The sequence below is a fragment of the Electrophorus electricus genome, chromosome 8 (genome assembly GCF_013358815.1).
Source record: "Electrophorus electricus isolate fEleEle1 chromosome 8, fEleEle1.pri, whole genome shotgun sequence".
Taxonomy (NCBI): Eukaryota; Metazoa; Chordata; class Actinopteri; order Gymnotiformes; family Gymnotidae; genus Electrophorus; species Electrophorus electricus.
Window position 1 is genome coordinate 26107517 of NC_049542.1, and position 71424 is coordinate 26178940.

The window sequence follows — 71424 nt, forward strand, 5'->3', positions numbered from 1 at the left end:
GGATAGTGAACAGTGGAAAAGTAGCCAAGGATGAAGTTTATAAGAATGGATTTAAACTGAGATAATTACCCAGAGGAAAGACCCACGAGATAAGCTAATTAGTGATGTTTATTGCCTGGTAGACTGATAATCGGGACTAGGGATTTTGTGGAGTAAGATGTTGGAGATCAAGAGAATTCACAGTGGGGGACTCAGGTGTGTTCTCGACAGGCAGGGGAGCCCTGATCGCATGCCAAATAGCAGCTGAAAAGGCTACTGCAGTATAGAACAACATAAAACCCAGAGGAGTTATTGGGGAAATTATCCAACAGGAATAAAAAAGTTACATGAAGAACAGGAAAACTCTATGAGACCCTCCAGCCCCCTGTCATTCCTACATGCCCTTTAACGTGTCACATACTTGCCAGGTATGCAGCTGAATACCAGAAAACCAAATCAGATTGTGAGGATGAGGATGAGGAAGATCTTGGTAAGGGTACCGTGCCGCTACAGGCTATTCGAATGAGAAGAAAGCTACAGGCAGACTTATTACACCGTGGCCATGGTATCGGTCTCCCTAGAGCCTGAAAGCATGAGTGTTAGTGTCAGTTATTCAGGGATGAACGCAAAACCTACATAAAGACCCACCATCAACTGGAATTACAATGCTCAGTACTGTCTGACTCTTAAATCAGTTACTTTTATGTATGGAAATGTTTTTTTTATCTGATTATCTGAATATTTTATTACCTTATTAGTTTAAATTGTTGTTTTTTCATCTAAATACTGTCATCTGGTGTGAAGTGAATAATCTTGTGATTATTCCATATCTGTATTTAATGATTCCTTCAAATCACAGTTTGCCTATTTTAATTATTTTCTCACCCACTATCTCCCATTTCCTGTTTCAGTCTTATATGGGAACACTGGCCTCATGCTGACTTCCTGTTCAGGCAGTGGTTGCTGTTCTTTTGTGTTGATCTATGACACCGGTCCCTCGTCCAGCTTTAAGCCTGAGTCATTACAGGAGAAATCTTAAAGCCGCTCGCCGCTAAAGCTGCTAACGCAGCTCTAGATAAGGCTCTCAGGCAGGGTTCGGTCTTCAGTGCCAAGTCAGGGCTCTGGGCCGACGCTGAGCTCAGGGGTCCTGGGCTAGCACTACAGCGCACTTCCTTTATTTGTTCTTCTTGCAGTTGCCACATCCTCAACCTCCACGCTTGTCATATGGGTGCAGTTCTTAAGCACAGTGCATGTGCTGTTTGTGTAATCAGCACTCTTCATGCTGCTACTGACACTACATGAACTAACACACAGTCTGCTTATAGTGGTTAAGGGCATAGATGACAGGTGCCATGATAACACAAAGGCATTATTACAGGAGCCCAGACTCTACATTCATAGCATTTTAAAGGTGTTTTATTGATGTCAGTCAATGATAGAAAAGAGTCCTCTACGATTTCAGCTAACTTATTTCAGCCAGACTTATTCTTTATAAAGGTCCTTTGTCCTTTTGTTTAATGTATTTTTACAATTAAAGACCCAGTGTCAAGTGAACGCTCCCTGTCTCCGTCCATCTTACCTTCCTGATCTGATCACCCCTTCCCTTCATTCCCTGCACCTGTTCTTTTGGACTGAGTAGCTCTGTAGATTTTATTCCATGTGCTCTGTCTTCCAGTTGCCTTGTTTGCAGTTGTTTATGTTGTTGTAGTGGTGTGTGGTGACTTTGCCTTTTGCTGTGTTGTGATCACATGTCTACTGTTGAATATTTTAAAGCTGTTTTGTTTGTCTTATTGAAAAAAATTTTAAATTAAAAAAAAAAACAACACACACACACACAAAACAAAACAAAAAAACCACCTCTGATTTGCAGAGGCCTCTCTGTGTATGTCACATACCAGCCGGAGGATTTAAACTAATATAGTATTCACTCTGTGTACTGAGGGGTTTCTGTGAATTAATTGGTATATGTCTTTAAAGGAAAACCAGACTGTGAGTTCCTGTCCATTTTAGCCAACAGCTCCCCCATCTATATCTTCTAGTCTGATTTCTTTAAATACTTCAAGTTGTAATGAACAGTACTAATTTGTGAGTATAGTGGAACCATTAATTAGTGTAGTGCTACTCTGTGACAGTGGTAACACCCCTATACGGTACTGACTTTATTCTGACTCGTAGTGATTATTCTACCTTGCTACAGAGAGGTGCTTTGGGTGCTATAATGCATAATATTTGGGCCTTACATAGTCAGGGTTAATGAAGCTGCTTGGTGATCAGGAGATGTCAAATCCTGGTGTTGTAGTACTTCTGTAGTGTTTTCTGTGTTGTAATAGATACACAGAGACACAAACACAGTTACAGGGGTCTACATTCCTACTGCACTTTTAACTCTCACTAAACACAGTCATTTCTGTTTGGGTTGTACCGCCTGGACTTGTCACAAGTGCCGCTGAGAGCACAACAAAAAACAGAACTAGAGCAAATCACATTCAGCCCTGAAATTTTCACACAGCCAGCATGGGTTATCTGTGCTAGTGGTATCAGAAAAGGCAAGAGAAAATCAGTTTAAACAAGCAACCAAGCTCAGTCAAAACACGGAGTCAAGGACTGCTAGGCCGAGCTTCTGTCTTTCCCGTTTGTTTGCTTTACTAAGTGTTCATCTTGCCTGCCTGTTTACGTGTGTCTGCTCTGCAAGTTCATGGGAATGGCAAAAGTAATTTGACTGTGAAATAAGCCAGACAGACACTACAATAGCATATTAACACAATTACTGCAAAAAATAAAAAATAAATAAAAACACCCCCACACACAAAAAGATACCTCTGGAAGCAAAAGGCACAGCAGTGTCTTTACATGTCTATAATTCTCTCTCTCTTTCTCTGTTTCTAACCCTCCCTCACTCCATTTTCATCTCTCTCTGCCTCTCATTCTCACTCCCCCCCCCCCCCCCCCCCCCCCCGCCTCTTCTCTCCCATCCTTAGCTGACGACTCTCAGGTACATCCACTCCATGGAGCCAGATATGGGCCTGTTGACAGCTCATTAGAACCTCCTGGTTTGTCACCTCCATCTGGCCTTGACTGAGTGATGGCACTGACCTTTCACATGCATCCAAATTCCTGTCCTGAGGAAGGGCCAGGGCAGTGGAAACCACCAGAGATGCACAACTGCTCGCACTGGGACATATTCGACAGAGGTGACTAATATAGCCTGTTCGTTATCAAGATTTAGTAGCTAAAATCTAAAGGACTAGGCTTGTTTGTAGCCCTGTACATTTTCTTGCTGGAAGAGACATTTAGCCATTTTCAAACAGAATATTTGAATTTATTCTGCACTTTCATAGGAAGAAGAACATGCACTTACATAATTTCAAGAAACCCTGGACAAACATATGGTCAATAAGACAATACTAGAGATTTGGATAAACCCTTGCCATGACAACCATTAATTCGTTTGTCTAACTGTGAAGCAAGGTGGCTTAGCACTGCCAGCAGAATCCATTCAGCTCCATGTCTCTCTTTTTATATATAGGAACTTTATGAAACACATTTATTTTCAGAACCTTATTTGCATGTTTTGCTAATTTTTTTATAGTAGTTTACAACTACTATATATATATATATAGTAGGCGTTATATAGTAGGAGTTGTATAAACACCCCCCCCCACACACACACATATATATATATATATATATATATATATGTGTGTGTGTGTGTGTGTGTGTGTGTGTGTGTGTGTGTGTGTGAATGTAGTTTGTGTGTGTATGTATATGTGTGTGTGTGTGTATGTGTGTGTGTGTGTGTACGCATGTGTGTGTGTATTACTGTGTGTATGTGTGTAACTCTTACTATATATATGTGCGCGTGTGTGTGTGTGTGTGTGTGTGGCAGGCTGCTGAACATGGTGGCAGAGGGACATGTGTATGTGTGTGTAACTCCTACTATATATATATATATATGTGTGTGTATGTGTGTGTAACTCCTACTATATATATATATATGTGTGTGTATGTGTGTGTAACTCCTACTATATATATATATATGTGTGTGTATGTGTGTGTAACTCCTACTATATATATATAAAGCCTGCGTGGGGGCTTTTTTTCTTCCTCTTCCTCTTTCTTTCTACGTGTTGCAGAATCTCAGAAAGAACAGTACATTCCGATCCCAGCCTAAGTGTGTGTGTGGGACGAGTGTGTGTATGTAACGTATGACACACCCTTGCAAGCACACCAGGGATTGCAGGACCCAGTCCATGAACACCCTCACGTCTTATACGCCGTGCAGGTCCTTGAGATGTTGTAAACAAATCTGAAACATGACACCTGTTTTGGTTTTTTGGGGGGTCATAGAACACTCAGGACAGAGTTTTGAATCACAACAGAATTTACTTTCTACTTTTTTTCTGATTCATGAAAAATAATTTTATGTTGCTTTTACAGGTATCAGAACATAAAGAGCTTTGTGCACTGGGAAACTCATCTCATGCATGTATACGCATTGTTCAGTTTGCTTGTAATATGACAAATCAGCACGGCCATGTGTTTTTGACTATGGGCTGCAACACCAAAGCAAGCAGGCAGAACTGGAAACCGGCAGCACACAGCAGACTTTTACCGAGTGTGCAGGACATATTTGTTTGCTTGTAGGTATGCTGAGCAAAGAGAATTCTGTTCCTCTCTTTCTCTCAATTTAGCTTCTGTAGCTTCCCAGTTCCTTTTCTCGATAAAATTAATTTTTTCAAGCTGTTTCATTCAAAATAAATACAGCTAAGCTTTCCACAACAGACAACAGGATGACAGTGTGTAACTTGTCAATTATATATCAAAACAATGACCAACAATGACTGTGACATTCACCTGGAAGTCCATCAAGTGCTTCACAAGCTGCTTATAAAATTGGCATGAAATAACTATTCAGTTGTTTAAGCAATGATAGAAATATATATCAAATTAAAAATAAATAAATGTTTATACAATTCTGGACAATATATATGAGTCATGTATTATGGAATTGATAAGACACTGGATTTTCAAGCCATTCCTGTTTTGCATTTGCTGTTTCAGCTTTCACATTCAGTTCATGTGAGAGGTGGAGTCTGTGGGTTTACTGTTTTAATATGAATTTAGAAGCGCAGAAGAGAGAAGGCCCACACACCGAAGCAATATTGCCCACTCGTAACCAAGCAGGGTTTACTCAAAAAAAAAAAAAAAACCTTGTTAGAACAACCTGTGCTTTGAGTAGGAAAGTTTCCTCTGGTCTAAGGTCTCAGTAGCAAAGAACAAAAAAACCCTCTCTGAAACCACTCCCATGACTAGTCAGATCACACTAGATGCTACCATTTGTTCGAAGCATGAACACAGCATGGACAAAGCCCCAAGCCAATAAAGGCATGTGTGATCATGCAGAAGCCCCAATCAGAGCTCTTCTAAGGGTTCTCTACAGTTACTGAGCAGGAGGAATGATGTTTCATGTCTACACAAGACAATCAGTCATAAATAATCAGTCATAAAGTCTTCAGGGTGAAATTAAGATAATCTAGGTGAAAGTTTAAGGCTCATATATTTGGATAGGAAAAGCTGCTGTTTTTGTCTTGTCGCTTGAAACTTGAAAAGAGCACATCTTGTCTTTATATTACTCACAGTTTATCTGTGTAAATCAGATTACTTTATCCTTTACTGTTTGTATAATATCCAGCTGCCAAACCAAGCCTTTTTTTTTTCATTTAGTCCCTTTCAAAACCTCTTCATGACCCTCAGAGACCAGAACGCTCCAGATAAAAGTGTCTGAGTGATATTTCGAAGGGCTGCCTGTCTTATTAAGGACTGTCTTTTATCCTGTGCCACACAGACACATAATACAGTACAGGATGCCCTCATTTGTCCTGACATCAGATTTAAAGCTGATAGCAAGCTGATACGCCACTTGTAATACACTACGAACTAACAAAGCTGAATGTTATTCTAACAGCTAAAGAGCTGACAGCAGCTAACACGCCACATGCAAGTGGAAGTCCTCGTGAACAGTAGGCTCAGCCAGTTAAATTTTGCGTGATCATGTATTCTGACCAATCAGAGAAAGGCACTCATAGGCCGGGCAGAGGTCCAACATAGCTAGACGCCGCCTGAGTGGTTTGTTACTCATGTGTTAAAAAAGAAATAAGGGAAATTCTGCATGACCTACAGACCTACAGCAAAAATGAAAATGAAACCTTACTTAGAGAATACTCTTCTTAGAGAATATTTCCCAAAATGTCCTGTTATTCACTGAGGAGCAGTGATCCAGTGATCAGTCGCTGGAGACCACTTTAATGTCTGTGTGTGTGTGTGTGTGTGTGTGTGTGTGTGTGTGTGTGTGTGTTAGACGGGGAAGGAGGAAGGGAGTGTGAGAGACTGGTAGAGATATAAACACAGAGGCTATTCCAGAGCCATGCCAAGGTTCAGTGAATGAAGGGACTAATCAGAGAGCCTAGTTTGGTCTCACTGAACTGCAAGAACTGTCCACCCCCTTGGCCTGGATTTCCCGGAGGATGGACAGGCTTGTGAACTCTTTCCTATGGAGGGTCTTCTGCTGAATATCACAGTGATCACTTCACCAGTGAGGTGAAGGTATGATGTTAGCTGAGTGCAGAAACGGCACTAATAAGCAAGCATAATTAAGCACATTCACCAATAGAATGAGATAAACAGAGACATCAGGACCAATCATTAAACGTACAGCATTGTGGAAATTCTCCACAATTGTTGGGACAAATAGGACCAACGGGTCACTTCGGCAGTTGTAGGAGTAGAATATCATGGTCCCTAAAAAGGTTTTTACACATACCTACAACTCAGAGCTGCAGTAATCAGCGAAATGCCTCTAAAGATAAGACAAGGTAAGATAATGCTTTACTGATCCCAAAGGAAATTGCAGAAAGCCAGAAACACTACCAGTTCCTCTTTATTTGCTGCTGCTGCAGACTAATTCCACCCGTGATCGTGTGGAAAGAATAGTCATCTGCCAGGCCATTTCTTGGCGCCTGCCATGTCCCTGTCTCTGCCCTGGGCTGTACTGTACTGAATGTTATTAAAGAATCCAAAGAGGATTTGCTTCAGGTAGGAGTCTTATTTCAGGTGTATTCCTGTACAACAGCAGATCAACAGGAAATGCAGGATACCACTAAAACCAAGAAATTACAGTATGGAAACTAAAAACAACAATAACAATTAAGATGACCTCTTAAGTGATTTGTCAGTATCTTACTCTTTTATGGGTGAAGGTGCTTGCCCATCTAAAAGTGCATCAAAAGTGTATGTTGTGAATCACATATGTTAATGATGTGAGAGCTATATTTAATTAATTCCAATAAAGACAGTAAAACCCCACATTTTTCCAAAGGAGGGAGTTAAGTACACTATAAGGTTTTTAAGGTATCCTGACCCACATGTACTGTGCCAGCAGCATAGCAGTATGTGTTGATGTGTATATCAGTACCAGGGTCCTAAACCTGGACTGCACCAGTTTAAATGCAGCATAATTATGCACGAAGGTAGGCATGGCAACGGTGCGAGGCGCAAGGTCCTTGCAAGTGCTTGCAGCAGGAGTGAGACAGGCAGGTGTGCTTTAGGAGTGAGACAGGTAGGTGTTCTTTAGAAGTGAGACAGGCCAGCGTGCTTTAGAAGTGAGAGAAAGCCCAGGTCAACTACAAAAATGGCACGAGCAGGATGAATGAGCTAGATGTGTCAGCAAATAGGAGCACGCAGGCAGACATGGCATCAGCCAATCAGGAATGAGATGTGGGACATGTAAAGTGGAGCTGGAGCAGGCTCTGAAGGCTCGCCTTACTACCGCACACCAGTTTGATTGTGATTGAGGCAGCGTTTTGTTTCGTGTTTGCATTTGCAGGTGGCTTGGTGTAGCTACACGTCAAACTCTACCCACTGAGGAGCGTCTAGGCGGGGCCAGTTAATGGAAGCCACATCACTGGAAAGTGTCAAAGAAAATTAGACCCTTGTAACAGTAATGAATACAGTGACCTTCCAGACCGCAGGCCTCGGTGTCTTGCTGTAGTCTCTTCATTCAATAAAGACTCAGAAGACAAAAAAAGAGCTGTGTCATCAATACTTTACAACAGTTACATAGGGTCTGGAAAGGCATAGCTGCCTGATCTGACTCAAGGTCTGTGTCTGAAGGGCACCTCACAACATTTATAAGCTGAGCTGTCTGCAGTCACACATCCTACAAGTCCCAGAACAGTGCTCAGAAGAACTGTCCTCCAGAGGTGCCCTTTGCATGCACGTGCAGGCACTGACCTAGTCTACAGTCAAGTGTATGCACTCGGAGCTGTGTGTGTAAAGTGGATGAAAATGGAAAACACTGAGTATTGTTGGCCATGGTTCATATTCCTCCTTGGCCGCAGTGTGGGAGAGATCACGTCAATTGCTGAAAGGGTTACATCATCTCCGTCCATTACATTGTGACCGTGACCTCAGCTACTGGGTTGCGGATTTGACATGGCTAACATTTTATTCCATATGCCTGTTCTGTACAGCAGAACATATTTTAATCCTTTATGCTCTCTAGGTAACATGATACTGATTTAACCCTGGTCCACATGTTCCAAAACAAAACACCCAAGCATGTGCAGAGGGGTCACTGTTGTCAACAAGCGGACCGAATAAGCGTATGTGACTGCACGTAGCTAGAATCTGAAATGAGTCTGAGATCCAAAATTGTGGAGCATACAGTCCACCATCCTCCTTTCTACATGGACCACTGTGTTTGTAGCAGCCCAGGGCAACAGTGTGAAACTGGCACATGTTGTATGCCAGTCCTAAACTGCACTGCACTCACCCTCTGTCTTGATGGACACTTTGCCCTAAACTGGGGCTAAATGTTTCAGAGTTAGCGCAGTTCACACATATCTGGTGTAGTGTGTTGAGGAGGTGTGTGGTGGTTAGGACTTTCAAACCCTTCAGAAAAGCAGCCAAAAGATTTTTGACATTAAAAATAATATAAACATTTTTCATAAGTAAATAAACAAATAAGCCAAGGCTATTTTCATATTGTTGTTTAATAAAGGGGACATTTCTATCTATGAGGGGTGAGATGAATCAAAACTGCTCATTAGAATGACTACAGGAATTCACTGCTGTGTATGTGCCTACATGCTCCTCCTGCTGATATAATGTCAGTCTGTTAGCAAAATGAAAGGAAATCTGACCAATTAAATGTATAATTTTCAATACAGGCGTGGGCCTAGAGCAGCCTGGCCCTTCTTAGTGTTCAAAAGAAGGGGCTACAGCATTATTAGTAAAACATCACTGACTGTGTACATGCTACCTTAGCCAACTAACTCTGAATGTTGACTACAAGTGAGACAGACATTGGGCCATACCTCACTGTACCGTACCTCACTGGGCTATACCTCACTGGGCTGTATCTCACTGGGCTCTACCTCACTGGGCCGTACCTCACTGGGCCATACCTCACTGGGCCGTACCTCACTGGGCCAAACCTCACTGGGCTGCACCTCACTGGACCATACCTGACTGGGCGTTACCTCACTGGGCCGTACCTCACTGGAGCATACCTTACCAGGCCATGCCTCACTGGGCTGTGCATCACTGGGCTGTACTTCACTGGGCCATACCTCACTGGGCTGTACATCACTGGGCAATACCTCACTGGGCCGCACCTCACTGGGCCATACCTCACTGAGGCATACCTCACTGGGCTGTATGTCACTGTACTTGTACTGTGTTTTGAAGTCAGCTAAGCTGTATTGCTGATCTATATTCAGAATTAACTGACCTACAAGCAAAATGTGCTGATCTTTATTCAGAATGAGTTGATCTATTTTCAGAATGACCTGATCTATATTCAGAATGAGCTGATCTATATTCAGAATGTGCTGATCTATATTCAGAATGAGCTGATCTATATTTAGAATGTGCTGATCTATATTCAGAATGAGCTGATCTATATTCAGAATGAGCTGCTCTATATTCAGAATGTGCTGATCTATATTCAGAATGTGCTGATCTATATTTAATGTAGAATTTTAGATGCCAGTGTCTTTGACTTGTGACTTATTCTTGTCCATTACTGCCAGATATTTATGTTGGTTCATTAGCAGTGACCTAAAGATTACCTCTGGGATTTGCTTCCTAGAAAGAGAGTTCCAGATATGGCTCTCTGTGTGTGTGTGTGTGTGTGTGTGTGTGTGTGTGTGTGTGTGTGTGTGTGTGTGTGTGTGTGTGTGTGTGTGTGTGTGTGTGTGTGTGTGTGTGGCAGACTGCTGAACATGGTGGCAGAGGGACAAAAACAGAAGAAAAACATCATCTGAGTTTCCATCCTTTGATGGGTTTAGTTGTACTAAGAATAGAAAAACAGGGACAATATGAGGTCAGGAGCCAGTGGAGGAAGAAGGAATGCGAGAGAGAGAGGGGAGGAGAGAGGGAGAGAGAAGAAAAGAGAGAGGGGAGGAGAGAGGGAGGGAGGGAGAGTGGCTCTAAAACACTTTTTAATTCCTGGAAAAAAAAACATAAGGATGCAATAACTACTCTGCCAGTCTCAGGAGTCTCATGATTGATAGATTTTAGAGATGGTTCGGGACATTAAAGCATGGCTGGAGAAGCCACTCCCACTGTCTCCTCCTAACACCGCCCACAAATGTTTTTCTCACGTAGTCAACAACCGGTGTCTATGATGCGGCATGCTACCGAGTCACATGACCTGCATACTGCAGACTACAGTACTTCTAAGAACTGTCCCATTAACAACAGGACATGTCTGCCTGTTTGTGTGCTTGCTTGGGGATAGTGTATCCGAAACACACAAGGTGCCCTCAGAGTTAACAGAGCGGTGGACAGATGTAATGCTAGGGCCAGCCATCGAGACAACATGTCGCTGCAAAGCTTCAGAAAAGGCAGCCAGTAAAAGGATTTCTGCCTTGAGTCATATGACACAAGAGTCAAGTGTGGACTGTCATAACCTCTACCAGAATTCCTTTGTGTTTCATAATAAATAAACCTAATTTTCTCTCTCTCTCTCTCTCTCTCTCTCTCTCTCTCTCTCTCTCTCTCTCTCTCTCTCTCTCTCTCTCTCACACACACACACACACACACACACACACACACACACACACACACTCTAAATAAAGATTAATATTAGTGCCGTTTTATTAGATATTATTTCGGGATCTAATGGACACACAGAATTGACAATGAACAATGACAATGACAATTGACTGGATGAAGACCACCATGAACACCACCCGAGTTCCTCCACACCAAACTCATCAAACCTTGACTTTATGGACTTTGCTTTGTGCACAGGGACATGGTCATGCCGGAACAGGACAGAGACTTGTATTGTATTGTTGTATTGATCTTAGGACTGGCACTATGTATAGTGATCTTAGGACTGGCACTGTGTATAGTGATCTTAGGACTGGCACTGTGTATAGTGATCTTAGGACTGGCACTGTGTATAGTGATCTTAGGACTGGCACTGTGTATAGTGATCTTAGGCTTAAAAGCTGCTGCTTGCCCATTGAAACCCATTTCCTGAAGCTTTCGACCCTGTAGTGAGTGATACAGCAGAATACATGTGCTTATTATGCCCATCCTTTTCTTTAACACCAGATCCAACTAATCAGAAATTGATCAGGACTGTCCTGAGCTGGTCTGGGTGTGGCAGGAAAGCGCTCATTCAGGGTGGGGTTGTCTCTGGGACTGGGTTAGTGAACTGTGATGTAATAACAGCCCCTGGCTTCAGCTGGTTATCTGAGAGCAATCTGACACTGGAAAAATCTGTGACAGAAATTTTGCAACACCAAGCCCTCTGCTGGAATTAAAGCTTTGCAGATTTCAATTAAGAGGTATTCAATTTGTCCTGTGTCGGGATTTTTGCCAATTGTCCCTTAGGCAAACCCAGGAAGGAAGGGTAGGAGATGCACACACACACACACACACACACACACGCACACAAAAGCATGCACGCACATTCTCTTCGTGTTCTCTGTTCTGGACATTTCAGTGTTTTTTACGGGGACACTTACCATGTTCACTAATGTGCTTTGACCAGTTAAAGGAATGATTTAGGGAATAATCAAATTCGCTTCTCTTCTTAAATGTAATTGATTACTCAAGACATATTTACTGCACAACCTTTTCTTTAGTTTCCAGCAGTTGACATAAACAGTTGATCCAAAGCTTTCATTACCTTGTACCCCTTGTGCAAAACTAAAGACCCAAAATTTAAACAGAAACATGTCTTCAATTGCATCTGATGTGAACAGGAAATTTGTGTCAATTAGATTTTTTCCTGAATCACATCCTTAAGAATGAATATAATGTAAGTGTAAATATTAGCAATGGTTTAAGTAAGCAAACACAACTCCCTAACCTCACAGGCTGGAGCTTGCCCCTGGGGTCTTTTTTAAGGTATGGACAAAGGTCAGCGATTTGACATGCCTGTGTTTAAGTTTACAGACTCCAAGCTTTTGTTTTATAAGTACGTCCAAAGACCACAGCCACTGTCTGGAGGAAGTAGGATACGATCATAGAATCTGGTGTGAAATTCTTCCAATGTACCTCAGACAAATTCTGTCCAAAACAACAGGTGCCATCACCACTGTTTCAGTGTCCATACAGTGTGCAGTGGCAGTAATAACCCATAACCATGATGATCGATGGTTGTTTTTGTAAGGGTACATTACATACACAAGTGCTCAGTGCTGCTCTGGCCAGAAATATAATGCAAAGCACTTAGCATATACATTTTTTAGGATGTCATGTTAACAAGCTAAGTGAAGCTGTCAGAGTGGTTTGTGGAATTGAACTATTTATGCCAAGAGCTGAGATCCATGACAAGGGAACAGAGAGAATGTACAAGGTTTACATGAATGAAGACCTAAACTGCCTTGAAAAATATTACAATTAAACAAAAGAAAGTTAACTAGTCACTTCGTAAATAAGACCTAAGGAAAAGTTCTACACATTACATTTATACTGAACAATGCATTGGGAAGATGGTGACTTATACTGCAAAGATTTGCAGTCTTTAATTATGTCCTGCCACATTAGCCATAGTAAACAAACAAATTACAAAAAACAAACAAACAAACACAAAAAAACCCACCCAATACTCCAAAAATCTTAAGTATTTGGCCTGAACCTAATAGTTTCCAAATCACATTATAATAGCACCAATCTCATCCTCGCTCTCTCTCTCTCCCTCTTTAATTTGTCAGTCACAGAAAAGAGCACAAGTCAGAATAAGCCATAAATATTTGGTGAAAATTCTCAAAATTTGTCAAAATTCAACTGGCATCCTTGTGTCAGAATGAATTAAAAAAATGTAGACTTCTCTTGGGCTCTGTTTGCTCAAGTTTCCTGTTGGTTGAGGTATCACTCCCAGAATCAGCTGACAGCGGAGTCAGTTTAGACCTCTCAGACACATTCCAATACTTGTCTAGACATAACCCAATGGCACCAATCCAAGTCACCCAGTGATTTCCATGGCTGTTTCTCCTTGACATGATGGCGAATACAGTATAATTTCAAAGCGTAAGAAATGTAAAAATAAAAATTTAAAAATAAAACATTGATTTTAGATAACAATATAAGAACAATTTGATTCCACTGTTTAGAAACAACACAGCAGGCAAAAGCAAAATGCCTTCATAGCCTTCTCTTAGTTGCAGGCAGAAGTGTGAGGGTCACAGCTTATATCTTTTCAGATCAGTCAAGCTGTAAAGAGCCATGCATACAGAAGCATGTCACTGAGCTCCCACGAAGACGCTTCCGTGTGCCAGTTTGGTGGAGTTTGTCATTAAATGTTAATCTTGGATAGATTTCAATGCCTTGTGACATTTCTGGTTAATAATTCAGACCTGGATGTTCCACTCTATTAAGGACCGTTCAGTATTAGATTTATTGTCCCCATATCAGTGCATTATTGTGATGTCAAACTTTACCTCCTTGTACACAGTCTCATAATTCTGATAGATTATTGGTGAATATATGATCATTTTATAATGGATTCAATATTAGATATGTGTCAGAGCACTATTTATAAGTGTGATGACCAATAAAACACAGTAGTCTACAGATAATGAATAATTTCTTCCAGCAGCTCAGGGGCTTGCTTAACTGTTACATATCCCTGTGGGCATCATACCCTGGCCAGTATCCAGCCAGCATTAACATAACACACATGCCATTCATAGCACTCATCCACTTCCCTGGACCCAGTGATCTTCTTACTGAATTATCACACACACCCGTTCTTTGTTGTTTTCCGTGCCTGTTTAAACCTCAGAGGTGCTGTCGTCAGGATTGTACACTGAGTGCCTTAGTGTGACGGTCAGGATTGTACACTGAGTGCCTTAGTGTGACTTCTGTTTAAGTGAAGCCTGTTTTGTAATTTGCATTCTGCTAATGAACATTTTGTGATTGGCATGTGTATTTTGCTCATGCTTCCAAAAATGCCACTTTGGTCAGTTTGGAGAATGGACTTGCAAGCATGTGCTCTAGTCACAGCCATGAATCCCATTCTGGCCTGGAATCAGGGAAACTGATAAACTGTGGGGACCACCACCACCATTTAACATAACTGTGAATATGTTCAATTATCACCATGTAACATAAAACTGTGAATATGTTCAATTATCACCATGTAACATAAAACTGTGAATATGTTCAATTACCACCATGTAACATAAAACTGTGAATATGTTCAATTACCACCATGTAACATAACTGTAAATATGTTCAATTATCACCATGTAACATAAAACTGTGAATATGTTCAATTATCACCATGTAACATAAAACTGTGAATATGTTCAATTACCACCATGTAACATAACTGTAAATATGTTCAATTACCTCCATGTAACATATAACTGTGAATATGTTCAATTACCTCCATGTAACATATAACTGTGAATATGTTCAATTACTACCATGTAACATATAACTGTAAATATGTTCAATTACCACTATGTAACATAAAACTGTAAATATGTTCAATTACAAAATGGATCTGTACATTCTGTACATTGTGTACATATATATACACACAACCATATACATTGTACATTGTGTATATAAACATAATATACATATATTGTACATACATTGTTAATATATTTTTGTACATATATAGAATATATATTTCTCTATGCACCCGTTTTCTTTTTCCTCAGTTTGGACTGAGCACTCTCAACCATTTCACTGCGAGTTATACTGTGTATGACTATGTATGTGACAAATAAACCAAACTTGAACTTCAAGAAACTGAAAAAGAAAAACAAATAAGCTTAGTGATAAGAACCATAAGAATCAGACAAACCCCCCCACACACATACACTCCCCTCCAAGGTCACTCTGGAAGGCTGAACCAGTTCCAGTGTTTAAGAAAGTCAAGTGTAAAATCCACATTCAAACACGAGGCCCAGTTTGCTGTGAAACCCCAGGAACGTAATATGGATAGGACACGGCTAGGGGAGTGAGCCTCTAGCAGAGCATCTGTCTGTAGGGTTAGAAGAGCTCTTTAATGGCCTGTTTTAAGTCCAGCTATGGCTTTATTGCTGTTTATCACTGTTGTACTGCTCTCGGCAGCCTGGGTCTAGTTGGCAGTGCTCACGAAGGCGCTCCTTCCCTGTCTTATGGAGACGGGTATACAGAGTGCAGCATCAGACACGCTGTAGTTTAGAGCAGAGTCAGGACCACAGTACAGCAAAGTATGGTGTTTTATGCCCTACCACTCCTAGTAAACCTGGTAAATTAGATATGTTTTTGAACAGGAAAATTGCCAAACCACGCTGGATTCCAGCTCTCTGGGATGTTCCTGCTCTAGAGAGATGAAAAACTAGGCTTTTGGAGAAGTATTTTCCATGTTTACCCACCCATAGAGATAGCTTAAAAGTAACAAACAAATTACCAAGTTTTTGCTTTTTTTAACTGTTGCCATGGTAACTGGGGGTGGAGCACGTTAAAGCTGATGGTCCATACCAGATAAACAGTGCTATCAGTGGGAACATTACTGCTGGGAGGCACTTACACAACTAAACAAACCTGCTACTGACTGCGCACGATATCTCTGAGAGAAACACATCAGGACACTGTTCGCACATCAAGTCCTATCTGAAGCACACGATTGTTCCAGTGTAGTACGGTGAACATCCCTGCACATGCACACAAGAAACCCGTGTGTAAACCACAGAAACAGTGTGAGGATATGAATAACTCACCAGAGAAAACCAGTTGTCTTGATCCTTAGCAATAAAAAGTAAGGTTTCATCATGTGCCTCAGAACTGAATGTGAAAACATCTAATTTTGTTGCATGAGCACAATTCACAATTACAGTAAACTGCAGTGAACAAGCAAAATACATGCAATATTACACTAATAAAACATTTTTAAAACTGCTCAGATTTGACTGAGTCCTGCTAAATAGGGTAAATAAGCTAAATAGAGTTACATGTTATCATTTAGCTGGTGCTTTTATCCAAAGCAACTTACAATTACGAATGGGTACAACTTGAGTAATTGAGGGTTAAGGGTCTTGCTCAGGGGGCCAACAGTGGTAACTTGGCAGTGGTGGGACTTGAATCAGCAACCTTTCAAATACAAGTCAAGTACCTTAACCACTGAGCTACCATTTACAATGTTATCAGATTTCATTTGAGACTATATAAAGTCTAACAAAAATTGAGCTTGAGGGTTCAGTAAAAAGTGAACATGTTCTCATCTGTATAGTAGCTTAGTTCAAACCTCATTCCTGTGCATGACCAAACTGGCAATAAAATGTTGTCTTCATATTTCTGGTGCTTAAAATCTATTCATTAATCAAAACAAAAGGGATCACAGAAATTAAATTTTAAAACTTTTATTGAAAAATAACCCACAGGGTTGCTGATAAAGATTTTTTTTTTTGTATACAATTCATCTGTTTAAAAGAACAGATCAGTCTTGCATTAAAATGAAAAAAAAACAGAAGGCACCATAACTATTGGTGAAGAAACAAACTTATGGGTGTGACGCAGCAATATTTAATCGACACAGTGCAATTCAGATTTTGTAGAAACAAGGCCAGGGTCTTTGTACTCATACCAAAATTTGGCACTTTTGCAGACCCTTCAGCTAGCCTGCTAATTAAGGCCACATTCAAAAGAAACATCAGGTCCATTGGTAGAGCCCTTGACAAATTTGAGGTTTAAAAAGTCAATACAATGGAAGGGTTTGATCTTTGCCATACCAGCCACAAAGCAAAGCATTACACTGCATAAATCACAGAAGACAACACACAAAATTAAAAACAAAAAAACAAAAAACAAAACCCAGACATGAATAAAGAAAAATAAACTTAATATTTGAAACTCAACTTAGAACAGTAGTCTGTGTAAGCAGTTACAGAGCAAATTGCATCCTCAAGAAAGTGCATTGTGGAAGTTAACAGCTTTGAAATAAACACTGACCAACAAGGATAAATGAACACAGCATAACTGCCCCATCACAGGGTGCAAAGGGGGGGAAAAATTTAAAATTAACAATGCCTTCTCATACTGACCTTCATTTACACATCTACCACTAAACTACCCCCAACTGGCTTCAGATTCGTGATCAGAAAAATAACAATGCTTACTCAAACTCCCCTCCATCACAGGAGTTTAGGATGGAATGATTGGTAATGACTGAACATCAAATCAATCAAAAAGGCTAAAAGATGAATCACTGAGGAGCCAGGAACGTTTAGGACGCGCTTGGTCCCCTTTGGGCCAAGTGCTGGAGTGACTTAAAGCAACGACACCACATGTGTATATAGTCATGTCTCAGCAGGGCTCACAAAGAAAAGCAGCTTGTACACAATAATAAAATAAAGACTGCCACACTTTTTGTGCTTATTCAGGCCCTGAAACAATTGGCCCAACCGTGCACTCAAGACGGCTTTCTCAAGCAATGCAAGATAACTGCAGTCTGCACGGGCATGGAAGACTCTATACTACGGACTTATTTCTTCAAACCTAGGCCTCTCTGCCATCTCTGGCCAGGAATGCCGGTCCCAAGGAGGGCTCGACACAGCTCCCGTGTCCCTTTTCCTGAATGGTGAATATTTGAGAGGCTGGAGTGATGACTGGCTCTTTGATGCAGAGCATCAGATGTGGGGGGGGGGGGGTCACTGCACTGTTCAGTACACGGGCAGCATTTGAGTGTTGCCGTTGTACTCCTCCTCCACCTGCAAACAGAGACAGGGGGTCTCAAGTTAGGTCTCTGCGCCGAACCTTGAGAAAAAAATGCATCTGCTTATTCAGTCAGCGCAGAACTCCGGCAGAAGCGCGCATTTCCAACTCACCTCTGAGTAGGCAGGCAGTGGTGGGAACGGGAAGGAGTTCATGAAGATAGGGCTGTCTCCACCATCATAGTCATTCAGGAGGGGTGTGAGTGGCTGGTCGAAGGAGAAGTCACGGGTCACATTGCAGTAGCTGGGCGGCGCTGAGGACGGCATGCTCATGGACAGCCAGCTGGCCGAGGACATGCTGGCCGTGCCCTCTTGGCTACTCATACTGTTGGTGCGGCTGGAGAAGCCATTGTAGGGCACGGTGCCAATGACCAGGGGTAGCTCCAGGACCAGCTTCTCGCTACCTGGGATGTGGACATAGATCTGACGGAAAGAGCAGAAACTGGTTACATGAAGACACAGAGCAAACATGCAAAAATAGTACATGTGGACCAGCGCGAGTCTCCGGCACTCACCATGAGGGCATATTCCACACGGATGATGTTGCAACCCAGGATGGAGGGCTTGATCTTGGGTACGCGAATGGTCTTGCCCTGCCAGGCGTCACACATGCCAGAGATGATGTGGTTTCCCCGGACAGAGGAGAGCTTCTGCCTGAAGAGCTTGGTGCGCCCGTTGGCCTGGTAGGTGTGCTTGGCCACAATGGCAGCCTTGGGTACCACGATGCGAGAGCAGGTGTTCTCAAACTTGGCATCAATGGAAATCTCCTCGCCTTCGCAAAAGCCCCGCCGGTCGATCTTGGCGTTTAGAGACACCTGGCCGTCTGGGATAAACATGCATGTCACCTTCTTCTCTTTCATACCGCCAGTCGGAGACTGAAGATGGACAGAAATGCAGAAAGAAGAAAAAAACAAAAACAAAACATGAAGAGGATGAGTGAAGCCAACAATAATTTAAACTAAAACCGATATATTAATAAGCAGTAACCAAAAGCTTTTAGTCCATTGTAAAAGGATGGGCTTTTACTGAGCTACTTGCATTTCATTATTAACCTCATCAGTCTGCCTAATGTATGCAGCATGTAGTGAACAAGAAAAAGCAAAAACATAATATTCATTGTTCTGGCCACCATAAAGAGACACTTTTTAAAAGTCCGTTTCTCACCAGAAGGTCTGGGGTGTTCACGTCAAGAGGCTCTTCCACGTCAAAGTGTTTTTTGCACTCGAGGGCAGCCTGAGCGGGCCTTTCCATAATAGCCGTCACGAAGTACTGCACGCAGCCGAACTTGCCCTTGTATGAGGACACCAGCTGCCTGTAGAGGGTGCAGGACAGAAGGGGTCTCCCCATTACTACATGTTTTTCACCATATCTGTAGAATAGCTGCAACAGCTGCACTGAACTACAACGGGAGAAAGTAAATCTTACCCGTGTTGTGGAAGTTCAAAGCCAAAAGTATATTCGTATTTGTTCCCAGGGCGGAGGACCACTGAACCATCGGTGTCTGAAAGAAAATGCATACACGTCATGGGTTGGCACACTTTAGTTATCTAGCCTAAGTAACCACATCCAAGCAGCATGCAGTTTGATGATATGCCGAAAAAACGGATAGTGTGAGAGCAACCCTGTCCCATATCAAACCCACTAACTCCACTGTACAATAACTGCGTCGGCATTTAAGATTGCAGGTACAGGAATTAAGTAAACGCTTGCATATACCACCCATGACCTAGCAAATACGAGCAGTCACTTTGGTTAAAAAAAATGGGGGAAAAACCCCCAACTGATTCTAGTCACTGTCGGTCAACTCAAGACGCACAAATGCAGTGAACTGGGCATTAGCTACGAGACGTGGTTTTACCTGCAGGGTGATCGTCCAGATGGACGACGTCATCGTATTTCAGATAGTCGATTTCTTCGCGACATTTCTGTTTTCCCTTCGCGTACTCCACCTTGGCGCATCCGACCCCCTGCACTTTCATCGCCAGCACTCTGGTCGTCTCGCACACTTCCACCAACACCTTCCCGGCCACTTTGTCTCCGCTGCTGTAAAACGTCTTTGACGGATCATTGAACACGATCTCAAAGACCTTTACACTCTTGGACATCGCTACCATGACTGACGTTTTTCTATTTCTTGGCTAACAACGCTCAATGATCTGTCTCATTTGCCTGAATCCAGCGATTCCTAACAATTGCAGCTAATGCAAATGACAAAGAAAGCTAATTTTTGCAAACACTCACACATACCCAGCTCTCAAGGAAGTTTTGCGAGGTTTGGGTAGATGACGCTAGGCTACGCTTTTATACCGCCAGTGATTCCCCAGCTTGTTTGTTGCTTCAGCTGTGCATGCGGACATGGAATGCCCGGCGTGGCTCAGCGCATGAACATCCCTCCAATTGGATGAAATTCGTTGTTTTCGTCGCCGTCCACCAATCAGCGATCAGAAGCGACGCGTGGACACCTCGTGCAAGGTTGCGTCGAGCGAGTGCGCAGCGGCTGGGCCTGTTGTAGGAGGGGCAGCAGAAAGCTTTGGGGAAACCTGTGAACAAAGGCGCATGGCATGCGAAGGATTTGTCGGTTTGTACACAGTGTCCTCTACAGAAGGCTTATGTACAGTTGAGATGGTGAACTGGGGCTACTCCTTCACGCTCAGTAAAGTTTAGTGGTTCTGCCTTATTGTAAACATCCTCTGTCCGATGTTCCCTGTCAGTCTGTTTCTTTTTATATTTTTTGTTTAATCATTTTTATTTGGGGAGGCTACTTTTCAGGATCTCAAATTATTAATAAAATGGAAAGGGTTTTAGGACGAGAGGGTCTGTGGGTGGCTGGCTGGCCCTCATGTTTAGCAGCTGGTTGATACTAGCACTGTAATTGTGAAGTTTTGCATTTGTCTCATTTATTGCGGTTAGCCAGGTCTTGACATGCAGCGGGTGTATATGTACTTATATTTTGACTACACAAGAAAATGTATGAGTGTGTGTTTAAATACATAGCAACCACCTTATAAATACCTCACTTGGACATACATTCAATGTCCAACTTATTAGGTACGCCAATCTTATAGGTGTGCTTTTATAATTGTACAGTTCCAGACTGTTTTCATACAAAATTCAGTCACTCTTAATGTAGTTCATCAATATGTATTTTCTGAGCACTGACTACTGGGTTGAGAATAACCTGGCCAAAACCTGGTTTTAGTTTCTTTTCTTTTTCCTTCAGCTCCCTGTCCTCTGGACAGGCACCCATTTGGACGGGCACCCATCAGCGTTCTGGGGTGAACTGATAGTTGCTTTTAATTTTTCAATATATTAGTGTGTCACTGGGCTATATGCGTATCAAAGGAAATACCTTGTATTTCATTGATTTAACATCACCTGGCATCTCACATTTTTAAAGTGGACAGCAGTCCTGTTGTCAGAAACTGATGAAGACGTGACTGCTAACATAAATTGGTGTTTGTAGTATAATGTAATCTTAAATCATTCCACATTTACCCTACACTTGACTCAATGTGTTACCGATCTTGCATCAGTTTTCACCTTTATAAATGCTGAAATTAAGGTTATTTCCCCATGGAAGCGCAGGACACAGATGGTTTCTGAATCTGATGGACCTCAGCCCCCCTTTGGTCATTCTTTAATGGTCACGTGTAAAGTCAGCAACACGAAGCGACCATTTAATTATTACATAAATAATGATAATAAGAATGATTTAGTGTGTCAGTTGATGACCCCAGCTGATGATATTTTTCTGTACAGCAGATCAAATCAGATCAGACGCGCTTGGTGGAAAACTTATTTTCTCCGCGGGTTTAAACCGCTCACCCCGCTATATTTATGAAGACAGTGCCCTCTAGTGAGTGTATAGGTCACATATCACCGAAAGCGCAGTGAAAGGTTAGAGGACTTTGGTTTGCTTCTGCGTGAAGACACTGGAATATAGGAAGGGCACGCAAGGCATGCACCAAATGCATAAATATATATATCTAAAATATATAAAGAGGGGATCAGACCCCCTAATAAAAATAGAAAATCGCTGGAGTGCTCTACGCTGCGTCTAGTGGCGGGGGGCCCAGAATTGTGCGCTATACCGCTGTGTGAAGCCCATAAAAGCAGTTAATACTACGCTTACTTTATTTTCCTAACATTTTAGGTTGCTAAAGATTTTTTTATTTAATTTTTAAACATGAAAGCTTAGCACTCACTTATTCGCAGACCGGGCAAAGCTTCCTGCGCAGGTACAAGTGACGCTACTGGGCGGTCACACGTGCTTGTTCACGCGGTGTCGAGGGCTTCCGGGAAAAGAATGGCTGCTCCCATGCAGTTGTACTGTTGGAAAGGCGATTATGGATTACCGTCGGTTGATATCGACTGTTTAACTGTGCTGGTGAGAGTCATCGCTGCATATTAAAAACGAACTATCACCTCGATTTTGTGTCTGTGCTTCATTAAGAAGCTGTTTGACTCGTGTTGCTAGAGATGACCTGCTCATGCTGTCTACCATGCTGGAGAGTAAAGCAGACACCCCTTATATAGTAACGGTACATTCATACGATGCTTTATGTTACATGGAGCAAAGAAACTATAGCTGTATCCGTGGTTGTGGTTGTGTGTGGTTGTGTGTGGTTGTGTGTGTGTGTGTGTGTGTGTGTGTGTGTGTGTGTGTGTGTGTGTGTGTGTGTGTGTGTGTTCGTTCGTTCGTTCGTTCGTTCGTTCAACAGCTACCTAGATTAGCTAGGTTAACACTAGCCATTGTGCATGTGTTGATTTGGGGTGAAGTGTTGATCCACTCCAAGACCCTCACCTTGCTAACTTGAGAATAAGTTACTGTATTTGGATGTGAACTTCCTAAAATGCATTGCTGTTTGTGTGGTGGCAGTGGTTTTGCTCGGTGTGGCTCTGTGTGTTGTGCCAAATGTATTAATTTATTTAATGTTATTATTAATATTATTATGTTTGCACATTTTTTTTTGGATGTGGATTTTAACATAAACAATGTTGTTGCGATCTGTCTATCTGTAGGTCTTTTGTAGTGGAAGGTCTTGTTCCAGCCTAGTTAAGACAGTCACTTATTATTTACTCTAGAACTGAGCCAGACGAGAAGAGAGGATTGTCTGTGTCCAGCACTGCTGTCCAAAGTGTCCTGTTATTGACTAGTGTACATAGGGAAGCGAGAGAAGGCACCCCAAAGGGCTCTTCATATACAAAACTAAACAGTCCTGGTGGCTTCTGTGTCCTTCAGGGCTTCTGTTTTCCTCTGCCCCCTTGTGCAGCCTTCTGATCTGCTCTCACTAGTTCACCGAGCTCCTGACCCAAGTCAACACGCAGTCTAAAAGCAGAAGAATGTGATCTTAAAGGGAAGTTTGGTTGTGAAAAAAAATAGCCTGTGGTCTGAAGAATTTGGCATTTTGTGATGTTTGTGCTGTCGTTACTCCAGCGTCTCCACTGTCTTGTTTACCAAACCCTCAGGTTGTACAAGAAAGCAAGCAAGGTTTGGCTCCTGTGGACAGTAAAGAAATGTCTTGTTTGTTGACGCTTGTGTAGTTTTAAAAGATTTCAGACCAACGGAGCTATTTCCAGGTCTTTTTTTAAGGGCTTGTTGGAATAGACAACTGAAGAGAAAACCCACAGTTCTGTAGGTTCTGTCATCACATGTCAATGCTGACTTCGTCACAAGTGTAGTTACTGCAGCTATCTCAGGCTCTCTCAGCACATCATATGTGTACAGCCCGACAGCTTTGCAATAAACTCTGGCATCCTTTGTTAAAATGCCTGTGGCATTTCCATCAGTCAGTGGCCTGGTAAATGTTCAGGCCTGGTGTTTGACAGGCAGCTCTAAATGTCCCACCAGTGCAGGGATCAGGTGCTGCTGTCTGGTCCAACTGTCCTCCCTAGCCAGCCTGGTGCCCTGTCCTGCCAGGCTCCTACAGGGAATCTCCTGTGTGTTCCTGTGAGCACAACTCCTTCTTTTAACTCCTTCTTTTAAGGTGGAAACCTTATACTTCACTGAAAGCTTTTGAACTCAATCCCTACTCGTTACAATGTTTTTGAACATTTTAAATTTTTTGCCAGTTGTTATGGTTACAATGGCACACAAATGTCCATGCCACCACACTCTTAAAACAAGTCGGTATGTAGAGCACTGTGTGAGTGGGTTAGGTATGTGGTATGTGGTTCTTAGTTATTTGGATACATACCAGATTCATTAGATACTTCACATCTTCCTTACAAATGCTTTAGGCCACTACACCCTAACACTGAAGCATTTACACAGTCCAGGGTTTGCTTTCATACCAATATTTTCATAGAGCACTAAAAAAAGATATTTAATGTTTTGTCCTTCAGACCTTATTATGACGTCATTGCATTTGCATTGTAATTTTATAAATATTTAGCAATCTGTAAAATTTGCCATTTGAGTAGCACATCTTTGAATGGTGTTGTTTCCTAGTGTCTGGACAGCAAGGTGGTGGACCTGATCTGAGTCTGTGTAAGAAAAACTGCTTCAGATAGTGTGTTTTTAGTGGTCTTGAATAGTCTCCCCTCTTTGTAAATGTGCCATAGCTGCTGTGAATAATTGAGGCTGCAGTTCCCATAAACACACGAAGGTCATTCAGCAGATGTGGGAGTGAGTATGTAATGGCTAAGGCTATAGGCCATAGGGGGGCGCTGTTCCTCACTGTTTTGCTAGGCAGTAGTGGGCTACCTTTCAGAAGAACTGCCAAAAACATCCATCAGCCTTGCTGAAAAATAATAGGAAGTTTGAAGCACAAAGTTGTTGGGAGTGTGTACTGTGTTTCTTTACTACTGGTTTTGGCTTTCCAGTTTGGAGTCTTGTCTGGGAGTTGGTCTTGGCTGTGAGAAACTTTGCACTCTAGTTTTTAGTCTCCCGACCCGCCAGAACATGGACTGATCTTGTTGCATATAGGCGTAATTGCACATGGGTTTGCTAAGCCTGTGCAGGGATACGGCATTCTGAAAAAATACAGAAAGGGTGTCAGTTCCTTAAACCGCCAAGTGAGGTCTTCATGAAGGCATGCTGGAGCTTTTTCCAGCAGCTTCAGCTCTCTGAGTGCCCACACATGAACAGGGATGCTCAGAAGGGGTCCTCCAGTCTCCACTATCTACAAAGCACTCGCTGAATAAATCACCCAGTACAGAATCAAAAACGTGAGCGGGATCTGTATTTCGTTAGTAATACGAGTGTTTTCTGTGAAGCTTACTGAATTGGTTCTGTCTCCTAGTGTCATCGGCGTCCTCAGGCCGCTAACAGTGGTGCTGGCTGCGATGTCCTATAGTTTGTCCTCTCCTGTACTGAGGAGGCTGTTATCCTCTTTCTCTGAAATTCGGTTCTTTTAACTTTCCATAAAACTGGGTGGAATTTTGGTGTGTCCTGTAGGTTCCCAGTGTCTAAACCACGGTGGAATTAACACAGGGGAAGCTCTATTTAATGGCAGTTTCCTGGCTGGTTTAAAAACAGTTGGTCTGTTTCTCAGAGAGATGACCTCAAATCTCACTGGGCTTCCCCTTACCCTCCTCCTCTTCCTCTCCACAAACTCTGAGGAGGAGGTTCGAGTGAATGAGGGTTGCGCTTAGCACTGTGTTCAGGCGTTAACGATCAGCTCCTTGCATTACAGTGAGGTCTTCACAAACAAAATTGCGAAGCATTTCATAATATTATGAAAATTATTATTCATAGTATTAAGTCTCCTACCAGTCTCCATGTAATATCCTCTCAGATTGCATCCTATGCCAGTGCACTTCTGGAGAGCATCGTAAGCCCCCGTGCCACACACGATGCTTACTATCTTTGAGAAATTCCTCAAAAATATCTGAGAAATATCAGTTTCTCAAACCTGCCATGATCCCTGACTAATCCAGCTAGGAGTGCTTCAGTGCTTTAATCTGCCCATATATATCGGGGGGGTGCGAGGCTGTTTCTCCATCCTATAAAAGTTGCATCAGATGCTGACACTGCTCTCTGCTGTCTCTCTCTGCTTGCTGCTCCCCAGGCCTATGCCAAGTTTGCAGGCGCCCCACTCAAAGTTCACAAGCTCACCAACCCCTGGAGGAGTCCCACAGGTAGGTGCCTGGCACTCTCCCGGTTCAACTCTCCACTACTCTCCAAAGACCCAGTAATGGATTTGGAGGTAATACCAAGTTAATAGAATCACAGGGTCAGAGTGTTTATAGGTCACTAGTCAGCTGACAGTTTTTATGTGAAGCTCTAAGTGAAGGCGTAATATATGAGCTCGGGGGTATGGAAACCCCATACTGTGTTCTGTGTGCTCATTCATTCAACATATTCAAGAATCCATGGGTCAAAGGGTCTGGCATTTCCTGACTCTGCTGACCCTCAAGATGTTATGTTTATTTTTGTGCCCAGTACTTTCCTGACCTCTGCAGATGTGAAAATAAGATTTTTCTAAAGTCATAATTTTTACGTCTCTTTACATGTTTAGATGCGTTGTATACAGGCATTTATTCTTCAAGTTATTTTTATTCTTCAGGGTTTTGAGAGACACACATACTCTTTAAATGATTCCATTGTTTACAAACAGCAATAAACTATAAAGGAACATAATCTTTAAGCTTTTCTTTTAGCTCTGCACGGAATAAAGCAGCATCTCTACTTTACAGCCACAGTGTCCCTTTAATGGTGAAAGTGCTGTGTGTATTTCTCTCTAACAGGAATTCTGCCTACATTACAGACCAGAGGGGAAGGGAGTGTTTCCCAGCCCAGTAAGATCATCATTCATCTCAGGAAACAGGTGAGGGACACTTGTAGTCATAGAGGACACACACACACACACACACACACAGAACAGGTGAGGGACACCTGTGGTCATAGAGGGGACACACACACACACACACACACACACACACAGAACAGGTGAGGGACCTCTGTAGTCATAGAGGGGACACACACACACACACAGAACAGGTGAGGGACCTCTGTAGTCATAGAGGGGACACACACACACACACACACACGCACACAGAACAGGAGAGGGACCGGTGTAGTCATAGAAGACACACAGAGAACAGGTCAGCGGCTTCTTTACTTGTAGAAGACACACACACACACACAGAAACAGGTGTGGGACCTCTGTACTCATTGAGGACACACACACACACACACACACAACAGGCGAGGGACCTCTGTAGTCATAGAGGGGACACACACACACACACACACACACACACACACACACACAGACAGAACAGGCGAGGGACCGGTATAGTCATAGAAGACACACACAGAGAACAGGTGAGCGCCTTCTTTACTTGTAGAAGACACACACATGCACAGAAACAGGTGTGGGACCTCTGTACTCATTGAGGACACACACACACACACACACACACACACACACACACACACACACACACACACACACACAAACAGATGGCTATTCAGTCCAGAGTCTTTATGGGTGAAACATAGACTTAACTTGAGATTCCACCTGACCTGGGTCTCCCTAAATTCCATAAGGTCTTGAAGACCAATATGAGATATTGTATCTATTATTTATTTCTCATATTCTCACATTTCTCATAAACACCTTAAGATCTGAAATCACAGCTTTATGTCATCTTTTTTTTACTGAGCTGGACAGATTATATTGTGTTACACATGAATGTCAACAACAGTAAATGCACTGTCTGTTCCTCCTAGCGTCCTTGTCTCGATGGTTTCCTTGTCTTGTGTCAGTGTTTCATTTTTTCCTTTCCTGTTCCAGTCCTTTTGGTTTTTGCTGTCTCATTTGTATCACATGTTCGTTGTTCGACCTCATTATCCTGTGTTTTCTGTCCTAGTTTGCTGGTCATTGTGATTCCTAGCCTCAGTTTGTAATCCGTGCCTCCTTTGTTATCTCTGGTGTTCGTTGTTTGTTATAGCTACTTGTGTTATTGTTATAGCCTACTTCTCTTTTTGTCTTCGTTTTTATTGTTCTTTTATATTATGTATTCCCAGAATCTCTGTGTTGGCTCCCTGACCTTGGACTGTGATATCAACCCTGATTTTGGATTTGTCCTTAATAAATCTTGCTTTTCTCAGCGTATGCGTCCGCCTCACTATCGCTCCATGTTCAAGTGGTCTGGAATTACAACCAAAATATTTGTGGTGTTCTTTCCATCACTGCCTGCAGAAGTCCTGGTGTTCATTTTGGTCCCTTCTGTATTTCTGGATGGTTCCTATCTAAACTATATTAAGTTAGCTGCTGAGTGGTTAAGGTACTTGACTAGTAATCAGAAGGTTGCCAGTTCAAGCCCCACCACTGCCAAGTTGCCACTGGTGGGCCCCTGAGCAAGACCCTTAACCCTCAATTGCTCAAGTTGTACTCAGTCATAATTCTAAGTCGCTTTTGATAAAAGCGTCAGCTAAATGCCCCTAAATGAAAATAAATGAGCTACGCAAATGTGAAGTTATACAATACACTAATGGAGCAGTTTTAAATAAGAAAAATGTTTAGTTTGTGGACGATTGGCTGCATCACAGAGACAGAACATGGGTCCATCCAACAGAGATTTTTAGACTTGGCCCATTTCCTTAGCTGGACTGAAACTAATAGGGAATTCTAAAAAATCTAACTTGTTAACCACTGAAATATATATCAAGGTATTTTTACAGTGAAATCAACTGGAAAATAGCATTCCAATAAATTCCAGTTTTGTTCAGGGATTCAGTGATGTCTCATGGGGGCTGTCCAGCCGTTTGTTTTGAACCTTCAGCTTCACTTCATGTCCACTCTTGGCTGTCATGCTAATCACTACTAGCTGAAAACAAATATTTCCCCTGCGGTGAGCAACACAAAAGCCACTGGCATCCTCTGTCTTTCATAAAGCAGTAAAGCATACAGATAACAGAGCTTTTCAAATCACAGCCCTCGAGCCTCACGTCCTACAGATTTTCCACCCTACTTTCACCCAGGAGTCAGCTGTGTTGACCGCATGGCCAATCTGTTATCTGATAACTGTTCAGGTAACAACTAGTGATTACACAATCCAGGATTCAATCTGGACTCAGGGTCCAGACTCAGGGTCCAGACTCATGTACTCCTCCCTGTACATACCCCTGAGTCCCACCCCTTTCTCAGGTGCTCCTCCATGTATTTTCCTCAGTGGTCATATGTGTTTGTAGTCACGACCCACTTCATCCAGATCCGCTGGTGAATGTCCAACCTCTCAATGCCTTTTAAACATATTGTGCTTAACAAGAATATTCTTCATACACATAAATGCATTTCTGCTCTCCCCTTCTAGAGTTTTTGCCTTTTTTTAAAAAAAAAATCAGTTTTAACCCAGTCGTGCTCGTTTTGTTTTGGAGGTCTGCTAAATGCCGCGAATTTAAATGTAAAGGTGTGAATTATAGAGCCTTGTGGTTTGTGCCTCACCTGGTATGGTTATAGGTCGTGCTCTAAGTTTTAAGAGCCCTTCATTGGCCACTGAGGTGGGCTTTGAGTACCGTGGGAGGCAAAGAGCACAGCTGCTGTGCAGACCCGTGGTGGCGAGCGCAGTGTTTGTCCCTACTGAAGTGTTTTGCTGTTGTATGCTCATACGTGGCCATGGTGGGGTTCTGTTTGGCGTTGTGGAGGAGAACCGTGTGCACAGCCCAGACGGCCCGAGGTTACAGGGTGCAGCGCGCGAGAAGACGGTGTTTGACAAGAGCACACAGGGCTTATCACTTCACAGCTACAGGAAAGCCCTCGCCAGTGCTAACAGTGACGTGCGCTTCTCTTGTGTTTCAGAAATACAACGCAGACTATGACCTGTCAGCTAAGGAGGGTGCAGACACACTGGCCTTTGTCTCTCTGCTGGAGGAGAAGCTGCTCCCAGCTCTGGTGAGACACGCGGAGAGAGACTGGTGGAAGGTGCTCAGTGATTTGTCTGCAGAATGAGCCATTCACTTTAGCTGACACATTCTGAGTCAACCTCTGGCATACATTCTTCACAGATAATGGCAATCCTTTGACTCTCCCTTTGTCTGAAGTTACATGGGTTACAAGTTACATGGGTCCTCATCTCTGTCAGCTGGGTGTCTGGTCCCCTCCCGCACATACACAGAATGGCCAGCATTACAGGATGCACATGAACACATATGAAGTCCCAGAGGTCAGGCATCCCTTCTGCTTGCTTTCTGCAGATTTACTGCTCTGGGTTTGCAGGGCGGTATTAGAAGGGGTCAGCCTGTGAAAGATCATCTGTTTTCTCTGCGTGTCAGTTATGTAGGCCTGTGGAAGTCACAGAACATTACTGAAGAAATCATAAATATCATATAATAAAAAGACTTCTTGCCCATAACGACCTCCCAGCCACTCAAATGTTTGTTGCGAAGAAATGTTTAATCAGATCAGACGAGGTCACCATGTGCTTATAGCTGATGTGCTCATAGAGGAAGCACACACACACACACACACACACACACACACACTTTAGGAGGGAGCTGCAGTGATGAAGAGCACTGAAGTCCATGTGTTTGTGCATGTATGGAGTGTGTGTGCGTGCGTGCGTGCATGTGTGTTTGTTGACCGTCCATTCACACTAACGTAACTAACATGCTTCCTTGTCTTCGTCAGATCTAAACTCTGTTCTTTGTCAGAGACACCTTGTGGAAAGTCACATAAACTGATTTATGACTGGAAACCACCTACAGAGTGTCTTTTACATTTTTAGAGAAAAATCTCATTTCGCCTTTGAAATTTTGACAGCAGTATTCAGGCTGTTCTAAGTTGAGGACTGTGTGTAATCCTGCATAACGTTACTGACCTCTCCGGTTGGTTCGGTTTTTCTGTCCTTTCATGCTGCGTAATCTGTTGTCTCGATCTCTACACCCAGATTTACACACTGTGGATCGACAGCAAGAACTACGTGGATGTCACCCGGCGCTGGTACGCAGAAAATGTCCCCTTCCCCCTCAACTTCGTGCTGCCCAACCGCATGCATGCTCAGAGGTTGGGGCGGCTCCAGCTGGTCAGGGAGGACCCCGCACTGGAGCCCGGTGAGCAGCTTGAACAGGAGGTGAGGAAGGAGGAAGCGATATCTGACAGGACACAGACAGGGCCGAGCACATAGCACTACTCCGAGGCCTGAGAAACAGCTGAAGGGGGCGGGGGTAGAGACAGAAAAGTGCAACAGGAGGTCATGACAAACGTGGATCAAGATTTATTTTGAAATATGAAATATTGTTATTGCTCACTTGAAGCTTCACTGGTTAAAAAGATTTTGTAAATGTTTTAAGACTTGCTTAAGTCTTACATTTTTCCATCTCCAAAGTAGCAGGAATTTAGTTAGTTGGCTCATTGCTATAGCAACGTGTCATCCACATTCTGTTTGGATTGTAGGTAGCTATGACAATGAATGTATAAAGCAGTCAAATGGATTCTTCTTGATTGAGTATGATACTGATAAAGACAACATATAACTCATGCTTATAGATCTTCATGTTGTTATATGAATCAAGCTCCCCCACTGGTGGGTTTTAATGGTTTACAAAGCTTCTATGTGTTCTAAATAATCCTGCTCCTACTTCTGTAGGAGTAAACGGTTGATTTCTGAAATGGTGAGTGATTTCTTCTTTCTCTGATGGCTTCTTCTTCAGCTCTACCAGGAAGCATTGGAGTGCATGACTCTACTGTCACAGAGGCTCGGCTCACAGAAGTTCTTCTTTGGAGATTCGTAAGTTGCCGCAAAGTTTGTGGACTTTGATGTCATATTGAGCATGGATGCAGCTCTGGATAAGAGCATCTGCCAAATGCCGTAAACATGTCTCGAATCCCTGCAGGCCGTCCGCGCTGGATGCGTATGTGTTCGGGCACCTGGCTCCCCTGCTGAAGATTAAACTCCCAAACAGGAAGCTCCAACAATACCTCAGCTCCCTGGAGAACCTGCAGCTCTTCTGCACTAACATCCTGGCACTTTACTTCCCCTCCGAGATCCAAGGTATATTGTGGTGATCCTCAAAATGTTCAGTGATTCAAAAAATTATTTTTGAAGGGATTTTGGAAATCACACTTGGTAACGTCTGTTGATGCTGAGCGCTTATTCTTCCGTTATCTGAGCTTAACAGTAGATTTTGTCTGGAAGTTTCCCTCCTGTATCATAAATAGCGTCGCCTCAATTTTCTGCCCAGCAGCTCCAGTCCATACGGCACCAACGCAGGCTGATGGCGGAGACATGGACCATGAACCCCACAAGAGGTGGAACCAAGTCATGTCCGTCCTGTTTGCCATGGGGGCCATGCTGGGTTATGCCATCCTCACTGGCATCATCACCATCAAGAGCGCCCATCCACATCTACAGGAGTCCAGGCATGATGACGTTGACGAGGAGGGGGAGGAGGAGGACTAAAAAAATGGAAGTGTGTCAGTGGGTGACCAATGTGTGGACAGGCTGCCGTCAGTGGGTGCCGGCCTGTTGTTCAAAGATGGCCTGTTCTTTTTGGAGGTTCTACTTAAATCTCCCGGAACTGCTCGATGAAGGTGTCTGTGAGCTTGTTTTAGCAGACGATCCCCGTGGTGCTCATTTGTTTTCAAATTTTTTAAAGGTTCGTTACCATTAAACAATTATTTTTAAGATTAATAACTAGTATTATTTTAAAGATTTCATTGTCCTTGTTTAAAATACTGGTGCCAATGTTGTTGGTATCATACCAGAACCTAAAAGAGAAAAGCTTTATTTGGAGTAAAGATATTTTTTGTTTATTCGTTTTTCTGCTTTTTTCCTTCAGTTGGGCTTATGGATTTTTAATTGATATCAGGCTCATTAAAAACATCTTTTAACAGATTTATGTTTTGCTTAGATCTGTTTGATGCATATAGGACACTGCTCAGACAACAAGATGTCTTACAAACACAGTCTCATGTAACCTCTTGTTTTAAAACAATGGAATACACACATTTATTGACCAAATACTCATTGGATGAAAGCTCATTTATTTGACATGTTTAGAGAGCGTCGTTCCCCCCCCCCCCATAACCTTGTTTCAAGTACAGATTCAGGAGAATGGTTTCCAGAACCCACGTTTTTTGTTATTGTTCAAGTTGCATCAGGGTATTGGAGGCAGAAATGTAGCAATTGGATAAATGTTTAAAATAGAAAATATTAAGTGCAAGTTTGCTGTTCAGTGACTGCAAATGTGCTGAACTCAAACAGATGGGCAGAGCTTGTCCGAGCCTGCTATTAACCTCCGACCTCTTTATTGGCACCAAACACAACATCGAAGCACTGTATGAAATGAGTAATACGTTATCATCTGGCCCAAAAGCCAATTATATAAACATTATCCAACCCAAAGTACAGTTTGTCAGCTTGGTTCCATCCTTTATCCTCTAAATATTTTCTTGGAATTGTTTAAACAGTGGGGGAACACTGAATGAAACCGGGGCAGTGGATTGGTGGTGTTTAATGGGCAGACTAAACACCTCATCAAACGATAAAATTGCTTTCTTGACGTGTAACAGTCGCCATGTGAACGCACCAGAGAAAACGTATTTAAAGTGAACATTCTAGAAACCATGTGAGCCTGACGTTCAGTAAACTTGATGTATGGTATTGTTTTAAAAGGGAATATTGAGAGGACATTGGTACTTTGCACACACAGACAACTTGAATGCGCTTATCAGCACTGAATGCACAGGTAAACACCTTCGTGTTTACTCAACAAAACACTGCTTTCATTCAAAACTTTAAAATTTGCTCTACCTTGTTATTTCCACTTAAATCACATATGGGCAAAAAACTTTTCCATTCAAAACTTGAAAACTTACTCAACAATGCTCTCCACATATGAAACTCATATGTGCTTGCGAGCTATGTTTGTTCTTAAGTTTATTATCTGTGCGTGCAGAGCACTTGTAAAATATAATTTCTATTCTCTAAATTTTTGACACAGAATTAACACAATACTGATGGTGTTGATGGAGCCTAGGAGTCCCGTTGCAATCTTTCGTTACAAACAATTCAGCAAATCAGACGTGCAAGACTACTGTACAGCTGGTGTGAGCTAGCACCGCCAACACTTAAGCCTGAGTCTAGTCTCAGCTGTGAATCCTACAGTTAACACCGACTTCTAGGTACATGCAAACATTTTTAAACTTTACAGACTACTTTTTATAGTTAATTATTTTTTAAACCCTGACATTCAGGTAATTTTCTTTTTGCTGTATATTGCATCAGCTAAGACTGAAAGTGAAAACCTAAAGGTAGAGCTGGTCACCTTTTAGAGAGACATTTTTGGTTGGTTATTTGTTTGGAATTATTGCACTGTGTTGACATGGAAACCCTCTTAGGCAAGAATATCACTGGGATCAATTAACTACAAAGTAACTGTCCTATGAAAGTTACATTTTTGGCTACATCTGCCTTATTTAAACTGAATCTACAACCGTCAAGTACCATAAGCTCCCCAAATCTTACCAAATCAGTCATTTTCAGGATTTGTTTGTGGGATTTTTCATATATATTATATATTTCACTAAGTGACACCAGCTGAATAGAAGCCTCTTACAGACTTGTCACTGGTGCCTTCTTCTACTCTACAAGCTTCCCAGACTTCATGACTGCAGCATGGGTCCTGGCCCAGGTCTGTTCCTGACACAGTTTACAAAGCCCGATGTTTAGATCAACATGCACGACAGCTCATGGCTAGCGTCAATTTAAGACTTTAGTCCTGTTTTCCACCTACACTGGATGCTCTCCTGGACATTAACAGGAAGCTTAGAAAGCACTCCAGCTCAGTGTTTTGCTATATTTGAAACCTCAGCAGGTAAAGACCAAGGGGACATTCTGCTACACAGACAGATAAGACGTTCTTGCACACATGAAATCGCTGCTGTCCTGTTTTATCACCATTATTTTTTGTCTTTTCATTGAATTCTTGGCTGTTTTCATCTAACAGTGCAGTAAAATCTCAGGTATTCAGTCAAAGACGTGCCACCATAAAGTCAATTTATAGTCTTAAAGTGGTGTCTCAGTAGTTAAGGTATTGAACTTGTAATCAGAAGGTTGCCACATCAAGTCCCACCACTGCCAAGTTGCCACTATTGGGTCCCTAAGCAAGACCCTTAGCCTTCAATTACTCAAGTTGTGCTCAGCTGTGATTGTTAGTTAACTAAATGCCATAAATGTAATGTAAATACAGACCAACAGTGGTTAGACACCGAGGACAGTTTAATTCAAGAATTAGACATTAACAGACTAACCCTTCAGACAAAAATATTTTAAAAATCATATCAATACAGTAAATATGTTTAATGGAAATCAAACAAAATACTTAATTATAGCTTCTCTCCCTGTGATCAAAACCCCCTTATGGAATAATCCCATGTTTCTAATGAACAATAATCCCTTCATCCTCCCAGCCAAGAGTCAAAGGGGAATAACCATCTTGGCACCATTATTCTCTGATTGCTTGTTTATGAATTTTGATATTATCAAAATATAATATGCCACAAATAACTTAAAGATGTTATAAAGAAATCAGTTAATATCAGAAACCTTTGTAATCACATTCCCTTCCTCTACAAAACTATACTATCTCAAACCTCAGAAAACGTTATCACAACTACATAAACTCTTAGCATATAAAGACTCCTAAATGAACAACGGAATATAAATGTAAAGACAACATGCAATCTCATATGGCAAAAAAATATGCAATGATATTTTCTCTATGAGCAAAAACTTAAAACTTAAATTAACATTTACATCATTTGGTAGATGCTTTTATCCAAAGCAGCTTATGATATAATTTGAGCAGATCTTGTCGATCATGGACAGACTAGTAGAGATTTTGGGCCTCGCCATCCCTGTCTGTCCCACTGTACTGTTACTTAGTAACCTTCATCCTGGTTCGCAACCACTTTAAACCATTTATATTAATATCACTTACCACTTACATTTACATTTACATTTATGGCATTTATTTTATGCTTTATATCCAAAGTGACTTACAATTATGACTCAACTAGTAATCAGACTGTTGCCAGTTCAAGCCCCACCACTGCCAAGTTACCACTGTTTGGCCCCTGAGCAAGACCCTCAGTTGCTCAAGTTGTGCTCAGTCATAACTGTAAGTTGCTTTAGACAAAAGTGTCAGATACATGCTGTAAATGTAAGGGTCTTGCTCAGGAGCCCAACAGTGGTAACTTGGCAGTTGTGGGACTTGAAGTGGAAACCCTCTGACTTACTACTGACAAAAACATTTTAATGCTGAAAAATAAGGACAGAAGCCAATCTTCAATAAGGCACTTGTTTAACCTCTGTACAGATCACTCCAACATGGAAAGACTCATAGCAATCTAAAAATAACACCAAATAATTTGAAGAAACCTAGTGTCAGTTTTCATAATAGACTGAGAGCTAATTTCTCTTTCCTTCTCTTTCTTTTCAACATTTCTATGAAAATGTTGAAAACAGACATAGAATATGATAATGATGCAGTCATAATTATGGCGTGCACACAGGGCTGCGGGGAAAAGGGTTCATTGCTACTTGGCTTACTTGTTCTTGTTTCTGTGTCTTGTCTTGTTGTCTTTTTTCTGTCCTGTCATCTTGTCTTGTTTCTCTGTCCTGCCTTGTCTTGTTTGCCTGTCCTGTCTTGTTCAGTTCAGCTACTGTCTCGTTCTTTTCATTTAGATGGGTGGAGGTGAGGAACCATTAGTTGAGGGGAGGGACTGTGAGTGGGTGGAGGCTTATACTGATACTACCATGAATGAACTGTGAACAATAATAATGGAAAAAAGGGAAACTTGGGATCCCCAAAAGGAAGTGAAGTGTGGCAAAGCATACTGACCTGGTCAATTTAAGAAGAAGAAGAAGAAGAAAAGATTCAATCACTGTACCTAAGTTACAACATGTAGAAAGATAAACAGTTAAAATCGCCCCACCACCACAATGTCATTACCAACGTGGTCTTACAGGCCATGTGCTCCTAGTGAATAGGTATATATCAGTTGTTAGATGTGGTAGCTTTTTGCACCATTTCATTTGTGGGTACTATTTTGTGCTGACTCATCTCAGTTTTACCTGTACTGTTCTGTGCTGATATTGGGGAGAGATTTTCCTTCATGTGTAACACCAGCCTTTCAAGCTAATTCAGCTGCTTACATTTTTGTTTTCTCAACACAGTTTTGTTGTTCCTGTGCTCTGGGGGGTCTTGAAAATTTCAGTAGTAGCTTTAGGATTTTTTTGTTTTGTTTTTGTTCACAGATGTTCTGTATCATCACACACCAGGATGTTTGTAATTGGCTACTAACCCCCCCCCCCCAAAAAAAAAAGAAAACACACACACCTCCCAAAGAAAGGGCATATAGATCACTGTGTCCAGTAACTGTACTTTCTCGAGCCTCAAATGCTTCCTTTTCTTTATAGAGATCTTTATCATGGTTGAGGCATATACTTACAAAGTCCAGAGAAAGTTACCAGAGCACAGGTCTGCTGTCAGTGGGTTACAACTCAGTGTGCATATAGAACCAATTAACCATTAATTAGTGAACTACTTTAATTTAGAGTAGACACATAAAATGTAAAACCATGTCCTAAAAAAAATAATAATAATATGAGGACTGAACCCAAAAAGCTACTGTCTTTGTTTGTATTCTTATTCCAAAAGAGATAGAGCATGGTGATTTGTCAAGAAATATTCAGAAATAAGGGTGACGTTTCCAACCTGTCCCACCCTACTACAATACATTTCTACTGACAGAGTTCCATTGGAGGATCCCGTTTTATCCAAACTGCTTGAAGTCCTGTAGCTTTCCTCCTCTTTTCTCTTGGATGTGAAGTCCAATTATCATTCCATCTGGTCTAGACACTCCATTGTCTAGGCACACTTCGGTGCCTTCGATAGGTTTACATCGAACCTGCCCACTGGATTCACTATTATCAGCTGACACACGTTAGACCACATAGCTTAATACCTGAATATCAGGGATTGATCTGCAAGTTCATCACAATGTAATATTCAGCCAGAACGAAGTTAATCTGTGAAGAGAAGGATACTATCAGGTCAGAGGATTAGGGTTAGGATTGTGAGATATGTGATGTGTTGCTGTTTTTTTATGCTTGCTTTCAAAAGCTGACTATAATGTTTCTCTCATGAAGCAGACCTCTGCTGGGGTGGTTGGGTGGGGATGGGGGTTTGGGGAGGCATGTGAGGATTGTGTGTTTTGTGCGTAATCTGAGAACATTTTTCTACAGTGACTAGAGGGTTTAGCCAAAGGCATTGCCTCCCCTACTGCTGTCTTTCGTTTCTTTTACTAGTTACCTGAGTTAAGGTCTTGCTTTAAAGGATTGTTGACTAACTTTAAAGGATTGTTGCCAATTTTTGTATCCAAATTTGTTACTTTCAGAAAAATGTTTAAATCCCTGTTTGTACTATTACACGCCATAACGTCTATAAATCTGCAATCATAGATATTAAGACATGTAGCCGTACCGTGATTACAGCATCGTAAATGAGTGAACCAAATATATCTGTTTCTCAAATTCATCGAGCATCGCTTGCCTTTATGAATTTAAGACTATGTTCATCTGTACTGTTAATTTTTTTCTGGAGGCGTATTAGAGACTGTACGTCGTTCACTGGACGCAGACGTCCGTTGTAGCAGGAGTTATATCTCTCAGATTGACAGGGCTCGGTATCTCCACGCCCGCACGCTGCAGTCATCACCTCGGGCGCAACTCCTGTTTCTCATTTGGAGAAAGAGCGCGTTCAGTGACGGAACCTCCCGTCCGAGCGCGACCGCCGTACCTGTCCTTAACGGCTACACCTCGTCCGCACTAAACATTTTTCCTCGATTGCGATTCAGACTGTGGCCATTAATGGAGGCGAGGACACTGGTGTCCACACTGTTTGCTCTGTGCGTAACGCTCTGTGGACATCATTCCGTGCCATCGGAGATGAAAGGTAGGCTTATTATTTGTTACTCACATTAACTCACTCACACTGAGATTGCAACTCCAATTTTCATAGTGTTTACTGGATTTAAGTAGTCAGTCTGTTTGACTACATATTTGTTACTCTTTACTAACAAAACTGGCATATTCTTTTTTATATTTACGGCATTTAGCTGACGCTTTTATCCAAAGCTTTTATCTCACTGAACATAACTGGAGCAATTGAGGGTCTTGTTCAGGGGCCCAACAGTGACAACTTGGCAGTGTTGGGACTTGAAGTGGCAACCTTGTGACTACTAGTCAAGTTCCTTAACCACTGAGACGCCGCTGTCCCCCTCTACGGCATCCATGTTTCCGAGGTGCCGCCGGTTAATGTCTAACTGAAACTTCTTTCATTGTCACTACGCCTCAACGTGAGAAACCTGCCGACTACAATGAATGTGGACACTGACGAATAAGAGAGCACCGTGGATGGAAACCACGCTCTGCATTTTAGATGGGCTACCTTACACGATATTTTACACGATACTAAACATCGATTGTTGACACGAAATCGTTGTAAATCTAGTGCATCTCTAGACTAGCACAATTATCCTTCATAAAAGAGTGGGCTAATCATTTTTTTGGGGGGGGGGTGTAAAGGTGCCCCAAAGAGAATCTGCTCAGTGCACATTCAGTCCACTTTAGAGCTCTTAACCAAACATTATAAAGGCGCTGTTTCAGTTTAACTAAAATTACTGCAAGGTTGCTTTTCTGCTGATGTTTGAAATGAGTTTGTGATATTTTAAACACAAAGTCATCAAGTGTGATTAAGTATTGTCTATAAACACATGCTATACATTTATATCATTATATGAATGTGAGCCTGAATATTTGGCCTACTACCGCCACCCTACTTTCCAGATATCTTCAGAAGATAAGTTGCTTATCTGGTGCATTGCTATTGTAAACAGACGTTTTTTAAGTGTCCTGGGATGTTCTGCAAAATAGGACGAAAGGCAGGCAGAGATTCAGAGACCAGATGACCTGCGTTTCGCATCACCTTTGGAAATGTCCAGCAGACTTGAGCGAGGGTGGTCAACAGGTTGACGGCGTGTATTTTTTAAGTTAAAAAATTACCCCAGAAATTAGAAATGAGAGCAACACTGTTAAAACAAAAGAGTAGTAGGCAGACTGCTCACTGCTATAGAGCTTTCAGTAGTGCTGTCAAACACACCCTGATTACCTGCACGAGCGAATGTCAGCGAGAGGAACTAATGAGGAGACGATTAGAACAATGGCATGTAATCCAGTGCAATAGTATTGATGAAAATCTAAAGAAAATGACAATACATTGTGAGAGATGACACGGGACACATCTTTGATGCAGAGTTTGTATTAGAGACAAAGTTAAAATCACCATAATTTCAAAAGATGGTTATTGTGAATTACTTTGTAGCCCTGTGGCTGAACACGAAAGGTAAATTAAGAGTTATTGCAGAACACTCCTTTGCTCTAGAAAGATGTTAAATGCTCATGACCAACTAGGTGTGCACACATTAGAGGCAAATTTGGTCTTATTTCTCTTTGAGTTCAGCTGTAGTGCTGTTGTTTATCTTCTTTGACAGTCATATAGCTGATGAAAGCTTGACTCAGTAGGCAGACCGAGACCCTTGCGCACTAGCCAGCGGTTTCGTCAAGTCGCTGGCTCGCCTGTGGTGGTGAGAGCTCAGCTGAAAAAGGCAGTTCAACATCTGAAAAGCGGAGGCATGTTCAACTGTCTCGCACTGCACAGAACTGAAGTGACAACCAGAGATGATGGGCTCCTGCATACAGTTCAGTCAGCGGTTTGTTTGTTTTTAGTTGTGAAATTTGTTTTGATTTATTTTTGGCACAAATATGAGATTGCAGATGACACCATTTTAGGGGATTGGAGTCATTTTCTACAATCTCAAAATGGACTAGCGGCTCGAGAAAGTCTAGGCACGCCTGACTAACTGACATTCTGAATAGATCAGGCATTTGATTTACTGGCTTTATGAATGAGTTAATCCAATCTTTTCAATAAAGAAATCCCAACTTAAAACCTCAACTCTGAAACCTCACCTTTATTGATTGTTAAAGAGAAATGTAAGGGAGATATAACCCGTATATCACAAAACTGAAAGAGTAACCTGCCTGGTAATAACTGGTGCTCCGTGGGTCAGACGCTGTGCTACACTGCCCAGGCTGTCGGCCTGCGAGGCAACAGTGAGTGCAGCCTGGGAGATGAGCTCCAGTCAACAACAACAACAACAACAACAACACAACTAATTATTACACCTAAGAACATTTAGCAAATCTGAAAATACAGTCATTATATACAAAGAGTCCAGTAATAACAATGCAAACATTTGCATTAGATAAAATAAATATTAAATATAAGACATGAAATAAAACAATCCAGACTAAGTGAGACATAAAACTGAAATTTCTAAACCTCACCGAGTCCATGACGTGAGTCTGACGTGAGCCACTCGGCAGCAGTGATCAACATGCTGGAGCTGAGGGATGCTGGTCGCACGGAAGCGGCCATGCAGAGTCTGCTGGGAGGTCTGCGAGACGTTGAGGACCTGTACCTGACCTCCACTTTCAGGCTGCCCCCTAAACTTGGCGGAGTTCTGCTGGGCCTTTACAACAAACAGGACAACAGGAAATACCTGGAGATCGCTGTCATTGGCAAGCTCAACAAAGGTAAGTGTCTCCATCATACTGTCTGCTTTACTGCAGACAGTAACATTCAGTAAGCTTTACTGACATGACCATGTATTCAGTTACAGTACTGCTAAACAGTACTCTCTCTCTCTCTCTCTCTCTCTCTCTCTCTCTCTCTCTCTCTCTCTCTCTCCACATCTGTCTTTTCCATCTTTTCCACAGTATTGGTGCGGTACTTGCGCTCTGATGGGAAGGTTCACTCTGTGAATCTACAGAACCCCGCCCTCGCCGATGGGCACACACAGTCCCTCATTCTGAGGATTGGTGGACTGAAGCGGAACCACATCAGCTTGGAACTCTACGTGAACTGCCGATTGGCTGACTCCGCCCAGGGTCTTCCTCCATTTGTCAGTCTTCCATCAGAGGCTGAATCAGTCGAAGTCCGTACTGGTGAAAAGTCCTATGCCAGAATCCAGGTGATTACCTGCCAACTGCAGTAGTAATAAAAGGTTCTCTCTTAAATGTAGGTTACTCTGTATGTCATAGACATGTTGGTTATTACCATAAAGCTATAAAGCCATGTGTGTGTGTATGTGTGCATATGTTTCTGCAGGGTTCTGTAGAGTGTATAAAGCTGTGTGTGTGTGTGTGTGTGTGTGTGTGTGTGTGTGTGTGTGTGTGTGTGTGTGTTTGTGTGTGCGCGCGTGTGTGCATGTGTTTTTTGCAGGGTTCTGTAGAGTCTATAAAGCCATCTGTGTGTGTGTGTGTGTGTGTGTGTGTGTGTTTCTGCAGGGTTCTGTAGAGTCTATAAAGCTGTGTGTGTGTGTTTGTGTTTGTTTCTGCAGGGTTCTGTAGAGTCTATAAAGCCATCTGTGTGTGTGTGTGTGTGTGTGTGTGTGTGTGTGTGTGTGTGTGTGTGTGCATGTGTGTGTTTCTGCAGGGTTCTGTAGAGTCTATAAAGCTGTGTGTGTGTGTGTGTGTGTGTGTGTGTGTGTGTGTGTGTGTGTGTGTGTGTGTGTGTGTGTGTGTGTGTGTGTGTGTGTGCGTGTGCGTGTGTTTCTGCAGGGTTCTGTAGAGTCTATAAAGCTGGCTCTCGGAGGGTCACTTCCTAAAGCAGGCCTCCTCATCCACTGTCCATTCCAGGGAGAAGCTCTTGTACACAATGCAGGTGCTGATTGTGATTCACTTAACTCAGAATGAAGCACCTCCAAACCTTGTTTTAATATCAGATTTGTGGTCTTAGATTGGTAAGTACATCAGTGATGAAGTACCAGTAACAGTAGTACCAGTGATAGAAGTACCAGTAACAGAAGTACCAGTAACAGAAGTACCAGTGATAGAAGTACTAGTGATAGAAGTACCAGTGATAGAAGTACCAGTAACAGACGTACCAGTAACAGAAGTACCAGTGATAGAAGTACCAGTAACAAACGTACCAGTAACAGACGTACCAGTAACAGAAGTACCAGTGATAGAAGTACCAGTAACAGAAGTACCAGTAACAGAAGTACTAGTAACAGAAGTACCAGTGATAGAAGTACTAGTGATAGAAGTACCAGTAACAGAAGTACCAATAACAGAAGTACTAGTGATAGAAGTACCAGTAACAGAAGTACCAGTAACAGAGGCAAAACCAGCAAAGGCACTGCATGTGTCATTTTTCACCTTCTCAAAGCCCTCTGGAGCAAGTGACCTTTGTTAACGAAGCATATACTTTTATATATACTGCATATATCAAAGCACATACTGTTCTTTTCAGGACAGTTTGTCTATTCACACTCAGGGCAGATTTTGATCAAAGTTAAAAAGCAAAAAATTGGGAATAAGTAATAAGGCACGAGCAGAACCTGAAAGCCTAGTGTCTGTTTCATTATTGTATTCATACTGCCATCTAGTGTCTTTCATTATTGTATTCATACGATGATATCCTGCCATCTAGTGGTAATGAGAAGTACTGCTTTGAAAAAACAAACTACTGCTGGCATTTGTGTCCAGAAAGAGGAGTTGTTATTCGTTCTTATCTTAACTTCTTTGTGATAAGCTGAGGTGTGTACTCTGATTTGTGATTTATGGTTGTTTTTTACAGTCACCAGTGATGTTAATGCCATACTGGGTAAGTACCAGCAAAGGGCTTCATTTGAAGACTGGAACACACAAACTGACTTATTCACATACCACTAATACTTCTTTCACCTTCTTTTTATCCCTCCTCTCCTCCTTTGGCCTCCTCTCCTCTCCTCCCCTCTCCTCTCTTCTCCTCCCCTCTCCCCTCTCCTCTCCTGTCCACAGGTGATCAAACCAAGGCTCTGATTGGTCAGTTGATCATCTTTAATCAGATCATGGGAGAGCTGAGAGAAGACATTAGAGAGCAGGTGGGCACACGAGGAGAAGCCCAATTGCTGAAATAAGATAAAGGACTTGATATCCATTAAAAATAGACCTTTTCAAATTATATGCCACCCTAAATTATCGAGACATATTTTTTATCATTGATTCTTATGGTAGTTTGTTATTTTATGATATTGCATCATTTTTAATGATTTTTTTCTCAGACAAGGGAGATGTCTCTCATCAGGAACACCATCCTTGAATGCCAAGTGTGTGGTGAGCGATGGAAGTAGCCAGTGTGGAGATGAACCATGAAAGTTTCATAAACTACAAGGACATGTAGTTATTAGTAATAACATGTAGTTATTACTCCTTTCCAAAGTAGTAATAAACACAGGGAACACAAATATAAAATCAGGAACAGAGGGAAAGTTATTGAAATGCATCACAATCTTTAAAGATCATCAAACTAAAATTGTTATTGGTAGGTTTCTGCTGTAATATGACGCACATCTCTCTCTCTCTCTCTCTCTCTCTCTTTCTCTCACTGTCTCTGTCACTGTCTGTCTCTCTTCTCTCTCTCTATCTGGTGCTGGGTCTCCGTCTCTTTCAGGTTTTCATGAGCCTCAGTCATGGTGTCAGCCCAGCCCCTGTTATAAGGGTGTAGCTTGTATGGAGATTATGGAGTATCCAGGATATCGTTGTGGCACTTGCCCAGAGGGCCTGTCAGGCAACGGTACACACTGCCAAGACATTGATGAGGTCTCTTCTATGCTGTTTTGCTGTTTAAATCTTCAAATTCTAGTGTGTTTTATTCCTTTTTAAGTGAGTCTGTTAATGGATTGATTAACGAGTGCTATAAGTGTTTTGCTATTTGCCTATCTCTTTATTTCTCTCCCTAATTTTCTCCCACTCTATTTCTATTCATTGTCTCCTCTACCTTTCTCTTGTCCCCTCTTCTTTTCTTCCTCTGTTTCTTTCCTTATCTCTCCCTCTTTCTCTCTGTCTCTCTATCATTCTCTTCCTCTTTCTGCCCCCAGTGTGCTGCACAGCCATGCTTGTCTGCTGAAAAGTGTGTGAACACGGCTAAAGGCTTTAGCTGTGAGCCATGTCCGCCTGGCTTCTCAGGCCCTGCCCTCAGCGGAGTCGGCCTGGAGTTTGCTAAGAGCCACAAGCAGGTCTGCACGATCTTTCCTGCCCAAAGCTGAGTACCAGAGGAGAGTTGAAGGAATGACATCACTCAGTTTAGTACCAGAGTAGAGCTGAACAACTGACATCACTCAGTTTAGTACCAGAGTAGAGCTGAGGGAATGACATCACTCAGTTTAGTACCAGAGTAGAGCTGAGGGAATGACATCACTCAGTTTAGTACCAGAGTAGAGCTGAGGGAATGACATCACTCAGTTTAGTACCAGAGTAGAGCTGAGGGAATGACATCACTCAGTTTAGTACCAGAGTGATTGGTTGATGAGAGTACTTCTATCAACATTAAAACAAACAATTTAGTATTCTTTTGTTAATTTTTCCCTTACTTTTACTGGTACATTACATCTAAGTTATTTGTATATTAAATAGGTTAGTGTACTTGTTTTATTTTTTCATTCTTATTCTTGATGCTGTAGTGCTGGGAAAATGGCGGTGTTCATCTTATTTTTCTCCCGTTCCTTCCACAGGAGTGTGTGGACGTAGATGAATGTGCAGCTCAGATCGGAGCTTGCGTGCCCAATTCTGTCTGCATCAACACAGCAGTAAGTCAAACCAACCTCTACAAAATCAAAACTGTTAAGGTCTTTAGAAGCTGAGAGCTTTGATAATCTCTCTACCATTTTATCCATTTCATCCCCTGTTTCATTGTCCACCATGCCTCCCTCTCTCTCTCTTCAAGGGCTCGTTTAGATGTGGCCAATGTAACACCGGCTTTGTAGGCAACCAGACAACAGGATGTTTCCTCAGAAGAACATGTGCAGTACTGGGCTACAACCCCTGTGATGTCAATGGCTACTGTGTATTGGAACGCGGCAGTGACGTCTTCTGCGTGGTCAGAACTCACAGGCCCTTTCAGCAGAAAGAATCTTGTGTCAGACAGTACTGACTTCCTGAAGTCAGGCAATGCTGACCTCAGAGCTCTAATTCTACAAGATGTACTGACCCAAACATTCTCCTTCTCAAACTACACAGTTCTAAATGCTCCAATTACAAGTGTTAACTTCTGTCCTGCTATTATTAGATAGTACTGACCCAATTATTCTGGTTCTGGGTTTAGATTTGACATAAATATTTTGTTTTTTGAATCAGACAAAATTAGCCTGGGTGTGTTAGTTTATACTTTCTTTCTGAGGTTAGTAAAATGCAAACCCACAGAGCCAGATGAATAAACATATTGCATGCTCTCTCTGTCTGTCTCTTTGACAGTGTAATGTAGGATTTGCGGGCAACGGCATCATCTGTGGTGCAGACTCCGATCTTGACGGTTATCCTGACGACTCTCTGCCCTGCATTGACAATGACAGGCACTGTCGAGCGGTATACCCCAGTACCCTTCACAGCTTTAGGCCCACAGTTAGCCTTCCTCTGCTGCTCTCTGCTGCTCTTCTTTCTGACCTGTGCGCATGTACTGTTTGAATGAGACAGGACAACTGCGCGTCCACTCCGAACTCCGGCCAGGAGGACGCTGACGGGGATGGCATCGGTGATCAGTGTGATGATGACGCAGATGGAGATGGAATTAAGAATGTGGAGGTGTGTCCTCCCCCCCGTACTGTTAGAGCTTGTTGTCTTCTCATCAGTCAGTGTTACAGCTGCACCAAAGAAGTGTTACACCTTTTCACAATCAAACACTCAAGAAAAGATCTAAAGAAGTCTTATTATTACTTTTTTTTTTTTTGGCTTATTTGGGTATATCTCAACAGGATACTTGGTACTGCTGGCTGTGATCTTTTTTTGTCTTGGTCATTCAAGTCTTACTTGAACTGTTTCCAGGACAATTGTCTCCTGGTGCCCAACAAGGACCAGCAGAACTCAGACACCGACTCTTTCGGTGATGCATGTGATAACTGCCCCAACGCTCCGAACCCAGACCAACTGGACGCCGACAGCAACGGTGCCGGAGACATCTGTGACAACGACATTGATGGAGATGGTACAGTCGAGCACTCTTCATCCCATCGCCACTGTTGTACTGGTGTCCCCCTTAAAACATCATCATCATCATCATGGTCATGTTCATGTTTCTCAGGAATCCCCAACATGCTAGACAACTGTCCGAAGATCCCCAACCCCATGCAAATGGATCAGGATGGTGACAGGGTGGGAGATGTTTGTGACAACTGCCCTGAGGTCAATGACCCCACACAGGTCAGAAACAACAGACCAGTACTGTGTGGGTGTATGTCATTTGTTGTCATTTGTGATTCTTTACATTAACTGCCTCTATTCATCTGGAGGAAAAACATTTCATATTATCTACCTGGCATGTCTATAGTTATTACATTATACTTCAGAATAGTGGCATCAGTGCCAAGGAATGCACTGATTCCAAAAAATGGAAAGCTCTCATTAAAGCTGTTCCCTTGTTTTTAGTCGGATGCTGACAATGACCTAGTGGGAGACGTTTGTGACACAAACCAGGACACGTGAGTTTCCCTCAGTTGGAAAAGTATTCAGACACTGCTAGAAGGCAAAAAAGTCCTGTCTACCATGGAGAGCAGAGAATCAGCATATTGTGTTTATCAAAATGGGTTTCAGTTCTTGCCACTTCCTTAGACCACTCTGGGTGTTCTACTGCCTCCATGTGCTTAAGAGTCATATGAGCCCAGCACAAGAACACTGATGAATGTGTTGGTTAGTGTCTGTCCATCTGTCTGTCCATCTGTCTGTCCATCTGTCTGCATGCAGAGATGGAGATGGTCTGCAGGACACGAGGGACAACTGCCCAGAAGTCCCCAACAGCTCCCAGCTGGACTCAGATAACGATGGTGTTGGTGATGAGTGTGATGATGATGATGATAACGATGGTATCCCAGACACCCTTCCTCCTGGCCCTGATAACTGCAGACTCATTCCCAACCCCAGTCAGAAAGACTCGGATGGTATGATGTGCATAGTGATATAAACATGACACAGATACCATCATAGATTCACAAATACCATCATACTACCCAAACTTAAAAAAAAAATAATTATTATATATATATATATATATATATATATATATATATATATATATATATATATATATATATATATATATATATATAATTACTATTATTATTATTATTATGTATTAACTTAAAGTTTACACTCAGGTACACACATAGTGTATGGACACACACATAAACACACACACACACAAACACACACACACACAAACACACACACACACACACACACACACACACACCCATTGTCAAAGTCATCAGAATTTCATAAAGAATTATTTTCAACTGCCTTCCTCTGTTCTATTCAGCCAGTGGGGTTGGTGATGCATGTGAGACTGACTTCGACAACGATAAGGTGAACGATCTAATGGATGCTTGTCCCGAAAATGCCGAGGTCACCATGACGGACTTCAGAGCATTCCAGACAGTCATCCTGGACCCAGAAGGTGATGCCCAGATTGATCCCAGTTGGATGGTGCTCAATCAGGTGACCACTTTAGCATTGTCAACGGCTTCATTTTAGCAGAATCTAGTTAATTATTTAGTCAATTGTTGACAGCCATTTGAAAATTGGTTATCTTTGTATAAATCTTTGCTAAATTTGCATACTAAATGCTGTATATGGTGTAATAGTTATGTGATTGATTTTAGGGGATGGAGATAATACAGACTATGAATAGTGACCCTGGTTTGGCTGTGGGTGAGTATGTCAGCACCTCTCTCCATCAGATCTGACTATTTATATAAATGCCCCAGTTATTAAATTTGTCAAAGTTAAAGTCAAATTAATTTATATAATGCTTTTTAAAACAGATGTTGTCACAAAGCAGCTTTACACATGTCCAGGTCCAAGCAGCCAGTAAGCAAGCCAAGGGCAATAGTGGTGAGAGAAAACTCCCTAGAGCATGAGGAAGAAACCTTCAGAGGAACCAAAACTCAAAGAGGGGGCTCATCCTCCTCTGGCCGACAACGGTCACCACAATAGTAACAATTTTAAGCAAAAAATAAATGAATAATAATAACATTTAAAAATAAAGCAAAATAAGCAATTAATGTCTAGTCCGGTTTTCTAGAAGTCCTATTGTGGTCTCGACGGTGTGTGTGTGTGTGTCTGTCTGTGTGTGTGTGTGTGTGTGTGTGTGTGTGTGTGTGTGTGTGTGTGTGTGTGTGTGTGTGTGTGTGTGTGTGTGTGTGTGTGTGTGTGTGTGTGTCCAAAACCCATCCCACATAAGAACATTCATCAAGGGCAACAGAGAAATAGTTGGCTGGGGTGGAGGTGTGGTGAGCTACAGAAGGAGGTATCTGGGGGGTGAGAGCCATGGCAGCTGAGAGGGATTAGGCTCAGTAACATCATGACATAGGGTAGGTGTACCTCGGCAGAAAGAGAGAATAGATTAGGCATGTCCAGGTATGAGGGTGTGTAAATTAGGGAACTATAATGTGCAAAGATGGACTCTGGAAAATCTTGCTATGGCAGCACAGCTAAAAGGAAAGTGCCAGATGGAACCACAGGCATGAGGGCCCGCTGGAACATCAGCACGCCACCACTCTCAGTCAACAACCTTGAGTGACAAAAGAGAGGTGAAGTGACAGCATCATAACATCCCAGTTTACCATAACTCTCAATGCCCATGGACCCGCAGATCTACACCTTTACCTAAGATGGGAAGTAGTTGATAAAATTCCTGACTGTACAGATTTCAGGTTTTCAGCCTAGCCTTAAACATTCAGACTGTGTCTCAAACATTTACAGGAATGTTATTCCATAGTTTGGGAGCTTTAGAGGAAAAGACTCTGACCCCTATAGTAGATTTTCTTATTCTTGGTACTAGTAAAGACCAGATGTGGTGGGTCATAATGCAGCAGGAGTTCTCTAAGGTACTTTGAGGAAAGACCATTCAGTTCTTTGTAAGTCATAAGAAGTATTTTATAATCAATACAAAATTATACTGGGAGATAATGTAAAGTAGCTAAGATAGGAGTAATGTGATCAAATTTTCTAGTTCTAATAAGAAATCTGGCTGCTGCATTTTGAACTAGCTGGAGCTGGTTTAGACATTTAGTGGTACAGCCTGATAGTAAAGCATTACAGTAGTCCACTCTTGAAGTAATAAATACATTGATTAGCTTTTCTGCATCATGTGAGAAAAGCATGTTCCTAATCTTTGAAATGTTCCTGAGTTGGAGAAAGGCGGTCCTAGAAATATTATTTACATGAGCTTCAAACGAGAGACTAGAATCTATAATAACTCCAAGATCTGTTAAAGAAGATGTGATTGGGAGACCATTGAGGTTTATTATGTAGTTAGAGAGCAAGGACCTAGCTGTCTCTGAGCTTAATAGAAGCACTTCTGTTTTGTTAGTATTAAGTGAGAGAAGTTTCTCAACATCCAATGTCTGATGTCCTTTATTCATAGCTCAATAATTTTAAGCTGATATATTTCCTCTGGTTCGGTTGAGACATATAGCAGGGTTTCATCAGCGTAGCAGTGGAAACTAGCACAGTGTTTATGTATAATGCCACCTAGAGGTTGTATATATAAAGAAAAAAGCAAAGGTCCTAGAACAGACCCTTGTAGGACACCATAGCTAACCTTGCTGTATGCTGAGAAGTCTCCCTTTATGCTAACAAACTGGTAGCGACATGCCAGATAAGATCTAAACCAGGAAAGGGCTATTCCCCTAATCCCAACAACATTTTCGAGTAAAATGTTGTGATCTATAGTGTCAAATGCGACACTCAGATCAAGCAATATAAGCAAAGAAACATAACCCTGGTCAGAAGCCAAGAACAGGTCAATAACTGTTTTAATCACTGTTGTCTCTGCACTATGATGAGGCCAAACCCTGACTGAAAGACTTCATGTATCTGGTTTTAATTTAGGTATGATCTTAGCTGCTGAGCTACAACATTTTCTATAATCTTGGAAATAAATGGAAGGTTTGAGATCAGCCTGTGAGTTTAACAGCTGAAAATTTGTGGGAGTCATTGCAAGTCAAGTACAAGATTGTCTACAGATGCAGATGTCATTGTCTGAATATATGCCCGACTTCCCTTTTATTGAACTACACTGCATTTAATACCTTAAATATTTCGTTTTCTCAGTGATGTATTCAACATAATTAAAGTAATTAGTTTGAACAGTAAAACCATTCTAATAGAGAAATTCTTTATTATAGGTCAGTAGCTAAAATGTTTCTTCATCATTAGTGACACTGCTTTGTTGTGACCGTTCATTTCCTGCCTCTGATTGTAACGCACAAGGAACCTCTTCCTCTAGGCTACACAGCATTTAACGGCGTCGAGTTTGAAGGCACATTCCACGTGAACACAGTGACCGACGACGACTATGTGGGGTTCGTTTTCGGCTACCAAGACTCGTCTAGCTTCTATGTGGTGATGTGGAAGCAGACGGGGCAGACGTACTGGCAGGACACGCCCTTCAGGGCGACTGCCCAGCCCGGCCTGCAGCTCAAGGTTCTCGCCAAACTGTGACATCTCCCCCAGTCTGTAGAGGCCTCGCTCTGGAGTTCTGCTAGCTGGTCAGCACTGTGCTACAGTGAGAATGCTAAAGGACAACAACAACAACAACAACAACAACAACAACAACAACGTGGCTTTAACCCTTTATTAGCCAGGCTTCAGTTCTATTTACATCAGTTCAATATCCACAAAGAGCACACAGCAAACCAATGAAACCTAAATATGAAACTATAATAACATCCTCAGTTGAACATTAATACAAATGAACCATTTCTCAATGGCTTGATATACTTGTGTGTGTGTCTATACCTACTGAGCTGCATTCCACTCCATTGCCTTTACAGGCAGCTATCTAGGTAGGCAGCATTTTAACTGAAATAGATTGTTATTAGACAGATTTAACACTCCTCCTGTCTCATTTTTTTCATTCCCTGTGTGGTGTATTTTCACACCCACAACCGTCTCTGCCCTCTGGTGTCCTGCAGGCAGTTAAGTCCCGCACGGGTCCCGGAGAGCGCCTGCGCAATGCCATGTGGCACACAGGCGACACCCCTGGAGAGGTGACACTGCTGTGGAAGGACCCGAGGAACGTGGGGTGGAAGGACAAAACCTCGTACCGCTGGCATCTCAGCCACCGGCCCCACGTGGGCTACATCAGGTGGGCTATGTCACGTGAGCTACGTCACGTGGGCTACATCAGGTGGGCTACATCAGGTGGGCTATGTCACGTGAGCTACGTCACGGAGGGCTACATCAGGTGGGCTATGTCACGTGAGCTACGTCACGTGGGCTACATCAGGTGGGCTACGTCGTGAGCTATGTCACGTGGGCTACATCAGGTGGGCTACGTCACGTGAGCTACATCACTTGGGCTACATCAGGTGGGCTACATCAGGTGGGCTATGTCACGTGAGCTACGTCACGTGGGCTACATCAGGTGGACTATGTCACGTGAGCTACATCAGGTGGGCTACGTCATGTGGGCTACATCAGGTGGGCTACGTCATGTGGACTACATCAGGTGGGCTACATCATGTGGGCTACATCTGTAACTACTGTAACTACTAAGATGGGGAAACAGTAAGATAAGAAATTCAGACAAAAAAAACATTCATGACTGATGGTAGAAACTAAAAGGTTCCTTTAGATCAGCTTCAGTGCGTCGTGATAAATTTCTCGTTGAGGGTTTGTAAACCGAAGCTTTGTCCGGCTCCAGAGTGCAGCTGTACGAGTGCACGACGCTCGTAGCCGACTCCGGTGTGGTCATGGACACCTCGATGAGAGGCGGACGTCTGGGTGTTTTCTGCTTCTCACAGGAGAACATCATCTGGTCCAACCTTGGCTATCGGTGTAATGGTGGGTACAGGAACAGCCTGCAGTCAGCATTTAGGTCCAGTCTGAGCTCTCACTGTTAAGACTAAGTGTAGGCTATTCTAAATAATATCCTCACCTATGTTCAGGAATTCTCTACAGACAGATAAGCAGGTGAAATAGTTTCTGAAGAGCTGATAGTTGAGAACACAGATTAATTTAAATCAATGCTGGAAAGCCCCATATATAGCTGTAGAATTAATCCAGTCACCTAGAGATAGCAAGAAAAATGTTGCGTAGCTATGTTTATCCAATCTAAGAAGTAGAATGTGAAATGTTTGTTATTTTCTGTGTGAAAGTCTCACTTTTAGAGATGTTTGATGTGTTTTCATCAGATACCATCCCAGATGACTATTATTACCTCTACCAGAAACAGATGAACCTCAGGTGGGGAGACTAGCTGGGCCTCCATGTTTATTCACATACAACCAGGGTTTGCCACTGTGTGCATGTGTGGGTCTAGTAAATTCTTTCTGTATTAAAACCCCTTTTTTAGTCCAAAGAAAAGGCTTATTAAAAACATGACACCTTAATTTTGCTCTTAATGTATTAAGTATTATTAATGTGAGTGAATATGTATACAAATAACAATATTTTCTTATTCTCATGGTGCTCAGCCTAGTCCCTGGTTATTACGTGATCATTTGTAATAGTGACAGTCTAGTGTCCTCTGGGTGTGCATTGTGCATAATACCCAACACAGGAGTCCCCTGTACTTCACTTAGCCTTTATTTATGTCATCATGTTGTGGATAACCAACTGCAAGCATGCAAGTCCCGAAAACCTGTAATAAATTCTAAGTGACATAAAACACAACCACACAGGTAATGTTTGTTCTTTTTCTCGTACATCTGGTTATATTTTACTTGGCAATAATTTCACATTAATGAGGACACACATAACGTTAGTGAACAGTGTGACTGGAATTGATCTAATCACAGGTGCGCTGGCACAATGTTCTGTGCTACACGTTTGCAATGTCACCATAACGAATTTCATAGAAGCCGTGTTTGTTGAGAACATGTCTGTTCTGTGGCTTATTCAGACTGCTCACAAACGTTGCCTCCTTATTCTCCTTAAGCAAAATGACCTTTAATGTAGCACAGAGGTTCTAATGTCTGCACTATTTCATTTCTTGGATGCATCATCTGATGGTGATATGTACTTGTGACGTTTGAGCCCTCAAAACATCTAAAGTGTTTTTGTATAAACTTCCAATTGTCTAGCTAACATTATATTTCTCAGTTAGCAAACATTTTCCACATACATCTCTACAACTAATAACTCGGGATCCGTCTTCGAGTTAATATTATCTTAGAGTTATTTAGACCTCCTAATAACCAGACATTTTCTCCAAGGACCACACAGGGACTCCAAATATTGACAAAGGCAAAGAAGACCAAACTGGTGAGTGTGAAATATGACGTTTTGTTTGGAAACCTTTGAGATGTTTCCATCAGGCACATCATATCTTTCTCTTCTGGTTTTTGTCAAACCAAAAGGTCAAACTTGTTTTTGTCAAACTCTTCTGACAGTGAAGATACCAACCTCTCAATAATATAAGAGCCAGAAAACTACATTGCAGTTATGGTGATCCCTGAAAGATCAGACAAATGCAGAAAAAGTCATCACCTAATTATTAAGCACTTTAGGAGTAGTCTTGTGTTTTAGAGCATTGGACTGAGAGATAAGTGAATAAACACAGTGTACACATTAATGTTTATTTCAATAAGATCTCACAATTTATAGTCAAATGTTTGCTACAAACCACAGGGTAGACCAGACTTGGGTTAAGAAGGATCATTAGATAGTCCACATCTGTGCGCCAGACACATTTCAAGACACTCAGAGCCTGATACAGGTGTACTGGATGCAAAAATGTGTCTGATTAGGTTTCTGAGACCAAGGTTGAGAAAACTGGGATACTTAATTCACAGGTTCATTTGGATCTTTATAACAAACATGCACAGAGTGAAGCAGAAAAAAGCAGTTGGATCACAAGAAGACAGCAAGTGATGAGCGAAAGAAAGTGAAACGTGAGTTTCAGACGTTTCATTGAATTGTGCTGATTTTATTGATTTATCCTCTTTTACAAATAATGCAAGCCCCACCATGGCTTCCAGGGTACTCTGACAATGATGATGATTATGGTGAGGATTAAGATAATCAAGATGACTTTAGAGAGTGCAGTGAGGCCCAGCAGAGAGCTTTAGCCAAGTACTGCCTAGCTTCAATCAATGTCCAGTTTCAGTTTCTTAATTAATACCTTATGCTTTTTTTGATGACAGTGAGATAACATACAGTGTTGCCATCCAAGGTTACCAATGAACGATGGGTTTCCATCTTAAGTCTGGTCTTCCTAAGGTTTTTTCATTATGCCTCAAGGAGTTTGTTGCCATTGCGTTCCTTATTAGGGGTCTACACCTGCTTCCTATAAAGCTGCTTTCAAACAATGTCTGATGTTACAGGTGCTATCTGAATAAGGTCTAACTGAACCAAACAGAAGGATAACAGCAGCTAATGGAGAACCTGCATTTTCTGCTTTCTCCATAGCCCCCTAGAAGCCAGGCAGGTTCTTCAGCAGTCAGGCTTCTGTGAGCAGCTACCGATTCAGTGCATCTTTACACAGGAGAGTGTACCACTATCCTCCTGCTGGTGGTGTACACTCTCCTGTGTAAAGATGCAAGCGGCAGGTCTGAGCCACGTTCCACCCTGCAGTAATGGCTGCATGCTTCCCCTTTGCTTACACACCCGATTCAGTTCCTCAGCTTGTTATGAAGCCATTCATGTTGTGTATCAGAGCCCAGAGCTGAGTAGTGCATGGTGAAGGTCACAGACAGATCAGTCTGATGCATCAATAACATTAAAACTACATTCTCTGTTTTAATGTACTAAGTATTGTGCAAATTGTCAGAATAAGATTTTCCTTTATTCACAAGTACTTGGCAGGTACAGGAATTTGCTTTGGTATTATGGCAGTGGTAGCTCAGTGGTTAAGGTACTTGACTTGTAATCAGAAGGTTGCTTGTCAAGTTGGGGCACTGTTGGGCCCCTGAGGGGCCCTTAACCCTCAATTGCTCAAGATGTACTCAGTCATAATTGTAAGTCACTTTGGATAAAAGTGTCAGGTAAATGTAATATGTAATAAATACATTCATGGGCAAAAAAACAATATAATTTACCATATGTAGATAGTAATATAAAAGGGATATATATGCAAGGTTCAGGAAGGAGTAAGACAAAGTGAGTTGTCATATTTGCTGATCGACCATGTATTTGGTTGAGAATGTAATGATATTTGACCTGTAGGGGGCAGCGTTAAGGGTACCATGGTACTCCTCTGATGATGACAGTTCAAACAAAAGGTACTGACTATAGACACTTGGTTCTGCACTGAAAAATTGCCTTGGCTTCAGACTCTGATCAAGCCTCGGTTGGTAAGACACTTTCTCTAGATGGACTTTATATATTCGGCTGAATATATTCAAGATGAGCCGTACTTGAGGTTTGAAGTACTTGAAGTGCGGATTTGGCTTTGACCATTGACAGCATACATGGAGAGGCTGGTCCAGTTTTGGCTTTGTAGGTAAGCATCAAGTTTTTAGGCAGGCAGCTTCTGGAACCCAATGAAGGGAGCAGCAGTAGAGTGATGTGTGAACTTCTGAAGATTGAAGACGAGTTGTGCTGCTGCATTCTGGACAAGTTGTCTGATGACAAGAGGTCTGATGGCTATTAGAGGAAGACCAGCAAGTAGCAAGTTGCAGTTGTCTAGCTTTGAGATTACAAGAGACTTCATAAGCACCTGGGAAGCTTCCTGCAACAGAAAGAACTGAATCCTTCACATGTTACAAAGGGGAAATCTGCAAGACAGAGACAGAGATTTGAAACATGACTTGAGAACGACAACTGGTTGTCCTAAATTATGCCCAGGTTATGGGCAGCTTCAGATGGTGATACCAAGGAGTTCTCAAAGGAAACTGTGAGATCATGGTAAGGGTTGGAAGTTCCTGAGATGTACAAAAGCTCCATTTTGCTGGGGTTGAGCTTCAAGTGGTGGGCTGTCATCCATGACGCAATGCCAGTTGAACATGCTGAGATACGTCTGGAGAGTTACGTGTCAGAGGGTGCAAAAGAAATAATTAATTGGGTGTCCTCAGCATAGCAGTGGTAGGAGAATACGTCAGAAGATTACGTCACCAAGAAAACAAGTATACAAAGACAAGAGAAGGGGACCTAGCACTGAGCCCTGGGGGACACCATTGGAGAGTCTACATAGATTGGATGTGGATTCTCTCCATGTTACCAGATAGGACTGAAACCATTTCCATGCAGAGCCAGTCAGACCAACAGTGAGGAGGATGTTCTGGCTTACTGTGTCAAAGGCTGCTGAAAGGTCTGGAAGAATCAAAACAGATGACTGTTTGGCAGCTTTAGCAGCATGAAGTTTCTTAGTCACTGTTATGAGGGCCGTTTCTGTAGAATGTGCCGGTTTGTAGCCAAACTGATTGGGATCATGCAGCTGGTTCTGGGTGAGAAAAAGAGACAATTGATTATAAACTGCTCATTCAAGGGCTTTTGAGAGGAAAGAGAGAAGTGATACCGGTCTGTAGTTGGTAATGCTTGAGCTGTCAAGTGTGGCCTTCTTGAGGATTGGTACCACCCTGGCGGTTTTGAACGCAGTAGACATGCATACAGAAGATAAGGAGATGTTGATGATGACAGAGATGAAAGGAAGAAGATCTCTTGCGATTGTCTAGAACAGAGCAGAAGGAATTGGATCCAGCGGACATGTAGTCAGACTGCTGGAAGTCAGGAGTTGAAGAATTTTATCTGAGGAGAGAGGAGAAAAAGAAGTCAGAGAGTTTGAGGTTGGGGAATGCAGGTTGGTTGGAGGAGTGGGAACAGAGGAAAAGGACTGGTGGATTGCTGCAACCTTCTCCTCAAAGAAGGTGATAAAATCCTCCAGAGATGAGGAAGGAGGGGGAGGGGGAGGGTTAAGTAGAGAAGAAAAAATTGTGAAGAGCTTGCATGGATGATGATTTGAAATTCTCTCTGTAGTAGGATGACTTTGCAGATGTTACTTCCAGTGAGAACTTGGAAAGGAGAGACTTGTATGAGCTGAGGTCTCAATCTACGTGAGATTTCCTCCACTGCTTCTCTGCAGTCTGTAGTTCTCTCCTGTGGCAGTGAAGTGTTTCTGTTAGCCAGGGGGCAGGTAGGGAGGACTTAGCAGGTCTAGTGGAGAGAGATACTGTCGTTAGCCGAGTCATCTGGCATAGGGGAGGAGAACTTCTGGGGTCAAGGAATAGGACCCTCCAGACCAATGCTCTGCCTCCAGATCGCTGCCTCCTTATCTGCATTTTCAACCTCAATCTGTAAGGCCCACACCCTCAGTAGCTCTGTCTCATGCTCCTGCCTCTTGATTTCCAGCTCTATTTCCTTTAGCTTCAAAGCCAGCATCAGGTCACCACCAGGAAACTGGATGACCTGAGGCTCTATGCGTGAGCCAACCACAGAGTCATCTTTGGTTTCCACCATTGACATGCCCTGTATCAGGTTCACCACAACACCAACAGCACCACTGAGTTCTGGCAAAATTCTCTTTCATACCAAGCAGGCCTCTAAGACTGCAGAGCACTACATAAAAGGAAGAGGAAGCGACAAAGGGCTCGGCTTAGGGCTTGTTGGAGAAGAGAATGCTGAATAACATATATGTTTCTTGTATCTTGTGTATGTGTGTGTGTGTGTGTGTGTGTGTGTGTGTGTGTGTGTGTGTGTGTGTGTGTGTGTGTGTGTGTATATATATATATATATATATATATATATATATATATATATATATATATATATATATATATATATATATATATATATATATATATATATATATATATATATTGTCCTGTATGTAGTTACAAACTGGTGGTAGGGATTGTATTGGGATTGTACCATTGTTTCTAACAGTGTAGTCATTGTATGTTTCTTTTTGTTAGCTTAGTCAGTCATCTTTTTGTTTCTAGTGTGGTTTTGTTTGTTGTGTTGGCCTTGGTCACTCCTGATGCGATCGCACCAGTTTCTTGTCTTTAAACACCAAAACTTGTAAATATACTAGACCTTTGCTGTCAACTTTATTGTCTGGTTATTTATTCCATTACTCATTTCTACTGCTGTAACACTCAAATCAAATGTTACGGCCTCCCAACCGAGACAGAGTCGTAACAATGGTATTTTCTGTATCCTTATGGGGGACACACATTACACTGTCCAAACGTGGAGCCAATGTAATTCTAAGAGGTAAGAAAACAGGTAAAATTCTAGAAAGTGCTTGATTTGGTAAAAATGAACACTAAATTGAAAAATAAGAGAAACTTGTCCAGAGAGCAGGAAGTGAGGACACTGTCATTCCCTGTTTGAACTCTTCAGTGAACTGATGAGTGAGCTTATGAGTGGAATCAGATGTGTTTGGAGCAGAACACATAATCAAATCGTCACAGACACAGCTAAATTGAGCATGTCAGTGTGTGGGATTGAAGACACTCTACTGATTTTAAATACACAAAGGTTGGCCAGTGCAGTTGTTACTGAACAATGAAATGTCAGTCCTTGTTTAGCATAAAGCACATTCACTTGTCAGACACTTACTCCCTTCTGAGTACCCGTCCCAGGCAGGTGCAGTAGCCAGAATGCCAGAATGGATACTTTCCAAGATGCCATGCTGTTCAAGAAGAGTGTCACTGATTTCGTGAAATGCAGTGACTGCACTGGCACGAATCATATCTGAACGGTGCAACTGTTTAGGAATTGATGTGACAGCTTCAGATGAGGTTATCGCTCAGAAAATGAGGCTATGTTGTAGGTGGGATGTGCTCCCTGCTCTGATTTTCTGGGAAGAGAAGTGATCAGTAGAACAGACAGTCTCACTGGCTCTGAAAATACACAAAGGTCTGAGGGAAGTGTGCATACTCCTCTAATCTTTAAATCTTCATCAAATCTTTAATCCCCACCTTTTTTGGAAGCTGTACTGAGTTTTGACCTACTTTCAAGTTACAGGAGACAAATATCTCATGTTCTTCCTTCAGGGTCCTTTTATAACAGAAATTATAATAAGACCCATATCATGTTCTTGCTTCTTCTCCTCAGCCTTCATGAAACAGGATGACATCTCCATTTCTGTCCTCTGGTTCTCCGGCAACTCCAAGGCCAGATATGAGGAGTGCGAAGTAGAGCCTGTTTGGGTCTAAAATTTGTCCCCAAGGTTTTTCTCACCCCTCCAAGCTTCCAATCTGAAAAGCTGCACCTTGTTACCCTCTTCCTCCATCATCCCTGTCCCCTCCCATCCTGCCCACAGCTCTTCTCCCAGGTGGTCGGGGGTCCGGCCTCCCAGTCCTGGAACAGTGAAGTTGGAAAAGAGAGTTGGTTCCCCGCGATTCCTTGGGCTGCCTGCGGCAGCTGTGTGAACTATATGGGCTTGGCCTGCCACTATATGATGTGCGCTACCACCACATGAGCTCTGATGGCTTTCTCAGCTTCACCTACAGCATACTGGTACCAGGACTGCCACTGCTGTTCTGTGGTGCTGTCCACCATATCATCAAAGCATTGAGCCATGCCTACAGGTCATGACCCCAGTTTATGTGGTGGAAAAGAGTGATGGTTTTCTTTTTCCATATTACATGTTTTCAAAGACTTATTTCATTACTGACCTGAATAAAATCCCATTTATTCCATAACTTACATTTAACCATTAAAAAAAAACACGTTATAAAATTACCAGCATATAGTCTGTAATTACACCAAAGCATGGATGATATGATGAATGGTGCCAGATCATAATATAATCCAGTGTGAGAACTTAATCTCCATTCTGCTCTACACAGGTAAATGCTCATTTAGACAGGATTTCTTTTCTGCTGAGTAGTAGATTAATTTTATTTTAAAAAGTAAGTACATCTATAGCATTTAGCTGATGCTTTCATACAAAGCAAATTAAAATTATGACTGAACACAGTTTGAGTAATTGAGGGTTAAGGGTCTTGATCAGGGACCCAACAGTGGCAACTTGGCAATGATGGGGCTTGAACTGACAACCTTTCGATTACAAGTCAATTATGATTCCCATTATAAGGCAAGTATTTATATACAAATTATATTACTTCCAAAAGTTTTAAATCTGAGTACTTTTATTGTATTACATTTATCTGACCCTTTTATCCAAAGCAACTTACAATTCTGACTGAGTACAACTTGAGCAAATGAGGGTTAAGGGTCTTATTCAGGAGCTCCACAGTGGCAACATGGCAGCAGTGGGACTTGAACCAGCAACCCTCTGATTACTAGTAGAATACTTTAACCAGCTAACACTGCCCCTAAGTAAGTAATATCAAAGAGCAAAGAAAGCTAAAGAAGAAACAAATCAAGAGGAAACTCACAGTATACAGCAACTCCAAGGAGAGTGATCTTCCCATCCTACTTGGTGATGTATCTGAGTATGAGACCTCTGAGAATGACAGAAGTGAACCAGATGTTTTAGATTTGTTTAAAATTGCTACCAAAAGCAAGAGCTACCTTTAGACTGGCTTGGTGAAGAGCCTGGAGGTCAGTGAAGTGAGTGCTAAGTTCCCCAGGAGAATCCCACACTTTACATTCAGGAATCACATCCCACTTTCACATTCAAGTACATTGAGTTAGAGGGGTCTTTTCCACACAGAGTGATGTGCTGAAGAAACTACCTCAACCTCAGAAGGCTAGAGGAACTGCAAGAAGGGAGCAACAATTTATATTTCGCTGCAATCTTAATGAGTGGAATGATGAACAGTCATTGACATGGACCTTCCAGACATTGACACTGGCCATCTAGGCATTGACACTGGCCTTCCAACTGTAGCTGTTGCTTTGTTTGCAAGTTCACAAAATGGAGACAATTATTTTTTAATTCGGCATACTTCATGTCATTGTTAATTTGGACTGTAGTCTTTTGTCTAAAATGTTTTTTTAGTTTCAGTAACATTTGTTTATTGATTCTAATTTGGTTTTTATTTACTTTTATTCAACAAACTCTGTTTAGTTTCTGAGATGTTACAACTTTTATATTCAACTAATTGTTTCAGAAATGGAAATAATTAGAGATATTTAAATGTAACATTTATTCAGTTATTTTATGTTCAAGTTATCTTTATGAAAAGAAATATGACTATTTGTAGAACGGAAATAGATTATTAAATTACTTTTTTAAAAGGTAAGTTAGATGATCAGTAAGTTAGATGATCAGTTTATCCCCGGATGGTCCAACTTACCCACTGACTCGGGTCAACTTACCCATAACCTGGGGCATATTAAGCCACAATCACACTTTTTAAAAAATAAGAAGCCATATATTTAGAGCCCTAATATTTTCATTGTACTTCTGTTTCGTTTTCCCTTGTCTTGAGGTCTATTTAAAAAATGGCTCATCTTACTCCACTCTTCCCATGTAGTAGGTTTAGTGATTTATACATGAAGATAAATAAAACAGATCCGAATATAATTTAAATGGTTGGCTCAGATGGTCCATACATCGACACATTTGAACCCATGTGGACCTAATATGAGCATTTAGATTGTTTAATAGACATATTGCACTTTTAAAAAGCTGGAAACTACGCGGACCCGCTTCCTTTATACGTTACCTAACACATTGGGTTTTGTTTGTTTGTTTTAAAAGTTTTTGTTTGTTTGTTTGTTTGTTTGTTTGTTTGGCTGCTTCTGTCCCTCCTGGTAAACAGTCATCCAGCTGCGTATTTTGCGTTCAGGCAAGGAGCTATGATAGTGCTTATTAGTTAAAGCTACCTAAAGTTATCTTTTCAATAAAATAGTATATTGCCTTTTTTTTAAATAATAATAATTCTGCTAGCAAAAATACGCACTGGAGCCTGCGAATTGTTTTAAATTTCCCTTCCAAAAATCTGATTTGGTCACAGAAATCGCAAAGGCACCGATATTCGCGACTTGAGCGATGAAAAAGAGAATAAATTATTATAGCTAATTAGGCAGTAACTCCACCTCCACGCCTCCCATGTTATCCTGGAACGACTTTTCCTCAAACACCGGAAATACAGGCTATACGGACTACCCATCGGTAACGGAGTAGTAACCGATGATTTATCCTTTATAACGGCCTTTTTAAAGTCACGACACGTGGACGGGCTGTCTGTGTTTTTCAGCATCAGTACAGTACAGTTTGGCTGACGTTTCCCTCTTTGCAAACCGATTCAGTTTTCCGTAGTTGTCTGTCTTCAAGACAATGGAGTCGCTTCGCCATCACCGCCTGCAGCCTGGGATCGGATACGGAGCAAACCCGACTGGCACCCTGCGTGCTTCCCTGAGGCCCGGAGTGACCAGTCCCATGTCCTCGCAGCCGCCCCCGGTCTCCCTGGCCGCGTCTGCAGGCCCGCCGCCGCCGCTGCCGCCTCTTCACAGCCTCGGGGCTGGAGTGATCGGGAGCACGGGCTTCGGGGCCGTCGAAATGGCGGGACTGGGTCTGTGCAATCCCGCAAACCCGACGGTGCTGAGGGAGGCGGTGGATGCTGTGGTCAGAAGCTTCGCCAAACACACCCAAGGTTATGGAAGGGGTATGTCATGTAGCTGCAAAACTTAATCGCCTGCATGCATCTGATCGTGACTTTCCGAGCAAATACAATACATGTTGAAGTAATCGATACGTGATTGTAAAAACAATTTTTTTCCTAAGGTGGACACCCCGACAGAGAGCCCGAGGTGATAGCCTGGGTTTTCTGGTGTTCTGTCTGCTGTCAGTAGATCCGCGACAGTGGTGTACGTTAGTGCGCTGAATTGTGCGTTTATTTTTATTTTGGTCTACTAGGAAAGATCATCAAATAAAAGCAATGGTCACTTGATATCCGCGTGCATATGTAATGCGTTTTATCTGGAGAACTGCATTTTCTTTGTTGATCAGCTCAGAGCTTTGATAAGGTTATCTTTACTTTACCTAAACAGTAAGTTTAGAAGTTATACCTTTCCTGAGCCTTGTGCACTGCCTTTGGGAGAACCTGTTCATTTTTGTGCATTTTGACATAGGTTACTTGTTTAAATTATTATTATTATTGAATGATCTCTAATGTGGCAGCTGATAACTAAACAAAGCTAAGTTGTTTCATTATTAGACTTTGACGTGACATCACGTCTTGGTACCTGGTTTATTCATTTCAGTATTTAGGCCTGAGAGCTAGCTTTATTGAGCTGTTTTGACTTTTAACTCTGGTCATAAATTTAAGGAACCAGCGATTTCCAGTAAACATTTATTCTAATAAATAAATGTGAAGGATAAGAATCAAGAATGTTTTGGAACACGGAGAGAGTCACAAACAGGTCAGTCATACAAAGCAGCCAGCTGTTTGTGTCTGGTGAGGAGATCTGTTTGTGTTTTAGAGGAGGAGAGAAGTTTTAGCAGAGGCAGTGGTGAAGGCTGCAACTGCAGAAGTCCAAAGGAAACATCTGTAGAGCTGTGATTTCCCCAGTAGCTGGACTCATATATTGTTGCTTCATACCTGAAGTAATGACAGTAAAAAAAAAAAGTCTTTAGTAGTGCCTGTCAGCTGATCACACACTCCTAAAAGCAGGATCCTGAATCTCAGGGCATGCAGTTTACATCATAGTTCCAGGACCCTCTAGTATAGTGAATGTAAAAGTTGAATTGCAATTGATTTCGACCAAGGTTACAACAGCAGTTTGACTTACAGTTGTGATAACTTAAATTTGATAACTTAAATAAATATGCTCAAGGTGTGTATTAATGGTCCACATAGTATCAGACATCAAGCAGAATTACAAAGTCATCTTGTTCATGCACAGAATCATACACAGATGAAATTATGCAGTTGCTGTTATTATTTTAGAGTTATTATTATTATTGAACTATTGTCATGACACAAGATAATAGCTAAAGTATAAAAAAGTATATCTTTTATTATAAGTCTAGACACATTCTGACTAAGATGTGATTTGTATTATAAAATTATTGAATCATTTAGCCATAATAAGTGTTGGGAGTTCCATAACCAGCTCACAGATCACATCATTATATTGGTTACATGTGCTGCAGGACTGTAGTAAGGGTGGGCAGTGTCACAAGAATAAAATATAGCTTAATAATAACAATATAATTGCTTAATAATAATATAGCTTAATAATAACAATATAATTGCATAAGAATAATAATATGGCTTAATAATAATGATATAATTGCTTAAGAATGATAATATAGCTTAATAATTATTACATTTATAACAGCAATTGAAGATATTTTCACCAAACATGATACATTTGAGAATATTTGGTTTTCTCTGAGATATGCTGGACAGAGTTGGACAGAAACTATACCACTCCTATGATGGTAGATTTAAGATACTCAAGAAACAGATACCGACTCTTTACACATTAATAGGTTGTTTACAGGCTCTTTAGAATTAGTCAGTCTTGTTCAAGAACGCAAATAAAATGTAATTTATCATGTCGGTGATAAGACAACGTCATAACAGCCACACTTGGGCTATGCCCTAGACTGGTTTGTTGTATGGTGGTGCATACATCAGATCTCAGGAAAACCTCAATGGTTGTGTAACAAAGACCAGCTCGCCCTGAAGGAGAGGGCGGTGTGGTAGAAGCCGTCACTCAGGAAGGTAAAATACTCTGTTTGGTGTGGTATCGGGGCATGCGTGTTCCTTGAACCTTGGGTTCAAGACCCAGGTATGGTTGCTCTCCTTAAAGGTTGTCATACATTGATGACAGCATTATAACAATTTCAGAACAAATTCTGGATCTGTATATTAATTAGAGCTGCTGTTTAGTGCCTTGAGTGGAACTGCTGTGAGTAACCATGCTGTTTTTCAAGACCAGTAAGTCTTGGACAAGACATTTGCTTTGAATGCCTTTCATTTTTTTGTGATGTGTCCTCAGCCCTTTATGGTCAGCATTTTTTTTTTATCCAAAGAGACTTAGAATTATGTCTGAATACAACTTGAGTAATTGAGGGTTATGAGGGTGTCTTTACTCCTTTCATTGCAGTGGTGTGGAGACTCGCTAAAATGTTGTTCTGTCCTTTCACAGTGAATGTGGTGGAGGCCTTGCAGGAGTTCTGGCAAATGAAGCAATCTCGAGGAGCTGAGCTGAAGAACGGTGCTCTGGTCGTGTACGAGATGGTTCCGTCCAACAACCCCCCCTACGTCTGCTACGTCAGTCTGCCCGGGGGCAGCTGCTTTGGGAGTTTTCAGGTACTTATCCTCTGTTTTGATTTGGAACTATACCTGGAGGTCAGGTTGGAGCTGAAGGTGAAACTAAGGATGGTGCTGAGGTTGGATTTATGGTTGGAGGTGAAAACTGAGCTTCTTGTGTTGACTTGTTTGAAATGTTGGACACTTTATCTGTTTTGTGAGTGGAAAACCAGAGCTGCTTTTTTTTTTTTTGTGATCCGTGATAGTGTCAGCCAACAATTCACATCTGGTGATGAAATGATGCTTCTTGTACTCTAAAAAAAAATTGAATGTGTAATTCATCATCACCGCATCACTGCATTATTCATCATCATCACCACATAATTCTTCATCACCGCTTAATTCATCATTACCACATCACCCTGTAATTCATAATCACTGCATAGTTCATCACCGAATCACGGCATAATTCATCAACACGGAGTAATTTGTCATCGTTGCATAATTTATCATCATTGCGTAATTCACCATGCTCTCACGTCTCAGTGGGACAGCAAATCTTAATCCTGAGGAAAAACCTCAATGATATTTTAATCAAAAAATGGTTTTGATCCCTATATGCCCAGTAGGTATAGATTTACAGTTTTTATCAACAGACTGGTTCATACATGAACATATCAAAGCACCGTTGTTTGGATCACTGTCATCGCATACGTCATAGCGTTAAAGTGATTCCCACAGGTGTCTTGTGTGATCCCCAGTTCTGTCCGACAAAAGCAGAAGCGAGGCGGAGTGCAGCTAAAATTGCCCTGATGAATTCCGTGTTCAACGAGCACCCATCACGTCGCATCACAGACGAGTTCATCGAGAAGAGTGTGTGTGAGGCTCTGGCCTCCTTCAATGTGAGCTTTTCATCTAGTCTTCTTTTCAGTCTTTCTTCTCATCGAGTTTTCTTTAAAATGGTCAGTAAGACCAATTTTGAATCGACAGTCTCAATATCAACTGAGAAATTTCTTAGAATGTATCTAGTGCATTCCTTTTAATTTGGACTCTGTGTAAAACAGTACTTATACATGTCTGTTTAGTAGTGCTCAAGTTGTATTTCATGTAGTTTCTTAGTATGAAATTTAAATACAAGAATTTGGCCAGTATTTACTAGGCTGGAGCAAAGTTTACAGATGTAACAGAAACCCATATCAAATTACACTGTAAAGGACTGAAATCAGTGTAGTTTCAGAACTTTGTAAGCACATGTAACCTGAGCAATGTGGTGACTGTATGTGCAAATTGCAGGGAAACCGAGAGGAAGCAGACAATCCCAACACAGGCATCGGAGCCTTCCGCTTCATGCTGGAGTCGAACAAGGGCAAATCCATGTTGGAGTTCCAGGTAAAGGGATCTCCTGTCCCTAGTGTCTCAATCTCACTGTACAAGTCCATAAATAAGCCTGTGAAGTCTTGAACCAGTGTGAAGTATTTGCTCATTCATTTAACTCCTCTTTTTAAAATACCTTTGCCCGCTTGTCAACATGTGTATATACATGTCATGTGGTCCAAGAGTAAAATGCTGCTCTGAAAAAAACCCAAAAGTCTCGAGTACAGCAGCTGTAATGCCTCTGCTGTGGGAGCGGTAGCTGTGTATAAGTGGCTGCCCTCTCTTCCTAGGAGCTGATGACTGTGTTTCAACTGCTACACTGGAATGGAAGCCTTAAAGCCATGAGAGAGAGGCAGTGCTCTCGCCAGGTCAGATTCACTATTCTATATCTACATGATTACAGTCATATTGATCAGTTTATCTGTGTAGTTGTATTGATCATCACTTGCTTTGTAGGATGGCACATTCCATGTTATGGTTGAATACAGCTAAATACTGTATTCAACCATAACATGCTATCTTGGATCATAGCTCGGTTTATAGAAAAAGAAATAAAAACATATTAGCCACTTTATACTGCAGGTTAATCTGAACTCAGACATGATTTGTTTATTTATTTTTGTTGTTGTTATTTTTTGTAAAGGTACAATGTAAATCTACAGCGTATATTTGTAGCACGTTTTATTGCTAATGTCAGTGCAGTCATCATTGAAGGTTTATTTAAGCCAGAAGTGCAAATTGATTTCACAACATACACCAGTAAATTTGGAGGATTTGATGAGGAGGGAAAAAACCTCACTACCCCAACAAACTAAAATCTGAAACTGTAGGCAGTTTCAAAACTAAGTTGGTAATCACTTCTAACTTGAACAGCAGAAAGGAAATTTAGTCTCTGACATCCAGCAGAATTATTGCTCTTAGGAAGCTTTCCTGCGATTCAGCACCTTTCCAGACACAGCTTTGTGTTTTCGTAGAGAAATAACTGCCTATCATTTAACAGTGAAGACAGCTTTAAGCAGTTCAGTAGTTGCTATAATTTCTCCACGTTTCCTTCATAAGTTCCGTATTTTCTCTCAGTAAAATAATTATCATCTACTAATGAGGCCTTTCGAGACAACCCACTATGTGACATCCATCTGCCATCTTCATTGTGTGTTTTCATACATGAAAACCTTCTGGATAAATTTGTCATTTTGATAGTAAAATAACTGCTCCCCTCACACAACAGAAGTTCAGGGTGATTTTTCAATCTGTAGGAGGTATTTTAATTATGTGGACTTATCAGAAGTGTCTGAAGATATGTGAAGCTGCTTGTCATTTGTCAGCAGCTGACAGATGTTAACTGTTTCTCTTCATTTGTAGCTACATACTACACTTTAATTTGGATAATTGTCTAAAAACAGTAGCTATATAAGCTTCTTTTCCATAAACGTCTGCAAGTCAGCGAAATGGAGCGGATAGAGCAGAGACGTCTGAAACGTTATCGTCTGAAACGAATAACTGTGTCTGCAGCAGCAGCGCTGTTTAGCCAGACAGCTAAAAACAGCTACTCAGAGCTCATGCATGAAAGCTGTCAGAGAAGGGCTGCTGTCTGAAGCACACATCATATTTCTGTTTTATACAGATGAACTTGGCCCTTCATTCACAAAGCTGAAGTTGACTTTTTTTTAATCCATATTTTCCACGCCACCTTAAATTGTGAATTAAATTGAAGAATTAGTGGTCATTCATTTTTGGTCAGTGAAGGCTGGTGTTTCAGTGGGTGTGCCCATGCCTTGTGTCTAGTTAATAAACATTATTTTGCTTGACTAAAGCACATGCTTATTACCTCCCTGTAGCTTAAGCTCATGTACATCAGAATGTTTCATATTCAAGTTAGATTCAGTACAATCCTGACTGGTGAGGATGCCTTTGGACTCACCCACAGTGGTCCACCTTTCTCACTCAGGTTTTCATGCCTGGTTTTTGTGTTTGCGCTGAAGGAGGTGTTGGCACACTATTCCCACCGGGCGCTGGACGACGACATGCGCACACAGATGGCAGCGGACTGGGTCAGCCGTGAGCACGTCGTCACGGGGACCATCACCCGGGAGCTGGCGGTCACGGAGCGTGAGCTGGAGGAGGCCCGTCTGGCTGGCCGTGAGCTCCGCTTCTACAAAGAGAAGAAAGACATTCTGATCATGTCTCTCGGACAGCCAGGTGGCTCCAGTACCACCACCCTGCCCTGCTGAGGGACGTCGTCATAAGGTCTGAGGCAGTTTCCCAAACTCATAAATGGCTAATATTATTTATTATAATAATTACTATTATTATATATCATCATCCTTACGTCACAACATCAGATTGTGAATCTTCCTTTTTGACTAAAGGTCTTATTTCCTGTGTTTGTGTCAGGTGATTTTTTTTTTTTAGGACATATGAAGTAATTGTGAAAGGTACCGGTGCTGCATCTGCAGATTTTAACACACAACAAACCTTGGATGTCAAAACTGAATAAAGTGCTGTTTTATGAAGCCTAGCTATATTATACTGCAGTGTTGACCTCACCACTTATTTGAATGTATTGCCTGCACTTGTGTTGTTTGTGTGTGCGTTTTGTAGATGAGAGAGTGCAAGAGAGAGAGGCAGGGTGGTAATAATTACAGTCCTTACCACAAGAAATACTGCGTCATCAAATCATGTGTGTTTAATGCAGATTTACATCCCTCCCAGTGCCATAGAAAGTCCTTTATATTCTGCACAAAAATTCAATTCAGTGAAGAAAAATACAAGAAATGTGGCATGAACGTTAACAGCTATGGTCCTCCTATGAAGCTATTCTGTGTCTTTGTTCTGTCCAAACACTTAATGCTCATAACTGTAACTGGTGATTGTAATTGTCACTTAATGCATTCATTACAAGAGGTGGTTTGTTTTGACTGAAGAACAATTCTTAGCAGGGTTGGGTCAGTTTGGGAATGAACTGAATTCAGTTCTTGAAACTGGAACTGGAATTTGAGATCCATGAGAAAAAGAATTGATTCAGAAATACATCTCCGTGAATGTTCATTTAAACTTACAGAATCCGTTCTCTGTAGCATGACCTCGCCATTTAGAGTACAAGTATGCCTTTATCTAAGGATTTTCATAGGCTGACAAATAATGACCTCACAAAGAGCTGTTGCTACCAGTTTCTGAATCCTGGTGAGAGAGGTTGGTTTGTAGACATTAATATCTGCGTATCGATGGTCTTCATCAAACTTTTGCCTCCGTTTTGCTATCTCACTATAGCTTTTGATTTTATCTATGGAAAGTGGTCTGCTGTCACTGGGGCCTTCTCTGCTTTTGCGCAAATTTTCTTTTCTATTTCAGCTTGCATATTTGGTTTTCGCTGCCAGACGTGTTCACCTGCACGGCACATAGCTCTTTCCACCCGCTGAGACCCATGGTTGGAAACCCCATGTTCACCATTTGTTCTGTCACAGAACTGCCTGAAAGAAACCACAGTCAGTACAAGATTTTTCAAGCTCAGTAACACTGAAGCATAACTACTCTATCTTTGTACCTAATAACTCTGTCATATATTTTACAGTAATTTCTAAGTTTTAATCCACCATTGCTGGCTCCACTATTGTACTCTAAAGTTAGTGGTCTGACTACAGTGGAGACCTGCACCCTGTGTACCTTGTGGCAGCTTTTATTGCTATTCAATACTGACCTGGTTTTGTCCGAAGGGCAGGTGTTGG

General features: G+C 41.8%; 4 protein-coding genes across 6 annotated transcripts; 3 read left to right on the top strand and 1 right to left on the bottom strand.

Moving 5' to 3' along the window:
* Nucleotides 1-16843: 16843 nt before the first annotated feature.
* Nucleotides 16844-20522, bottom strand: txnipa (thioredoxin interacting protein a). The gene is made up of 6 exons (XM_027027806.2): nt 20068-20522; nt 19635-19710; nt 19374-19521; nt 18725-19084; nt 18324-18632; nt 16844-18206 (listed from the first exon to the last, which is right to left on the bottom strand). The coding sequence occupies exons 1-6, from the start codon at nt 20321-20323 to the stop codon at nt 18159-18161; spliced, it is 1197 nt and encodes a 398-aa protein (XP_026883607.1). The 5' UTR covers nt 20324-20522; the 3' UTR covers nt 16844-18158.
* A 1950-nt stretch (nt 20523-22472) lies between these two features.
* Nucleotides 22473-33119, top strand: mtx1b (metaxin 1b). Of its 2 annotated transcripts, none has more exons than XM_027027807.2 (8): nt 22473-22596; nt 26222-26291; nt 26901-26980; nt 29960-30052; nt 31047-31229; nt 31810-31886; nt 31993-32150; nt 32341-33119. In XM_027027807.2, the coding sequence occupies exons 1-8, from the start codon at nt 22516-22518 to the stop codon at nt 32556-32558; spliced, it is 960 nt and encodes a 319-aa protein (XP_026883608.2). In that variant the 5' UTR covers nt 22473-22515; the 3' UTR covers nt 32559-33119. The 2 variants fall into 2 exon arrangements, with proteins under 2 accessions (XP_026883608.2, XP_026883609.2); XM_027027808.2 differs by having other exon boundaries at nt 22475-22596; nt 32344-33119.
* An 8501-nt stretch (nt 33120-41620) lies between these two features.
* On the top strand, nt 41621-53880 carry thbs3b (thrombospondin 3b). The gene is made up of 22 exons (XM_035529476.1): nt 41621-41819; nt 42003-42256; nt 42846-42948; nt 43867-43893; nt 44070-44152; nt 44333-44384; nt 44722-44870; nt 45149-45286; nt 45782-45856; nt 45994-46146; nt 46521-46631; nt 46740-46847; nt 47088-47247; nt 47344-47462; nt 47688-47740; nt 48003-48196; nt 48574-48752; nt 48917-48965; nt 51547-51743; nt 52235-52407; nt 52966-53105; nt 53456-53880. Exons 1-22 carry the CDS (start codon nt 41621-41623, stop codon nt 53518-53520), a joined length of 2781 nt encoding a protein of 926 aa, XP_035385369.1. The 3' UTR covers nt 53521-53880.
* A 9307-nt stretch (nt 53881-63187) lies between these two features.
* On the top strand, nt 63188-71097 carry lix1l (limb and CNS expressed 1 like). 2 transcript variants are annotated; one of them, XM_027027817.2, is made up of 7 exons: nt 63188-63727; nt 66222-66385; nt 67087-67227; nt 67619-67714; nt 67990-68067; nt 69682-69946; nt 70094-71097. In XM_027027817.2, the coding sequence occupies exons 1-6, from the start codon at nt 63400-63402 to the stop codon at nt 69928-69930; spliced, it is 1056 nt and encodes a 351-aa protein (XP_026883618.1). In that variant the 5' UTR covers nt 63188-63399; the 3' UTR covers nt 69931-69946; nt 70094-71097. The 2 variants fall into 2 exon arrangements, with proteins under 2 accessions (XP_026883618.1, XP_026883617.1); XM_027027816.2 differs by having other exon boundaries at nt 69682-71097.
* The last annotated feature ends 327 nt before the right edge of the window (nt 71098-71424 follow it).

Coding starts and splice junctions, on each gene's coding strand:
- txnipa (XM_027027806.2), bottom strand. CDS start 20,323: ATGGTAGCGATGTCCAAGAGTGTAAAGGTCTTTGAGATCGTGTTCAAT. Junction 19,711..20,067: donor TCTGGACGATCACCCTGCAG/GTAAAACCACGT, acceptor ATTTTCTTTCAG/ACACCGATGGTTCAGTGGTC. Junction 19,085..19,373: donor TGAACACCCCAGACCTTCTG/GTGAGAAACGGA, acceptor GTCCATCTTCAG/TCTCCGACTGGCGGTATGAA.
- mtx1b (XM_027027807.2), top strand. CDS start 22,516: ATGGCTGCTCCCATGCAGTTGTACTGTTGGAAAGGCGATTATGGATTA. Junction 22,597..26,221: donor TCGACTGTTTAACTGTGCTG/GTGAGAGTCATC, acceptor GCTGCTCCCCAG/GCCTATGCCAAGTTTGCAGG. Junction 32,151..32,340: donor CTTCCCCTCCGAGATCCAAG/GTATATTGTGGT, acceptor TTTTCTGCCCAG/CAGCTCCAGTCCATACGGCA.
- lix1l (XM_027027816.2), top strand. CDS start 63,400: ATGGAGTCGCTTCGCCATCACCGCCTGCAGCCTGGGATCGGATACGGA. Junction 63,728..66,221: donor CACCCAAGGTTATGGAAGGG/GTATGTCATGTA, acceptor GTCCTTTCACAG/TGAATGTGGTGGAGGCCTTG. Junction 67,715..67,989: donor AATCCATGTTGGAGTTCCAG/GTAAAGGGATCT, acceptor CTCTCTTCCTAG/GAGCTGATGACTGTGTTTCA.
- thbs3b (XM_035529476.1), top strand. CDS start 41,621: ATGCTGGAGCTGAGGGATGCTGGTCGCACGGAAGCGGCCATGCAGAGT. Junction 42,257..42,845: donor AGTCCTATGCCAGAATCCAG/GTGATTACCTGC, acceptor GTGTTTCTGCAG/GGTTCTGTAGAGTCTATAAA. Junction 46,632..46,739: donor ATGACAGGCACTGTCGAGCG/GTATACCCCAGT, acceptor TGAATGAGACAG/GACAACTGCGCGTCCACTCC.